This window comes from Plectropomus leopardus, chromosome 6, assembly GCF_026936395.1.
Source record: "Plectropomus leopardus strain MGB_pleo_1.0 chromosome 6, ASM2693639v1, whole genome shotgun sequence".
Taxonomy (NCBI): domain Eukaryota; kingdom Metazoa; phylum Chordata; class Actinopteri; order Perciformes; family Serranidae; genus Plectropomus; species Plectropomus leopardus.
In genome coordinates this window covers 32,920,315-32,985,544 of record NC_142181.1, presented here as the reverse complement: position 1 = coordinate 32,985,544, position 65,230 = coordinate 32,920,315, and the positions used below count along the sequence as shown (strand labels likewise).

General features: G+C 38.9%; 2 protein-coding genes across 3 annotated transcripts; one reads left to right on the top strand and one right to left on the bottom strand.

Moving 5' to 3' along the window:
• Positions 1-15,149: 15,149 nt before the first annotated feature.
• zc3h4 (zinc finger CCCH-type containing 4) lies at positions 15,150-36,590 on the bottom strand. 2 transcript variants are annotated; one of them, XM_042486391.2, is made up of 14 exons: positions 36,255-36,590; positions 29,265-29,574; positions 29,037-29,144; positions 28,310-28,514; positions 27,733-27,881; positions 25,997-26,093; positions 25,716-25,849; positions 25,395-25,508; positions 24,537-24,648; positions 24,192-24,301; positions 22,965-23,434; positions 21,915-22,207; positions 21,573-21,815; positions 15,150-20,190 (listed from the first exon to the last, which is right to left on the bottom strand). In XM_042486391.2, the coding sequence occupies exons 1-14, from the start codon at positions 36,332-36,334 to the stop codon at positions 18,560-18,562; spliced, it is 4,056 nt and encodes a 1,351-aa protein (XP_042342325.2). In that variant the 5' UTR covers positions 36,335-36,590; the 3' UTR covers positions 15,150-18,559. The 2 variants fall into 2 exon arrangements, with proteins under 2 accessions (XP_042342325.2, XP_087935413.1); XM_088079287.1 differs by lacking the exon at positions 36,255-36,590 and adding an exon at positions 35,037-35,364.
• A 5,130-nt stretch (positions 36,591-41,720) lies between these two features.
• Positions 41,721-62,797, top strand: sae1 (SUMO1 activating enzyme subunit 1). Its single transcript, XM_088079286.1, has 9 exons — positions 41,721-41,944; positions 42,980-43,091; positions 44,527-44,700; positions 49,602-49,747; positions 50,465-50,567; positions 51,172-51,277; positions 57,590-57,734; positions 58,680-58,749; positions 62,530-62,797. The coding sequence occupies exons 1-9, from the start codon at positions 41,844-41,846 to the stop codon at positions 62,620-62,622; spliced, it is 1,050 nt and encodes a 349-aa protein (XP_087935412.1). The 5' UTR covers positions 41,721-41,843; the 3' UTR covers positions 62,623-62,797.
• The last annotated feature ends 2,433 nt before the right edge of the window (positions 62,798-65,230 follow it).

The window sequence follows — 65,230 nt, the reverse complement described above, 5'->3', positions numbered from 1 at the left end:
TTTTTTTTTTTTTAGATTTTTTTTTGGGTGTTTTTGCCTTTCATTGATAGGACAGCACAAATGTGAAAGGGGGAAAGAGAGAGGGGGCAACGTGCAGCTAAGGGCCGGACTCAAGACCGTGGTGAGGATGCAGCCTCTATACATGGGGCGCCTGCTCTATCCACTGGACCACCAGGCGCCCCTATTTCATCTTTTTTCATTGTAGACTACAATTTTCATTGTAGTTAATTCACTCAGCCCCTCCTCAGACCAAAAATGAGAAAAGACTGCGCTGCTAGCCTCCCCACCGTTTCTCCGCCTCACTCCCCACCACTGTGGACTGCTTCACCAGGAAGAGAGCGGTCAGAAGCTAGAAAGAAGTAACTACAGCAGCTTGAATATGGCCAGCACAACCCCCCAGTGTCTGGTGTCACAGCAGGCTGGTGGCCAGCGGCACCACCGGGTTGTACTTGTGTAACTGCAGCAACAGAAAATTTGCTGATATGGTGGCGAGTTGGGGCTGTGCAGCCCCTGGAGCTGGGGTTTGCATTGGCTGGATTTGTGTTGCTGCAGCCGCTGACTGGGGGTCTCTCTTCAGAGCTGCTGCTCGCCCAGTGAGGTGGTCTGCTGCGACAGAGAGTGAGCATAGACTGTATATAAAGATGGACAACATGACAGTTCCCCCCAAAGTGTTACTTTTCAATCTCAATCACCCCCTGGTGTCTGTCTGCAGTATAGGTCATAAAGCCCGCCCCTCCATGTTAGTGAATGGACATGGGCCAAACTAAAAGCTCAGTACACGCCAAATAAACTTTTCCCAAGATGGTCTCTGTTACTGAAGGTAGCTCTCATCACCCTGATGTTTGTTCAAGTGATTGCTTTTCTAATAACTTCTATTTTAATGAGTAATTCAATTCTGCAAAAAGGAGGACAACAGTGACAGCCAATCCGTGCGCTTGTGTTTAATGGCACTGCTCGTGATTAGTCGCATGGGTGTTTTGGCAGGAACTCCCCTACTACGGATATCGCTACTGCCAGTCTCTGGCTCCGAATGACTTCACCAGTGCAAGATGGCAGCGGCTATAGCCGGGATATTTTAGCTTCACTTAAGCATAGCGGGGTAAGTCGGGAAGCGTTGTCCATCTTTATATACAGTCTATGGGCGTGATGTGCAGGACACAGTGTGATTTGAGGATCTAGTCGATGTTAGCTACATAAACTTATTGTCACACTCTCTTCTAAGGCCCAGACACACTAAAACTAGTTGCGACGAAACCTCCTACTGCGTCTCGGCCTAAAATTTGCACACGGACACACCAAACACACCAGTGCCTGCACTAGAGGGTATTACTCTCTATACCAGAAGACGGCGGCCATCTGTAATCATCATTCAAAAGGGGAAACCGGAGGAATGTCTTAATGCTAGTTAGCCAGTTAGCACATTAACCACATAATGTTAAAAGAACAAAGCATATTTACTGTGCCCCACTGACCAACAACACAAACCATCATACAAGGTGTCTGCTAAAGCGCTCAATGGCTAAAGGAAAACAATCTTACATTATATAACAGGTTTTTCAGTCTCATTCCCCCTGGACCGTTTGTTCACTTTCCTCCACAGGACAACCACACAGGACAACACACAGGACACTGCAGCAACTAGGAAGACAGACGCTCACTAACAGCCCAACACTGGCCAACAGCTGACTGCTGGCTTGGTGTGTCAGGGCCTTTTGCCTCTCTTTCAGATAAGTCCTCCTTCCTTTCTGGGCTACTTTGCAGTAAAGTTAGTTGTTGCCAATGCTGGAATAACAACTTTTTTCTGCATGGTTCTCCGTCATTGAATCAAGCTTTCATGGAAGGGGTGTACATGCGCATGTGCATTTGTAGAGCTGCAAATAGAAATGCCCTCTCTCTGCTCAATAATTTTATTTGGCTTGAATGAAATGATCAGACAGGCTTTTTACAGGCCTGCAACAGCCATAGATACCAGATTTTTTTTCTTTTTTCGGAGCAATTAATTTATTGATAGCTATCCTGATGTATAAAGAATTTCATTAAAAATAACAACAAATGCTTCGAAAATAAACTGTCTACTCTTGTTTTAAGCACAAGTATATTTGAATACAATTAGAAAACATACTTTAAGTACTAAAAATAAAATTACTCAAGAAGCATAATGGGTTTTTTTTCATAATTATAATCCTCATTTGTATTTCTGCTTTATTCGTATTTATGTGGCTTTATTCCTCAAAAGTATCCTTCCCCTCGTCTTCTTAGAGCTGTACAGAGCACACCCTGCTGACTGCTGCTCTGTAAATAAACATTTACAAAACAGCATGAACACCCACACCACAATCTAATAAAACCTCTCAAATTACACTCACCATATGTTTAATAAACTGACTTAATTCAACCAAAAAATAACATCAGAATAAAAATAAGCCATGCAAGATTAATTATTACTGACCCATCAAAACCAAGTGGTGCAACAGCATCAGCAAAAATAGAGAATGTGCAGATGTTTCTGAAAATACACTACAGGATTTAAATTTTCAATTGATGGATAATTATCATTACACAAAGGAAAGTGAGAAGAACAGCAGACAGACAGACTGACTGTGTCCTGACTGAGAATATCATGTTCCTTTCGTCTCTGACAGGAAATCACAGCATTGTTTACTTGGTTAGCAAAGTGATCCATCAAGGAGGAGAAATGGGCTCGTCCCCCTCTGACCAATATGGAGCACAAAGAGGAAAACAGGGGAAAAGATATGGAAAGAATTTTTTTTGAGGAGAGCGAGGACAGTGACCACTAAACCACAAGTGGAACACATGGACCTGAACGACAGTAACCTCGCAAACTAAGAGAAAGGAGAGGAAGAGGAGGTGGAGGAGGAGGAGGAGGAGGAAGGAAAGGAAAGGAGGAGTCTTCCCAGGACGAGAGCCATGATGGCTGGAATTCTCTCAGCAGGGACAGGAAGCAGGGTGTCTGTGTGTGTGTGTGTGTGTGCGCGTGTGTGTGTGTGTGTGTGTGTGTGTGTGTGTGTGTGTGTGTGTGTGTGCGCGCGCGCGCGTGCATGCATGTGCATGTGTGTGTGAGTGTGCATGTGTGTGTGAGCGTGCACGTGTGTGTGAGTGTGCACATGGGAACTGCAGACTTGGCAGTCCCAGACTTAAAGTATGACACAGTGATGGAATAAACACTGTTATCCTAACATTAAAAACACACACAAACACAGACAGACAGACAGACACACACACACACACCAACATGAACTTAAAGAAATGACCACGTGTTTAAGCGTCTTTTAATTCTCACTCAGTACATTTATATGAAGTTAGAAAAAGTTGAATTATTGTGTTAGTCCGACTGAAACTGGACTTTTAAAATATATGTAAACATGTTAGTCTGACTGAAATTGTACTAATTCAAATTTCTCAAAGTCGAACACACCTTGACAATGTGGTTGAAAATCAAGTTACTCTCAACTGAACCTGATCTGGCCAAGGCGTTCTGTGCATGCTTTATAGTCCACAATCTGGGTTTTGACCTGAAAGTTGAACAGCATGAATTCGTGGAAGAAAGCTGGGAAAAACAAAAGAAGAAAGGAAGAAAACAAAACAAGATGAAGGTAAAAAGTAAAGCGTGGAGTGCGTACCAAATGTACAGCACTAAAAATTTACCCATATTGTCACCGTTCAATGCAAACTGTTTGCGGCTTGCTAACTTGTTCTGTATGTGACATAATAGGTCAACAGGAAGAAGGTCCAATAGCAACTAGCTTAAAGGAGGCATATTGTCACCTGCAGTGGCAGAGAAAGACATACTTTGTCAATAAATGGATTCTCCCCTGGTGCTTGTATACTGGGATAAGCACAGTAATCCAATTTAATGGTCTAATCAAGCTATGACTGTACCACTTAACTGTGCATGTAAACATACTGAGTCCACACGAACCTAGATAACTATGTTCTGTCCACACTAAGGATATTTCATGTTACCAAACTGTAATGTCCAACTTGACGCTGGTGTTACTTTAGTCGCCCACAGTGTGTGTTCACTGATCCTCTGAAAGCATTATGACCCTGCAGAGTCTAAGAACTCATCTGAAACAGACATCTCCGCTGCTAGTTAACCAGTTAGCACAGTAACAACACAACCTGATGTTGAAAAAACAGATGATGTTTACCTTACATTAGCAAACAATAACAATCTGTTTCTGCTAAAGAGCTTTAAAGCTAAGAAAAATCATCTAATCTCATATAACAAGTTTGTTTTGATCTCACACGATCTTGACTTTAGTTGTTTGTTTACATTTTTCACTTACATTTCGCTTATTGTGTGCTGAGCTGTACTGCCAATCAGAGAGATTTCATTCAGGGACGGACTCTACCACCAATAAAACATGCTGAATCAGCCAAAAAACAGGGGACAATGGCTGACAAGGGCCAACAAGGGCCAGCCAGAGCGGACAACGGCAGATGGGGCAAGACACACTGCAGAAACTAGGCAACAGACACTCAACAACAGCTCAAAATTGACCAATTTAAAAGGGTTGCCTGTTTGTTTGGTTTTTTTTTTACAGTGTAATGTTATTTATTTAATTAGTAAGTTAGTTAGTTAATTATTTTTTATTTTCATGTCATGCCATTTCTGGCCCATCCCACCTGAGATTACAAAACACCACAATGCAAAACGTGTCGTCTTCTGGTTTTACAGATAACAGCAGAAACGAAAAAAGTAGGTACATAAATAAATTAAGTTACAAAATAATATATGACCAATATTCTTGCAAAAATTAATAGTATAGTGAAAAACAAATTTTACAAACAAAATGTGTCATGTATATATTTTTTACTTCTGTTTCCAAGTTTTCTCCTACTGCACTTTTTTATGTCTTTATGTGTAAGAGATTTGAAGTGGATTTCAACTTCTGTGTTTTTTACTTAAACATCACACACAAACATCAGCTTAAAACTTCAGACTTCACAGTGTGCCCTCAGAGGTACACACTTTTCAAACAGTCTGCCATCGGTTGGTTGTAGAATTTGTATGTTCATCAACGTTGAACCTGTGCAGATTAACGTCATGACTTTAAGTCTGGGACTGTGGTGATTCCATTCAGTTTGCTTTGGTGTGGAATTCCACATTAATGTTGGTCTGACAGGGAAAGACTGACGTGATGTGAGGTGTGTAATTACTGTAGATGAGATGAGGACACAAACACCCACACGTGCAGTCACACAAGCAGACACAAACACTGAATTGTGTGAGGTTCAGCGCAGCAGTATAGACGTACAGGAACATGCTCATACTCTCATATGCACGCACACACACACACACACACACACACACACACACACACACACACACACACACACACACACACGCAGAGGCACCACAAGCATGTGGCTACCACAAAGGCTCCTGTCACATGTAGAGCAGATACATACCAACATAGTGATGTCAGTTTGTTCATCTCAACCTCAGACTGCTGATCTATTCATCAGAAACTCTGCAGCTCAAGGCCACACTGAACACTGACCAGACTTTTTTTCTGTCTCTCATACTCAGTAAACTTAGATTTCTGCTTCTCAAACAACAAACAATCATTTATCCTCTGAGTCTCCTGATGACACAAGTGGTTCTGTGAAACTACATTAACACCAAACACACCTAAGCACAATCGCAGCACACTGAAATACTTCGTAAAACATATTCAGATGAACTTTCTTTGAGTGTGTTTGGGATTTTGAGCAGCACTGATCACCATGCCACAATTTGCACAAAACCAGCCAAATTGCCAGAGGAAAATGATGAAGTTTCTGAAACCATAAATACGTTACATTTATATGTTTCATACGTGTCATATATGTTTCTTAAGTGACTTATTATAGGAGCTGACTTTGTCATCAGAACCAGTGCAGACCACAGTTTGAGACCAACAAAGAACAAAACCAGTTGTGATTTAGTGAGACACTGCACTTTTTCCAGCTTCCTTGAAACCTGGAGCGATACCATTTTTTCGTGCTGCTACGCTGTTACACCTTTCACAATATCTAACCCTTTGAACACTGAACAAATTTATGCTATTTTTTTCAAAAACAAATTAATAAATGTTTCACAAACTGCAAGAAATTAGTAGACTTAGAAAAATATTTTTTAAAAAGCTAGGGAAAAATGTCAAGGAAATAATGAAAATGCTAAGAAAAGATGTACAGCAAAAAAAAAGAAAAAGAAAAAACAAAGGAAAACCTATATTCATAATTTATCAAAATCATATTTTTAAAATGTGGTTACCAAATTATTATATTTTAAAGCACTTTTTGAGTAACTTTTTAGTTACTTTTTTTTAATTTTTTCCCCTACAAATTTTAGATAATTTTCTATTACTTTTGACTAGTTTCTTGCAAATTTTTAGGTCATCTCTTTTTCACCCTGTTTTTTTTTTTTAAAGAAATCAAAGCAATTTTCTCAGGTTTCAAAGGGTTAATCCCCCAGTTTTTAGTGACCCATGGCTCTTTTTCCAGTGATTTTTTAGCAGCCAAATGTTGGACTTTTTGAGAACCCACAGCTCTTTTTCCAGTAGCCTTGTTGCCCCCAATCATTGGTGTTTTTTTTTTTTAAATCAGTGTGCAGCTCTTTATCCTGCAGCTTTTTAGCCACCAAACATAGGTGTATTTTGGCAATCCACAGCTCTTAATCCAGCAGCTTTTTGGCCCCGAAGAAGAGATTTGCACTCTTTGGAAAAAACTATTTTCAGGTTATAAAATCAGGTGGAAAATCAGGAAATTATTTATCTTAACTGAGGGATATATATAATTTTAACTAAAACAACAGCAAGCTAGCTCTATTAAGATAATAAGCTTAACTATTATAAGATTCTAAGATAATAAGCTAATAAGTTACTATTTCACCAACAAGACACACAAAGAAGCAAAAGAAGAGTTTAAAACATCTTCTTTTTTGCAAAATATGACAAGTAATTATTATAATAATTGTTATAATAAATATTACACTGCTATGTGACGCAAATCCAACTCTGTTCTTATAACATGAGAGCAATTAGTTGATGCTTGAATGCGTTAGAAGTCTTATCTTTCGCTGAAGATAACAGCCAAAGAACGGCTGACCCTGAGGTGTTTGTGCAGACAGACTGCTCTGAGGTCATCATTTTACTATCATACATGACTCTATTATTGCAGACAAAAGCATGAAAACAATCTGATGTTTGTTCCTCCAATTAGACAAGATTATGCAACATCAGAGAGCACAAGTTGAAAATATAACAGCTGAATAAAATGCTAAATATTAGGCTCTGTCCTCTCCTACAGCATCTTGACAGTAAGTAGGATTTCGGCTCACCTTCAAACTCTGACTGCCCAGTTACCCGTCACATCACGGTCCAATTTACTATTTATTTACTTACTGAACTGTGACAGGTGATTAAATTTCATTTAATCACATTATTTTGTTTCAGCCTAAAAAAGTTAAAGTAGAGCAACATGTCACTTTCTCCTCTATTAAAGTCCATGTCTTTGATTACATACATTTGAGATTGATAGAAATATGTAACAAAAAAAGCTAGATGGAAACATTTTGTGTATCTCTCAATTGAGAAGAATCCAAAATATGAGCCTGTTTAACTGAAACTCAGAGTGTTTGTCAGAACCTTTCGATTTGTTCCAGTTTTGGCATTTTGTTTACATAGAACTGGATGATAGCTGGTGCCTTTAACTCGTACAACTATAATATGAATATATAGCTTAATAATTTAAATATTTAATGTGTGTATGTATTGTATGTATGTATTTCTTTTAACTCTGTTTGTCTTTGTTTTTTATTGCTGTTTCTGCTGTAAAGCAGTTTGTAATCTTGTTAAGAAACATGTTAATAAACCTGTTTCTGTCAGCTCAAACCAAAAATTATCCCTGCAAGATCAAATTTGGACCAACTGGAGCACATGGTGTGTGATCATTGGATTCATTTCAGCAAAATTAGCACATTTTAAACATTTTTTCTTTAGTAAAAGCAGCATCCCTGGTCCCTTCAAACAATTTTAACTTTAAGTCTGTCAGAGGTGATCTCAGTGGTCTTTTAAATGACCGACCAGGTTAGTTGACGGAGCACAAAAGCTGATGTTTTAGATCGTCACAAGCAACATGCACGTCTGTCTGATATAACAACAATCAAGTCACAACACAGTGATGTCCGTGGAGTTTTATCTGCTAGGATGTCGGCTCCAGCAAACAGTGTGATAAAATATCTTACAAACTGTGTGGATATTTTGCAGTATAAAGGCAAACTCAGATGCATTTCAGCTGGCCATGAGTGGATTTTTCAAGTGGATGATGCAGTTTGAAACCCATTCAGGTGGTGCACTGTCACAATCAATGTTGCTGCTAATCACTAACATATCTATGATCATTAAAAAAAATTTACTTTTCATGTAGTATATTGAAAATAATTCTTTTTTTTTCAGTATTTTATGGCATCATGAGAAAAACCTGGCATTTAAAGGGTTAAAATTCTCAAAATTAATGAATATTTGATACTTATGATTAGGACTGTTGTTTAAAAATAAACTCAATGAAAGTTGAAAATCATAAAAAATGTATAATGTGTTTTTTGAAGCCTGATTTTGAAAAGTGCATTTTGTGTGTGTAATATAAAGCGGGCCCGAATGGTTAACCAGATGCTGGTATCTGCAGCAGCTCACAACAAGCAGCTCACAGCGACAGACAGACAGACTCCCAGACCGGAGAGCGTGGGCGCCGGGGAGAGAAAACTATGACAGGAAAACAATATGTGCTTCACTTCAGGTTTCTGTTTGACGCAGATGATGCATAAACCGAGCTGTCTTAATGCTGTTTAATTGTTTTTGGGCAAAGAAGGTCTTTAATGGTAATTGCTCAGGGTGGAATAAATCTCCATTAACCTTAAACCCTGATGTCATTCATGAAGCAGTGATTCCCAGGATAATGAGTCATACTGACACAAACGGCCAGTGAGACACATAACACGTCTCCTGAATGGAGACTGAAGGACGCTCAGCCCAGCCAGTGTTCACACATGACGCCCCCACAAGCCCGGAAACAGCACTGCAGCTGACAGGCCGTCAATCTCCAAATCCCAGCTGAAGTCCTCCTCTAAGAGGATCACACCTTCTAAATATACACTCACCACAGGTAGCCTCCCTGAACACGGAGCTAAGCAGATTACTGATCAACGATATAGTGAGCACACAACTCCGTGTTTGCAGGGAACTCTGGGAAAACCCCTAGAGGGAAATAGCGCAGGAAAATAAAGAACATGGGCCCCCTAATATTTTCAAATTATTCCTGCATGTTGGTTGCGCATGCACAAATTTGTCAGATTCATACAATGGTATAGTTATCAACAGGTAAGGGTGCTGCAATCTACCCTCTGTCCCCTTTTTTTCCCCACAAAAATAAAGCTATTAAAGCTGTGTGAAGGGAGGGTCATGTTAGCAGAAATGAAATATGTGTTTTTTTAGTGTGTAATCACCTGAAAATAAGAACCACTGTGCTTTTGTTACCTTAGAATGAGACATTTATATCTGCATAGGGAGCCAGCCCTTGTCCACAGAGATCACCATGTTGCAACGTCTTGTTTCTACAATAGCCCAGAACAGACTAAAAGAAGTCCCTCCATGACAAGCAGTGTAGGAAAAGCACTTTGTTTAGCATTTTTACCTGTTTAAATCACCTGGTCTTACCAGCTCCTGGTAAAAACCTCCTGAACAATGAAGAAAATCTCATCAGAAGGAAGTTTTCAGCTAGTTGCAATCTATAATCCTCAGCAATAGATGCCACTAAATCTACGCAAATCTTACATACTGCTCCTTTAAAGGTGCAAAATTGAACTATGGAACTATATTTAAGGTATCATTCTGCCTTTGTATGCTGTTATTAGATGCATGACAGAAACAGAAGATGACAGGGAATGTTTTTACTTGATAAGTAAAACAAAAAACAAAAAAAAAAACTACAACTACCAGAATGCACTGCCCCACAAAGGACCAAAAAGCGCTCCTACTGGTGGGAGACGTAATGCAGCTATGCTGTGTCATCACAGGAAACAACATGTCGACTCAAAGTAAAACATTAATATAGCAGCAGCTGCTTATACATTTTTAATATGGCTGCAGTGTGATGATCTGCAGGTGTGATTATGTGTATGAACAGGTGTGTGAATGTATGAGACTATGTATACCTGAGCGTATGTGTGCAGGTATACGATCATGTACATATGACAGTTGTCTGCGTGTATATAGTATGTCTCTTCTCATTATTGTAAAAAGAACTCCAAATAAATCATCACATTAGATTATGAAGACAAATCTGCCCACATTACGACACAAAGCTACAGTCAAAACATATTACAGCTCAAGTCAAAACAGAAGTATTGCTCATGTGACACCTCAGCAGACGCTCTGATGGTTGCACAGTACAGGGATCCACCCGCTGGATTCTAGAAATTTCCAGAGGAAAATGATTCATGCAGCAGGTGCAGTGTGTGGTAAGATCTGCCCTCTCTGCTGTGAGCTCAGCTCTTAACAGCTGCTCCGACTTGCAGCTAACACTGAGCTTCTAGTTTATGAGGTAAACCCTGAGGACGACACAAATACCTCCCTGATGAGGAGATGTGCGTCATACCAGGAGAAACTTGGCCTGGAACAGAATACCCACACAAATAAGAGAAGCAACTTCTGTAGGTAGTTTTAAGAAGCAGCTCAAGACCCAGTTCTATGCTCCTGCTTTTAATTAATTCCTTCTTCTACTTATTTTTATTGCATATTATAGTAGTTGTTATTTCTTATGAACTTGTTATATGTTTTTCATGCACTTTTACTGTTTTTACTTTTGTTGTTTAATATTTCTTTTGTATTTTTTTTCCATTTAATTTTGTTTTCCACCTCTGGCCTGTATTTTATTTCATTTTATTTCATTTATTAATTGATATATTCATTTATTTTTATATTTACATATATAATATTTCTATATATACTATACACTATTATTACTGTTATAATTTAGGTTTTAATTTTTAGCACTCACATGCTTTTTGAGCTCCTTTTTAAGTATGAAAGGTGCAATACAAATATTGATGATTATTATTTTATTTATTTGAATCTTATCATGCCTATGAACCAGCTGCCTTCTCTGGAGGTCTGAAGATGGCTCCTGTGTCAATAACCAGTAGAGCTGTGGGACGCCTCACTGCTGGATGAGGATGTTACAGACTCTGTTACACTGTGGACATGTTTGTGTGTGTGATCGGAAACCTTTGAGGTCCTGGACGAATACTTTGTCTTCCTGGAGCCAGTGTTGCAGGATGGGTGTGGAGCAGGAAGTGAGTCACCAAAAGGATCGTAGCTCACCAGGAAACAGGCTGTGTGCTGCTGGGGTGCTGATGCACAGAGGCCGGGCCAAGAGCCGTCAGTCACTGGAGGCCTGAAAGGAACAATATTAGAAAAGAGAAACACGCCTGCTTGTGAAAAACGAAGGGATGTAGGATTCTGATCAGAACAGGCAGGACGACAGAAAAAAAAAACAGAACAAAGGAACTAAAATTAAATACACAGTAAAGAAAGGTCTGTTTAGTGACCACAGCGTCAACCCACCTGAAGAGTCCTGATTTACTAAACCCGCCTGCCTGGTTCTCTAAAGAGCTTCAATGGATAGTTTGCTGATTTTCAACTAACTCTATATCATAACAATGTGGTTAATAATTGTAAATAAATTATAGTGAACAGGGCCGTTTCTAGGATTTAAGGCTATTGACCTCTGCAGGGAAAAAAATCCTGAACATGTCTTTTTCTTTTTTTTTTAAGACTCTTTCAAAAACATAGTAAGAAGGCAGAGAGCGACCAGCAGCAAGTTACAAGGAAATTACCTAGTAATACATTAAAAAAACAACAAACAAAAAAGACACTAAAAAATGCTGAAAACTCAAGAAATAGCCTATTTATATTTTCTTCCTATAACATTTTTTTTTTTTAAATGCATAATTATAATGATTTTAATTATAGTTTTCTGGACAATTTTCTGTCCAATTGTGATAATTGTCACCCCTTTTTAAAAACAAATTTGTCTTGCACTTTGTGGTACATTTCTTGTCAAGTTAACTATTGCATTTCTACCCATCCTTTTGAAAGAAATCAAGCCAATTTGCTCAGGTTTCAAAGGGTTAAAACATTTTGGTTATTTAGTTGTTTTTTTTTCTCAAAAAAAATGTAATTTTTTGTTTGTGACTTACTTTCCTTAAACAAAATGTTGGCAGTTTTTTATTTTATTTTATTTTATTTTTATTTTTGGTGATTTTTAAAGAAAACATGCCTTCTAAACCCATGGGCCCGCCAAAACAAAAATTGCCAAATCAAATGGTCCTTGAACACATCATGTGGATAGAACTTGATGCATTTTCCCTGAGCCTCCCAGAGTCACTCAGGGAGGCTCATTTCTAGGATTTACAGACAGGTTTTTTTAGGGCATTCCTAGTATTTTATGATGTTTCAAGGGTTTTAATTTAATAATTAAATAATTTAATTTTTTTTTTATTATTTATTTAGGATTTTAGGACATTTCTAGAATTTTATGATGCTGTTTTATGCACTCTAGGCACTTTAGGTAAACTAAAAGTCACTTTAAGTCCCTTTGTTGTTATTGTGAATTAGTAAATGGTTAGGGGGCTACATAGGACCTAATCAGGTGCCAGATTTGGCCCACGGGCCTTTAGATGAGTATCAAAGAGGAGGACAATATGTCCCCCTGATGCAGTTGTGAGGAGGTGCCTCTGCTCACCCAAACTGTTGTTTCCTTTGTCATCATTGTGTCTCTGAAAATGCATATTCCATAGAAGCTATGTCCTAAAAGCTTACTGGCAGTTATAAGTCAACAGTTTTTCTGAAGGATAAAACACTTTCAACAAATGGTAAAACTAGGCAGCAGTGATAAAATATTAACTGAGATTCTGTTACTGAGTTGTCCATTTCTCGCCTAAATGGTTACAGAAACATACTTATCTTACCATTTAACTGTAAGTCGAGATCGTTTTCCACAAGCCTGCCGCCATTTTGTTTAATGTGGAAAAAAAGCCCTTGCCCTACTCCCCCTGTGATTGGCTAATACTCGTTGCCTTTATCATTGGATTGGTTAGTTTTAGGCACTAGTTTAGGCAAGAGGGGTGGGACTGGTTAGGGTCAAGGTTAGCCAGTCAAAGGCGGGACATTATGGACTATATGAAACACATGTTTACCAATAAATTTCCATGACCTTTCCATGACATTGAGGATAAATTTAAAGACCATACATTCTCTGACACAACAGATACTCCTTATCTCTTTTTCATTAATATAGAAACAGCTTTTAAAAATTATGTATTATTTAATAAGTAACAATGAATTCAGAACAGGACTGGAATTAAATATTAAATTGTAATGTAGAGACTGATCATTATTTACAAGAGGGGAGGGGGTTAGTGCAAAAGGGGGAGGCATGTCAAATATTTTTTTAAGCACTAGGGAGGGACAAATGTTTTTTAATTTTTTGCGTTAATTTACAGCAGATTTTTTTCCCACCGGTTTGGAGGGCATATTCTTTGTTTTTTCAATTTTGGGCTTTTTTTCTTTAACAGTGTTTTTGTTTTGTTTTGTTTTTTAAGGAAAAAAAAATGCCAAAAAGTTTTAAAAAAAAGAAATTGCCAAAAAGTTTTTAAAATTCACAAAATGTTTAAAGCAACAAAATTGCCAGAATGTTTTATTTTCAATTTTTAAAGAAAAAAAAGAAATTTTTTTTTTATTTTTGAGCCTCTGAATTTGTTTTTTAAAATATCTTAGAGAAAACATGTCTTCCAAACCCAAGGCATGTTTTCTTCAAAAATCACTAAACAGTACACGTTTTATCATAACAAGAAACGGTAAAAACAGAAATTATTGTTGAATTTGTCAAATCTCCAACAGTCCTTGAACAAATCGTGTGTTGTTACACAGGTTTGGGAAACAAATAACCCTTAAACTTTCGGGGTATATTTAGTTTTCCAAAACTTCTCCAAGCCTGAAAAACTGCTACTTGCAATTTCCATGACTTTTCCAGGTTTTTCATGGTTGTGTAAACCCTTTATTTCAAGCACCTGAGAAAAGAAAAAGAGAACAGCCCCTTTTCTCTGTTTTCTCTGGTCATGTAGCATCAATTTTAAAAGTAGCTGTCTCTGTCTACTGCAGAGACAGACAAGTCTATAAAAAGACCATCTTCCCAGCAGTGAAATACTTTTTTAAAGATGACAGGGGAACAAAATCAAACCAAAAGGATTATTTTTAGCTTGCTGTGCTGACAGACGCGGACACTTTCATATCTTTAGCTGTCTCTACTGTCAACAGACTGTAAAAATAACAGGATTATACATTTATACACCCCAGAAAAGAAAGATGTTGTCAGGATAAAAGATGGAGATAACTTCTTTGGTCTTGACTGCAAGTGGAACAAAAATGTAATGTATGGTCTGAGGATGATGCCAAAAAAAAAAACGTTGCTTAAAAATGTTAGTTAAAAGAGTTTTTATTTATGCAACGAAATCAGGGTTCCCACAGGTTAAGGCAGACTAGATTTAAGACTTTTTTTTGCTGCTCGTAATAAAATTGAAGACCAATTTTACAATAACCAAAATTGATGAAAAAGGAAACGTGAAATGACATTACTTACTTCAGGTTGGAGACTATTAGTACTAATAGTCTTAATTGTGACATAAAATATTACCTTTTTGATGGCATTAGTGCAAGAGGAATTTAGTGAATTTTATCTACAAATATATATATATATATATATATATATATATATATATATATATATATATATATATATATATATATATATATCATCATTATTAATAATAATATATGTTACCATTTATTTTGAAATTTTGCGGTGTAATAGCAGAAAAAAAGATTCATAACATCCTACTCCCCGTGTTGTAGCATTTTTAAGACTCTGAAAAACATTTTTAAGACATTTTAATGACATTTAAGGCCTTATTTTTAGATTAAAGAGTTCAATGCATTTTAAGACTTTATAAGGATCTGCGAGAATACGAAACCAAAATTGCACCAGAAATATAAATTCAGGTAATAAAAAGACAGAAAATAGTGTTGTAAGTGGTTGATCATGTATCAACTTTATTTAAATACTTCAACAACCTCACCTACAGTGTACAGTTAGAAAACTCCACTCCTCCAAAGACAGGATACTGGTCAAATTTACATAGCAAGAAAAAAAACTTACAAAACAACAAAGCCATAAAGGAAAGAACAAATCAACAATAACTTTCACACTTGCTATGGCTGACACTCAGCCTCCTAACAGGCTTTTTCTCGACCTGACAGGAGGGAGTAATAGTGGATCTGTTGTTAGTTTGAATCTTTTACACACGAAACCAAATAAAAAAATAAGTCTTTCTCCTTTCCTCACACTGTCACAGGCTGCCTACGTCCCACTGAGGCCAGCGGCAATCACATATTCCTGACATCTAAAATGATTCAGCTCAAAACAAAGGTCATGTGAGGAAGTATATTTACCCAAGTATAAAAAAAATAAATTAAAATGATCGACATTTATACACAAGACGGTCGATGACAATCCTGACAACTTCTGGAAACTTTGTGAAGCACCTCGACAGCAACCCTCACTGAAATCAGGCAACACGGGAACAAGTGCTCGTCCTCAAACTGATTCACATGCTGCACCTGACTGTTTATGCTCTGGAAAAAAAAAGGATTTAAACTCTCGAACTGTAAGTCCATCCTAAATTGACATTTCCTTAACAAAATATGCACTTCTTTAGCTGCAAGCCTGAGAGAAAAATCATGTTCGTTCTGTTTTGTGTTTTCAAAACACAGGTTATATTACAATGTACGACGGAGGATTAGGGCCATGTTAAAGAAAAAAAAAGTTTGATTTTGAGAATAAAGTCAGAATGTCTTGAGAATAAAGTTGTAATTTCAAGAAAAAAAGTTTGTAAAATTATGAGGAAAAAAAGGATTACGAGAATTCAGTCGTAGTTTAACGAGAAAGAAGTCATCATTTTATGAGAATAAATTTGTAATATTACGAGAATAAGGTCGTAATTTTATGGGCAAAAAAGTTATAATTTTATGAGAATAAAGTTGTATTATTATGTGAAAGGGGATATTGTCTTACAGAAATAAGCATACTGCCAGCAAACTATAAAATAACGACTTTATTATCATAAAATTACAACTTTTTTCTCATAATATTACGATGTTATTGTCAAATTCTCAAAAAGAAAAAAAATTCCTCAATGTTGCCTTAAAACTCAGCTGTAAAGATGTGACATTTAAACGTGTTTCTCTTTATGCAGACTGACAGCTGAGGAAGCACCTGCAAAGATTAATGCAAGATTCATGCATTCATTGAACTTTAGGTCCAAGTCTAGTTTATGATTGTCACACTGTCAGCAGCCACTAAAGCCAAAATCTTTCAAATTGAGGCAGCAAATGATTCCATCCACCAACCACTCTCTGAAATCTGCAGTCCTGTTCATTCTTACAAAAACAATTAACAAAAACAAAGTAACTGAAAGCTAAAGGCTAGATGGTGAATCCTGAACGAGTGAATTAAAGTGTCCTATTCTTACTTAGGTGAAAAAACAACTGACACTGACTATTTACAGGTTTAACCTTTCAAATAATCCTTTCAGCAGAGAAAAAAAACTCTTGACTTATTTCACATTCTCCTCTGCTGACCATCATCTAAATAAAATCTGCCACCGGAGAAGGATGTTTGTCATCAGTCAGACCAGCAGGGTCTCTTTTTCCATCTCTTTTACCTTTAAAGAATATTGCACTTGCAAAAAGAACCATTAGTTGCCGCACTTTCGTTGATTTTGTGAAGAAATGTTTTTTTCTTGCATGCCTCTACAGTGAACAGAGGGACCAAAAAAGGCAAAGCTTCTTCATGAGTATAAGTTAACGCACATTTAACAGAAAAGCTACATCAAAACATCTTTTTACAAACTCTCACACGACTCGTGCAGTACAATCCCAGTCTGATTTATCACGCATATGCTCAGACATTCCCAAATACATGCATTTTTGCTTCATGGTTTCAAATACTTTGTCTATGAGTAACACGCTACTCAGTTGCACGAGACTACTGTTAACGTGTCAGAGAAAATGCATGTATTTGGGAAGCACTGAGCATACCACTGGATAAATGAGACCTGGATTAAACTGCATGAGTTGTGTGAATGTATGTTTGAATATAGTTCTGCTGTTGATGTTTACTTCACTTCATGAAGAATGTTTTTTGGGTTTTCCGTTCACACTTTGAGGCATGTGAGATAAACAAAGCTTTCTTCACAAATTCAAGGTAAAGCTGGGTGAGTACTCCACACACAAATGTTCATTTGGCAAGTGAGGTATCCTTTTACAGCTAGAGACGCTGTCATTTATGAACTGTAGGCTCTCAACTTTCACAGAAATGATAAAATTAAAATGTTCACGTGAAATCAACGAGTGCTGAGGGGGAAAACTGAGGGAGAAGGAGCAGCAGCTGAGTAGTGGTTAGAGCGGCAGTACTGAAAGACCACGAATCACTTCCTGTTTCAGTAGAGTTACCTGTTCTGGCTAAGAGCTAAATACCTGAAATGAAACAGTATAAGAGCAGCTGGAGGAGCTGCAGACAATAAAAACATTAATACAGCTCTCAGAAGACACAAACAGACAGTGCAAAGAAGTAGAAAAATAAATACTAAAAAAAAAGCTGAATATAGATTCAAGTTCAGGTATTTGCAATCTGCAGCAAATGTGAAATTGTGAATTATAATGAAAAAATGTCTGCCATATGATAAAACTTAACAGTTTGCACCAGTTAAAGATGTGCAAAGGAAGTGATAAAGAGGGTCATTGGTTTCTGAAAGGCAACAGTGTCAAAAGAATTGCCTCAGTGCTGTTTATTTACTCGCAAAAACACCACAAATAGGAAGTATTTTGTTTAAAAAAAACTGATGAGAAATCTTTTTAACTGCTGCCAACTTTGACTGTCCAAAAAAATATACAGACAAGCACATCAACCATTTTCAAGGTGAGGAGAACATTTAGGAAATGAAATGAAGAGGATGAAAAAAGTTGTGAAAGCTAAAACGTTAATTCCATATAAATGTGTTGCTGCTGCCGTCTGAGTAACTGTTTTCATTAAGCGTTGAGATGAAGGGAATACATTTATTTATACATCAATAAGTTTGTTTAAAATAGAGCTTTAGAGATTAAACTTTAAACCCTTCCCATAATAACCCACAAGTCTTTTATAGAATCTGAATCTGCAACACTGTGGTAAAGTGTGTGTGTGTGTGTGTGTGAGAGAGAGAGAGAGAAACATGTCGTGAGACGTCAGTTCGTCTTCTTGACTGCTCTCACAGGCAGATGCCTCAGTGCGCGTTTTTTCTCTTATTCACTGATCGGTTCAGTGTCCAAAAATGTTAAAACAAGCCAACGGCCAACAACATGGTGGTTTTCGGGCAGCCGGGGGTGGAGGTGGGGTGTCACTGGCAGAAGGGCGAGGCTGTGGGGTCAAAGCCTTTAAAAACGTCCTTCAGCGAGCCGTTGTCCTGCTCTGTGGTTGCCTGGTCGGACTGCACTGGGCTGTTACCTCCGAAGGGGCTACCCGTCCCGCCGGCTTTTGCCGCCTGCTTCACCACGCCAAATAAAGAGGATACTGGGAGGTTGTGGACCCCCGCTGGCCCCTGATCCCCAGCGGCTCCTGGAGCACCCTGACCTCCAGCAGCGGCTGCGGCGGGCCCTCCTTGCGCCGTGGAGTTCGGCGAGGGTGCAGGCTTGGGTCGGGGCCGGTTATAGCTGTTGTATCGATCAGTTCCTTGCTCTGTACTTTTCTCCGGCTCTGGTTGGTCCAGCGCGGACTTCCGAACAAAGAGGGGCTCCTTGGACTTGGGTTTAGCTGCTGGGGGGTCACTGGGTTTGGACTCTGTGCTGGCTGCGTTGGGGGAGTTGTTCGAGCCACTGCTGGTACCAGGGCTGCCTGGTTTGTTAGTCCGAGGGTCATACAGACTGATGCTGCTCAGCACGCTGGCGCCCCCTGGTGCCCCAGCTCCCACACCGCGGCCTGCCCCACCCGAGGAGAGCAGCCTGGGGTCGTAGGGGGCGATGGTAGGGGGGGAGGAGCTAGATGTTGTTGCTGGAGAGGTAGAGGAGACAGGAGGAGGCACAGAGTCTGATGGTTGCTTCAGTGCTGATTTCTGAGGCTGGAGACGGGGGTCCGTGGGGCCCTTACGGGACACACGGGGGTCCACAGGCTTTTCTGCAGGTGGAAGAGGCAGTGGGGGAGGGGGACCCAGCAGCGACATAGGGGCAAGAGGAGGGGAGGGGGTCTGGGACGGGCTGGAGCCAACAGTCTTCAGGATACGAGACAGCAGCTCAAAGTCCGGGAGGGAGGAGGAGGCAGCAGGAGGGTCCAAGGAGGGCGGGGGCTGATGAGGAGGAGGCTGCTGAGAGCGGGACAGGCGGGGGTCTACGGCGGAGACAACAGGAGGGATGCCTGGTGGTAGTGGCAGGAGGTCCTGCTTTGGGATAGGGAGCGGGAGGAGATCCTCAGGTGACCATGTGATGGTTTTGGCAAAGGCCGGCATGTGGAGAACAATATCCTTCTTGATGTGGCTGAACTGCTGCAGCTGTGAGCGTGGGTCCCTCAGGGCCATACCCATGAGCGGGTCCAGGGGGACCGGCACTGGCTTGTCCCTTAGAACCCGTTCTGTCTCCTCCTCCTCCGCCGGGGTTGTGAGCGGTGGGGGCTTGTAGACCAGAGGTGGCTCAGGTTTAGGAGCTGGATGGGAGGTGGATCCCGCTGAGACCGCAGCAGCGAGCCGGGCTAACCGGGGATCTGCGGGCGGTCCGGAGGAGGATAAAGAGGGCATGGAGTGGGCGGAGTCGGAGAGCTGAGCCGAATCCGCAGAACGTGCTAGCCGTGGGTCCCGAGCCAAGCGGGGGTCTGCCGGCCGCGTCGGAGCGTGGGCAGGAGAGGCCTTCTGGAGGCGAGGGTCACTCGGGGGGCCGTCGGATTTTTGAGGAGCCTGTGTCTGCTGACGGAGCGTCTTTAAGATGGAGGTCACACTACCACCGCCGTCCTCGTCCTCACTGGAGTACCAGTTCCCTGAGTCACCTGAGAAAGGACAGACGTGTTTAGGAGTTTAGGAAATGTACTTCACACCAGACTGATTAACCCTGAAGGAATCTTTAGCCCTTAGGGACCGCTCTAATATTACACACACACTTAAATCGCTCTGCGGACAAAAATCAGGCTTTAAAAAAAATTATATATATACATATAATACATTAATATTTTTCTAACCAACATCAGTCCTCATCATAAATGCCAAATATTCATTAATTTTCAGAATTTCAACCCTTTAAATGCCAGGTTTTTGTCATGATGCCACTATAGGCCTATTCCCAATGGGAATGGGAATGGTTCAAACGGCATTCACACCCAGGTCAAATGACTCTGCAGCAGACACAGGTTTTATCGCCTCCGGCTCCGATCGGCAGTGATGGGAACGCAACACCCGGGTGAACGTGGTAATTTCAGCTCATTAACCGGCGAATGGCAATGACACTCCGTCAGCAATTACTGTCTGTTTCCTCTGATGCAGCGCTAAAACACCAATTCAAATACATCTTCACCAAGATTGAGAGGGGGACTTAATGAGTAAGAGATAAATAAAAAGAAGAAACCACTGAAAAGTGTTCAAAGACCTCCGTTCCTGCTGCTGTCTGTCTGCTGTTTTCCTGTTCTCCTGCCTGTCCGTGACGTCGAACAGACAAGCACATACATGGAAACACACGGACACACACACAGGCAAGCTGACGAGAGGCTGACTCGCTCTCCAGCGGTAAGTTCAGTGGTAGTGGGAATACAGCCATTAAGCAGGTTGACCTTTGTTCAAAACACCTGTGTGCACCCGCTAATTGCGGTGGGAATGAGCTTCATGTTTTTAAATGAAAAAAATAAAAATGAATTATTTCCAATATATACTACCTGCAAAGTAGTTTTTTTGATGATCACAGCCTGGGATATGTCAATTAATTGCAGCAATATTGACTGTTACAGTGCACCTAGTGAAAAATATGTATTTTCTACATATGCCAAATATGGCAAGAATGACATCATCAGGTAGAAAATGTGTAAAAATGACAAATTCAAACGCAAAAGCTCAGAATGACACTCTGAGTAACACAATGCATGTTTTTATGCTTTGATGACTTTGGGATCAAAATTTGCAGTGTTAATGGGTTTCATATGGTGCATTTAAAAAAAAAAAACCTAAACAGTATGAATGTAACTATTTTGTTTACACGGTGTATTTTAGACCAATTGTAGAAGGTGAGCTGGAAATTCCAAGAGTCAACAAAAATACACAATCTTGCCAAAATGTATGCCATATGCATGAACACAGCCAAAATGATCAACAATGAAGAATGAAATGTGCCAAACAGTCCCTAACGGTTAATTAACACACACAGGTGCAGATGTTTTTTGTTTACCTTCAGTGTCTGCTCTTTTCTCTGCTCCTCCCTCGGCCATCCTGCGAGCTCTCTCCTCTTCTTCCTGCTGCTTCTGTTGGATCCTCATGAACAGGACGCGCTGCGCCGGAGGCAGGAAGTCAGGCACTGACATTCCTCCCTGATTGGCTGACGCTCCATTAGCAGAGCTGTCTTGACCACCTGACTGATTCCCAACGTTCCCTCCTCTCTCATCCATGCCAGTAAAGCCCTGGTAGCTGTCACCTGAGGGGGAACAGCGAGTGTCAGGACAAAAAAAACTCCCAAAAATACTGTGGCATCAATGACGTGATCGCATCGTTGATTATTAAACTTCACTCTCACCTTCTTGCACCACCCCCTCCATCTGCATCCCATCCTGGTTGAAGAAGTTATTGAAGAAGTTTCCTCCACTTGGAGGAGGACCTGGAGGCATAGCACCTCCAAGTGGAGGGCCATCACCAGACACAAACCCTCCCATCATAGGCGGTCCGCCGGGGCCCATGTTGGGGGGCCCCATCTGCATGTCTGGAGGCATCATGCCTGGGGGAGCAGGGAAGCAGGGGGGTGGGGCACCAGGGGCTCCTGGGGGTCCAGGTGCTGCAGTCTGACCCTGGGTGCTGCTGGGAGTCTGGCCCCTGACAGAGAAGGGACAAAAGGAGTTAGGATTCAGGGAGAGGATATTCAAAGAGACTTTAAGGGAGAAATCAGGAGGAGTTAACCCTTTGAAAGCACAACAAATTGGCTAAATATCTTTAAAATAATTTAACATCATATTAAATATAAAATTAAAAGAACTATAAATACAGTTTTCTGGACTTTTTCCTTTTATAAATTATCTAAGCCTCTATTTTGATGATACAGGAAACAGTATGGCACCCACTTTTTGTTCCCAAATTTCCCTATTACAGATAAACAGTGCACTGACATTTGTTTCTGGAGACAGCAACACAGTAACATAAACTTAGTAGCCACTACCACTTTGTAGTGTTAATTGTAACAGGATTTATTTTTCTATTACTTTGTTGTATGATTACACTTGTTCACTCCTAAAAGAGTTATTTTAGAAGTGCTACGGATCTGAATTATTTAGTAATTTAGTTGGTTACATTAAAAGAAACACTCAACTAAAATTGTATTTTTGAGTGGTAGTCACTCATCGCCTGGAGGCTGCAGTGACACTGTAACTGCTGCCATCTAAAGGATAAACCAAGAAATACACCTTTCAAGCCTACGGAGAGTATTCAATATTCCAAAAAACGTCTCTGTGGAGTGTTTCTTAAACATGAGGACTTAATGAGGACTTATTTGACTGTTGCATTTTTGATAAGGTCACCAGATGAATTTTCTATAATGTAAATATAAAACGATTCCGTTTATTTTGTGATTTCTTACCTGACGGCCAGTTTCTGAGCAAGCTGTCCCGTCGGCTGGACTTTAATCTCAAACAGCGACGGGATCTTCTTCCCTGCGCCACCTCCTCCTCCTCCTCCACAGGGAGGTGGGGGGCCCATGTGGGGAGGAGGGCCACCCGGATTTGGGGGCATGCCTTGGAAGGGAGTTCCATCAGGGCCAATGACAGGGGGACCAGCACACGGGTTAGGCATAGGAACTGGCCCTGGTACTGGGGGACCTTTGTTGGCAATGGGCACCTGGTTAGGCCCAGGAAGACCCCCAAAGTCACCCGCCACAGGCACGCCGAAATCACCGGCCCCTGTGTTTGTGTCGACAGGAACAGGCCGAGGAGGGGTCGGGAGGAGGCCGACTCCAGGAGGGGGTTTGGGGAGAGGGTTGATCCCCTGCTTTTTCAGCTCCTCTACCTCCTTCTCATCCTCAGCTCCAGCCTCAGCATCCTCTGCCAGCATCTAGAGAACAAAATATCCACCGATAAGTTTAGAGCCAAAATATTTTCTCAAGGTGTAAAATATGAGCTCCTTGTGTCAACACCTTCACCCACAAGCTGTATCATTTACAAAGTTTAGAGAACCTGAATGAAAATATAAAACTCATAGAAAATATTTTTCGGCTGACAGAGTAAATGTCCAGAGTCTGGGTTCATACACAAGTTTACTAATACATTTCCACGACTTTTCCATGACTCTGAGGCATATTTTCAAAACCATACATTCTCTGACACGACCATCGATAATCATTTTTTGTAAATTACTATAAAACAGCTTTTTAAAAAATATATACTGTATTTAAAATAAAGAAGAATTCAGAGTTTTCCTTGGGTGATGTGAGGGCCTAAGGGCAGAGGGATGTCGTACACTGTGAAGCCCTCTGAGGCAAACCATGTTTTGTGATAACGGGCTCTTTAAATAAAACTGACTTGACTAGAACAGGATCAGAAGTGAATATTTAAATATTACTAAGAGACTATTTGTTATTTATGAGAGGGGAGAGGGGTGTGAAAAAAGGGGAGGTAGGTCTAATAATTTTTAAACACAAAGGAGAAACTTAAGTTTTGTTGTTTTTTTATGGCTTAAAAGAGGGGCATACAACTTTAAATGTACTATATTTTTTTAATACAACAGGCCTTAATGTTTTCTTTGAAACATTAAAACCCTGCAGGATAAGCAAATAGCTTAAAGAAGGGAGAGCAGTGTTGGAGGATCTTACCTTGTTGAGCAGGTCCTGGGTGTCATCACTGAGGGCATCGTGGGAGAACATGCATTCATCACCGTTCACACAGTTACCTGTGGTGTGGAACAGCTTACAGGGGAATTCACGTAGCACCAGAGTCAAGGAGAAACACTCACACACACACACACACATGCAAAAAAAGGCAGAAATAAACACAACAGAAAACTAAAATTGACCCTTATAAGCTAAAGGCAAACCTATCACATTTTCAGTCAGATGGAATTTGCTTTATGTCACTTGTAAAAACTGTCAGCTTTAATATATCCATGATTGTCCTGTGCTAATAAAGAGTCTGCCATTGTGGTCTACAGTGAAGGATATCATGCATGTAAGGACAGTGGTCAGCTCTGGCACAAAACCCAGTGATGTAGAACTTGCACAGCTCCTTCTTTTTTGGCAGCTCGATGTCATGGCTGAAGTTGCAGTGGTCCCCCTGAAGAGGGAAAAAGTCATAATGAAACATGACATGTTAGAGAGAGCTGCATATAGACAACTTATAAACCAGGGAGAATAAAATGAACAAAAAAACACCAGCTGTTTTAATCATGCTTTGTTATAATGTTTTGTTAACCTTTATGTGGAATGGTTCCTACGGAGTTACTGTCATCATGCTGAACTCATCTTGCTACAGCTCACTGGGGCTAAATTTTTAAATCATTCAAGTTCAACTGCATATTAGACCATGCTGTTGCCTGAGGCTATTTGTAGCTGTGTAGATATGCTCCCTAAAACTTCTGAAAGAACTTCAAACAGCCTTTTTGGAGAAAATGTATTTGCATTTGACCTATTGAAAACATTCAAAATGATCATAGTGTCCAAACTTTTGATTTGCCGACCCCTACTAAACAAAACTGTACAAATCACATATTTGTTCTGTATGTTCTTGACTGTGTCTTGAATGTGTTTATTGTATGTTTAATGTATGCACCAAAGACCAAAGCCAATTCCTTGTAAGGGAAAACCTACTTGGTTGTAAATCTTATTCTGATTTTCAAAATTCACTGTGAATTTCTACTGAGCATGGGGGGCTTTGGAAAAGCAACTGAGTAAAGAGGATGGACAAAAATCATTTGCATGAGGATATACAGTGGAAAGCAGCCAGCAACCTTAAAAAGTGTCAAAAATCACAAATTATCCACAGTCCAAACTGTAACTCAGCAAACATTTGTGCAAATTTACCCAGGTGCATCGCCCCTCTATGTAGTACTTGCAGATGGCCTTTCCTTTCTTATCCTGGTGCTTCTCGTTCTGATTCCTCCTCCCTGCTCCTGGTCCATCGCAGCCACCTCCGTCCTGGAATACACACACAAACACAAACCACCAAAAAATACATGTTAACAATTATTTTGAGATTTTATGGTGCAACGTCAGAAAAAACAATATCTAGAAATTCCTACTTCCCAGGCCTTAGCATTTTGAGATTAATACACCAAATGCCTTTAAAGACTTTTTAAGAATCTATAGGAACCCCGTATGATCACAGAATTACAAAAGCCTTACCCCATTGTCCATGTCCCCGTTGTTGTCGTCATCGCCCATGTCGCCTCTTCCTCTCCCGCGGTTTCGACCCCTTCCTCCTCTGATCATTCCGCGCCCTCCTTTACCCCTCCCTCGCCCGCGGCCACCTCTACCTCCTGATGCAGAAATCAAAGAGAGTGAGAGTGAGTAAATTTTTGACTGACAGAGTAAGCCTGTGCTTGCTGTGAAGATGAGTGAGCTAAATTAAACTTTATTTTTTTCAAGATAATAAAGGCACACACACAAACCAGGAGCAAACTCACCTCTGCCTCTGTCTTTGACCTTCTTGTACTGACTGAGTTCTTTAGAGTAGTCATCGTAGTCATCCTCCCCCATGTTGTCATAGTCATCATCTCCATACTGTATGGACAGATTCAACACGTGTCACTCAGTACGTTTACATGTTGTTAGAAAAAGCAGAATTTATGTATTAGTCCAACTAAAATTGGACTTTTAAACTGCATGTAAACATGTTAGTCTGACTGAAATCAGACTAAATAAAATGTGTCAAAGTCGGACTGACACACTCATGTAATGTGATTGGAAGTCCAACTTTTCCGTCCTGTAAACACTTCAGTCGGACCTTAACTGGACTCGGTGTTCTCCGCATGCTCCTAGTTGCTGCACCAGCCTCCCTCGGTGGTTAGAGATAGGGACTGTTTGTTACTTATGAGGGGGAACGGGGTGCTTCAAAATGGGTCAGGCATTTCTTTTCAAAGTAAGCACTGAGGATGGACTTGTGTTTTTAATGTTGGCTTAGGTGAGGGACATACAACTTAGTATTTTAGTAGGCAGTATTTTATTTTATTTTATTTATAAGTCACACTCCAGCCACCCCGCTCCTCTGATAACGTAAAGTCCCTCAAAGGGGTTTGGGTCAGGTTTAGGTAGGAGTAACAAACATTGTACTGCCGTGTACAAGGCCGCAGCTAAACATTGATTTAAGTGAGCACTATATTTGAATATTTGCTCCTCTTTACCTTCCACACCAGCTGATGGACGCAGCAGTAGAGCAGCTGCTCCACTGTTCAGTGTTCAGTAAAATGATTGTTTTTCTCAAGGAAGTCTGGTTTTGTTTTTTTTAAAGATTATTTTTGGGGGATTTTTCCTTTATTGACAGGACTTAAACTGATACTGATTACTTTTTAGGTGGGCCTTTTTAATTGGATTACAACAAATGTATTAAGGTAGAGTTTGCTCAGCGCTATTAAATCATATGTACATGACACAACGGTTTTCTACCCCAATGTTATTGTAAATAAATATTGATTACGTGATTCAGACTACAGCAACTTGCTGAAAGGGGGCATATCGCCACCATCTGTGGCAAGTTGGACAGACTTAGATCAAAAAACTGATTCCTCCTGGTGCTTATGTATACTGGGACAAGGACCATAGTCCAATGAAATGGCCTAATTGAGCTACAACCGTAGCTCGACTAAACTGTGCGTAAAAACATACTGACTTAATTAAAGCTTCAGAGAAAACAACTTCAGCCTGGGCTACACTGCCTGCACGAGCAGGGTGTTGTTGTTTTCAGCCCCCATGTGTAACAGGTTTTCCACAATCAGTACAGACGCTTAATGTATGTCAACTACTTTCTAGGGCTGCCCCTTGAAAGTCGGAGACTCGAATCATCAGTCGGAGACCACTCAGTGGACTGAGATTGCTTAAAGTCCAACAGTAGGTTTTCTATTTTATATTTTGCTAGTCAACGTGCTGTGCAGACATTTTGGTCCCCAGATTTTGCTGCAGAGTAAGTACTCTTGACTTTCATGCTACTTTTTAGAGCTGCAGACACTCTTGCTCATTAGTGTTGAATTTGCAGCCCACAGCAACTTTATACAATTAAGTCCCTGGCTTTTGTTTGATATCTGATCTCTGAAAAAATGGTGGTTGCCCATTGCTAGCACTGTTTTTTTTTTACTGTATTACGTCCCACTGAGCCCTGTTCAAACTTTAAAATCTTACATGGAAAACAAAACAAAAAAACCCTCACCTCCATGTCTTCTCCGTAGCCGTCTCCATCGTCATTGTCTCCTCCCATCTTTCCTCCACGACCTCCTCTTCCTCGGCTTCCTCCTCTTCCTCTCCTCCCTCCCCTCATTCCTCCACGGCCTCTCTGGTTTTTCATGCGACCTTTGCCCCCTGCAGAGTCACAAAGACAAATGAAACGACAGCGAGCAACAGAGTCAGTAACGGATCTGTGGAAGTGTCAAATAAGCTCCTTTGTCTGTCCACGAACATGAAAATGAAACTGAACAGCGGGTTAAAGGGCAAACTCACAGTAATGAGTCTGAAACCAAGTTTCACTCACATAGTGACCCATTTCCTTTTATGACTAAATAAAGAAATACACATATGAATGTACTTTAGGAAAAGGAGGAGGACGTTTCCGCAACATCTGGCCTTCAATGCCATTCTGCTATCTGGTGTATTCCAGTTTGGGCCCTTTATCTACTGTTTGAGACTCACTGAGAGCTGGATTAAACCCCAGCTTGACAAATATTTGACATGCTACAAAAATAGTCTCTTTTTCTTCTTGATTGACTTTAACCCATTTGCCATGGACTCACCTCGTCCACCACGGCTGCCTCCTCCTTCCTTGGCCTTGCGGTACTGATTGAGCTCCTTGGTAAAGTCGTCGTAGTCTTCATCGGCCATGTCCTCCTCGTCCTCTCCTTCAAAGTTGTCATCTTCAAAGTCATCGTAGCCTCCATAGCTCTGCTTGTCCATCTTCATGTAGCCGCTTTTCTTTGAGCTGCCGTAGCCCCCATGAGACTAGAGACAAGTAAATGTATATGTGTAAACTACAAATTACAAAACATGGATGCCTGACACACATCTCCCCCCTTTGTGGCAAAGAAGATTTCTACAATCAGCACAGTTTCAAGGTGGTCACCTGAGATTAGTGTCACCAATTCAGAATCTGACCTAATGTCTCCCCTTCTGTTCCTGTTGAGTAATGGCATGAAGAGTGTTTTTCAGAACATTATGACATCGCACTGAAGCCGACCTTTGACCTCTTGGATATAAAATGTCAGCATTTTATCATTTTATCCTCTGAGACACTGTTTGAAATTTTGTCATAATTAGTGTAGGAATTCTTGAGGTATCGCCATAAGTGTGTTTTGTCAGGTAAGGAAATTCGCTCAAGATGAAGTTGAGATTTTGTGTTAATGAGAAAAGGGTGTACGGGTGACCTGAAATCATATTTCCTCCAGCCACAGATGTCACTGGTGCGGAGGTATAAATACTGATCAAGACTGTAACGCAAGAGAAAGGCCAGCTCTTTGGACTTACCGAAGGGGGATACTGTGGACTGTACTCTCTGTACTTCCTCTTCTCACTGGGACTGTAGTCAGAGTCATCACTGAAGTCCGAGTGGTCGTCATCAGAGGATGCATGACGCTGAGCGGGAGCGAAACATAAAGATTTTCAGAGATTAAGTGTTGGAGATAAACCGACACAGGTTTATCTTTTTAGATTAAGCGTGCAATAACTTGGTGGGTCTGTTTCAGTTCCACTTACTTTATGTTTGGATTTGCGTTTCTTCTTGGACCTCCTCTTCTCTCTCTCTCGATCCCTCTCTTTCTTCCTCTTCCTCTTGCGTCTATGGGATCTCTCATCATCCGAGTTGCTGCTGGCGTGGCGTTCCCTACTTCGCCGAGGTTTCTCTCCGGGCCCTTCCCCTCCTGCTTCACCTCCTCCGCCTGCTTCATCGCCGCCATCTCCGCCTCCTCCTCCTGCTGCTGTGGACGTCCTTCCACCAGCCTCCTCCTCCTCCACTTCCCCCCCATCATCCTCTAGCTCGCCTTCCTCCAGCTCTCCATCCTCTGGCCTGTGTGTGTAAAAAACACACATGGAGGGAGTTATAGATCTCATCTTGTCCTGGGCTCAGTCTTCCAGAAAGATCCTAAGTTGTGGGACATAAATTAACAAATGCTAAGTGTATAATAAAATTATAAAAACCAATGGAAAAATTAGCTTCTAATTTTTTTTCTTTTCCAATGGTCCAATGGTTCCAGTGAGGATTGGGAAGGTTGACATTAACTCTTTAGTTCAAGGATTATTTATCTATCCAGCGGCCCCACATTATTTCCAGTTTTGCCAGTCAAACCAGAGTTTAGAAAAGTTATTTACTCATGAAGAATCATTTAATCAAAAAACATTTTAACATATAAAAGCTGACTGAAGCATGATTTGGACTGAAATACATCAGGCAGGTGTAATAATTGTTTGTAACAGCTCATTGGGGGAAAAAAAAGAAAAAAAAGATTATATCTGCCGTAGTTAAGAAAGTCAAACTAAGTTAAAGGGACAGTTAACCTGAAAACCAAAAAAAATATATAATTTTCCCCTTACATGGGGTGCTGTTTATCAATTTGGATTATTTTGGTGTGAGTTGCGGCTTGTGGTGCTAAAAGCGCCAAAAAAAAAAAAAGAAATTCTCAACAGCACCACATACCAAGTGCCATGTAGTTATATTGAAGAGAAGGCAGACATCGCTGCAGCTGTTTTCTCCAACACCCAGCAACTCACACCAAAATAATCTACACTGATAAACAGCACGCCATGTAAGAGGAAAAATAGACATTTTTTGGTTTTCAGGTGACCTGTCTCTTGAGCAGCAATCTTTGATAAATGGATCCTGAAATTCTTTGAACGTTCTCCTTCTAGGACATTTTGCTTTCTGTCGTGATTTCTTTTACTAAATAGCACTACTGTACTTTGGATTTTGAATTTCAAGAGAACATCTGACACACTGTGTCCGGGGTGATTCGTGTCAGGGGTGCACAAAATCCAAGAGTGTGTTTTTGTTAGTACCTGTGACTCTGACAGGGGTATTTACACGGCAGCTCTATTTCTCACAGATGTTTGCCTGTTTAGAAAAACATTCTGCCACAGAGAGCCATACGTCACATATAAATCCACTTTACAAAGGACACATGAAAAAATATCTACACAGACTTGCCTAATACTGAAAATCGTACCAGTGCAAAAATATCCAAATGAGCTGAAGACACAATAACAGAGATTCCTTCAGTTTGGCCTCCTGTACACACCCGATTGTCACTGGCTATGGTTACATACACATCAATATTCCCTTATTATTCTGAATATGACAATATTTTAAATTTGATGTGGGTCATGTAAACCGCATATTCCATTTAAATATTCCAAATTAGGACATTTTCTAACTTCAGCATTTACCAATTAAGACGTGTGGGATATGTCGGTAATATTCAGGTTTTAGGATCATTATCTGGACATGTATACAGCCAATTCAGAATATGTGTCGCAATTGTTTTGTTTTGTTTTTTTTGTCGCAGTTTGTGACATACAGCCTCTCATCTGTTAATGTTCAGTGCTGTGGGCTGTCATGGATACACTGTGGCAGGAGTATTGTCTTTTTTGGAATAAGGGCAAAAGCTAGAATACTTTGTGCACGTAAACGTACTCAGTGTCATCAGTCAAACAAGCTGCCACAGGACAATAAGATGAAGAGTTAAAAATACACAAATTTATGCACACACACCACTATACAATATTTAAGGGAGACACATGCAATTCTTAATGTGCTGTTACTGGGGTCAACTGTCTGGGCAGGGGCCTCACGTGTGGCAATGTGAGCAAAACCATGAGATCCTAATTGACATGGATCACATGCAGGCCTTTTCCTGCAGCGACTGCTGGCTCTGGGGGAAAAAAAGGGGGGGGGGGCTCAACAGCAATGAAAGCTGTTCAATTTAAACTATGTCATGGTTATATATCCAGTTTGGGAAAATCGTATTAGTTGCAATAATCATGCAATGCATAAACATTAGAATGTTTTGCGTTTTCCTTCTCCACCAGACACTATTTTCTGGGGAAAAAAACAAAAAGAAAACGGTGCCAGTTGTCTCAGCCATACATATGACCAAACCAGGGTTCCTGCAGCTTAAGGCAAGGTAGATTTAAGACTTTTTACGATTTATTTGAATGCCACTTGGAATTGTATTTAAGACCAATTTTCTAACAACCAAAATTAAAGAGGGGCATTTTTATATTGCCCAATTACTTATGGTAGCATAAAACATGACTTTTGAAAAGAGAAAGTCAGATGATCTATGTTAAATGTTGAAAAAATAATCATTTTTAGAGTCGAACACAGCCGCGAAGACAGCGAACATATGTTATCATTAAAGTATCTATGTAGTTTGCAGACAAATGTGGGAAATATCTGGTATTTCTGGACGATTTTCTGGCCATTTTGTGTTTCTTTTTCTGCATGAGAGATTCCACAATTTGAATTCCCATCATGACCATGTTAAGGAAATAATTTAACAACAAAGAAAATATGTTACCCATTATTTTGAGATTTTACAACATCTGAAAAAAACAATTCATAAAATCTTTCTTCCCATGTCTGAGCATTTTTTTTAGACTTTTTTAACTTTTATTAAAGACAATTTAATACAAATTACGGACTTATTTTTGGATTTATTAATCAAATGCCTTTTACGATTTTTTAAGAATCTGCAGGAACCCTGGACCAAACATATTTTCAACATTGTTATCTCTGCTATTTTTACTGGCAAGAAGTTGTTTATTATTGGTGGCACAGGCTAGAATAGGGATTCAATTTTAATAAAAATTGAAGAGACAAAGTTTTTGACTCTCCCTATTTGAATAATTAGGTCCCAGAGGCCCACACCTAAAGTAGGCCTGCAAGTGCAGTCTGCAGCGGGCTGGGAGTGAGTCATGAGGCCAGAGTGATGTGAACAGGACTCACTGACACACTGCTGCCTGCTTCTGTCCTACGAGGAGCAAACAGTGCACTGAGACACAGCAGGTGGTGCGAATCGTCAAACCTGCTTTGAGGCAAAATGTCAGCTGCACTGTATGTGCATGCTGCACCCCAACAAACCCTCTGCACCCCAGCTCCCTCTGGGACCAGAGTAAAAAAAAAAAAAAAATCAGCTTAATACTCTGTGCTTCATCGACAACAACATGTTTTTCTGCAGAGCAACACCACCACGACCATATGGCCATACAGAAACTTCCAGCTACCAGTGAATGCTACTCATCACTTTATATCCTTGAAAAAAAAAACAGAAACAAATTCAAAGTTTACTTTACTTTTTAAATGATCATGTTTGAACACTGTAGGGACGTCCTATGAGAGGTTGGTAATGTAAGAATGTTTTTAATGAGTCTTAAGCAACTAAAAAGACTGAAACTACTTGGGCCCTGCTCCAAGAGGGAAGTTTACTAAGCTGTGTGTATAACCTTACCCAGACATCATCTCCCTCCAGATCTGAGCATGTCTTTTCTGCAGCTGTTATCCAAATAATATAAAATAAAGAAGAGGTTGCTACTGTGCAAAACAACCTGCTATCTGCTGCCTGTTACACAGCACGATCTAGAACAAACCACATGTCTTGTCATTTGGGCTCATTTGATTTTGGTCTGGGACAAAAGCCAGAATGAAACCCAAAACTTGCTACACTCTACTTTGAATTTTCCCAGCTACTTTTACCATCTTTCCTCGGTCATTCAATACAAAGCAGCTGCAAAAATATGAATATGTACAGATAGTGTTGTGTTTGTAGTCAATATTGGCTCAATACAAAAGCTCAGTATCAAACTGCATTTTTCATCACCATAATTTAAAGGAACAGTGTGAAACATCTAGGGGAATTTAGTGGCATCTAGCTGCGAGGGTTACAGATTGCAACCAGCTGAAACTTCTCTGTTAGAATTCAGTGAGGGTCCATTGTTCAGGGAGGTTTTTAGCGGGAGCCGAATCATCTGCAGAGGACTCTTCCTCTCAAAAACAAACAAACCAGATATATTAAAACCAGTAAAAACACGAAATAAAGCAGTTTCTTATTAGTAAAAAGTCCACAGTTTTCCACCACTGCTCATCGGGGAGGGGCAGCTGACTGCAGTGGCTGACACAAAAACATAACTGGCTCTATCGAGAGTAAGTAGCCCTTTTTACACAAAGATTGAGCTACAGAGCCACTACGAAGTCCCTTCTTCACACACATAACCTGACCTCAAAACGTCACACCTGTCACACCTATGATCCTGTCTTGCTGGCTGTCCCTTTTACATAGACACCATTTTGGCATTGTTACAATCTCTGTTGTCAGCTCCAAGGCGAGACAACTCTGTCACCCCATTCCACCATCATATGTTTTACACAGAATGCTGAGTCACCATAACAGCGCAATATTCCCACCAGGAACAGACAGTGTAAAGGGGGCTACTTTTCATTTGTTTGTTCGAGATTACTGGAGAAACATGGCAGTGCAACATGGCGGATTCTGTGGACAGACAGGGACCCACACCTTTGTAGATATAAACGACTCATTCTATGATAACTAAAACACAACAATTCTTGTTTTCAGGACATTATAAACTAAAGAGAACATACTTATAATATTATATTCCATTTCTACCAATATATCCCCCTAAATCCTACACACTGGACCTTTAAGATTAAAGATTAGAGATTTTTTTTTTTTTATCTCCGGCGTCACTTTTCTAAACTCAAACAAGTTCTTTGTTCTGCACAAGCTACCAACTTTAAATCCAAACACCCCAAATTCAGGAGTATCATCTCAACAGCCAAGTCACTCCTCTACTTCATTACGACGCCAGCCTGTTAACCCAAACCTGTTGGGCACACAGACCTGTGGCAAGGAAAACTCTCCTGAAACAATGGGGGGGCTCTCTATCATAGCACAGGGATTTCACTGTATTATGGAAGCAGGTTTTTATGAATAGTGTCGCTGGGATTCACCACAGGCAGAAGCCGATGGCCTCTGCGGTCTATCCAGATACTACACACACATCACCTGCTGCCAACAATGTGCCTGATGGAGGAAAGACTTACAATGCAAACAGACTTCTCTGTGTTCGGCCAAGAAATTAACAGGTCAAGTCAGGGTGAACTTGTGAGTCAACAAAAACTAAACAGACCTGCAAGAGGAAAATTGTTATTGTCTTAGTTATTGATTAAACCCCACGCAAGAATTAATGTACTGCAGTAAAATCCAGGTCTGTGCAGTGCGTCATCCATGTAAACTGTGCCAAACAAGTTTCCATTTACAACCATAATTGATGGTAACATCTGTGAACATGCCCTACCAGCAAACAACTGTGAGAAGATCAACAGAGCACATTAATCTATTAAGAATGATTGAATCACAGGTTTTACCATGCACTTTGGTACATTATTAGCTCAGTGGATGAGTCCATAAGAACTAATTCTATAAGCAAAGGGCCATGATTAAAATGGGGAATACTTACTGTGTCAGGGTTTCTTCACATTTTGCACTCACAATCATTGAAAGAGTTTTTTTTTTCTCTCCTAACCTTTCAGGGACTCTAGTGGGGTTTGTGGGAAATAAATGGGGCCAGCTGAGAAACATAAAGCACATTTGCCAACTGGGGGGGGATAAGGGAAGTTTGTGTTTGACTTGAAACACTTTTGGGATGCTTTGCAGACGTTTTACACTTTGTCTTTGGGGGACTTTTGTGGATGTTTGGGACGAGTCAGTGTGGGCACGACTGTGAATAAAAGTGATATGTTAGACAAATGACAGCACAAACGAGCTAGCTAATTTAACCGGATACAAAACTAATAAGTAGTTACTAAAACATCAATATTCTTTAGAACGACTAACTTATCAGACTTGAGGAATCCTAAAAAAATCTCAGGTGGGTCAGGAATCGAATTGAGCTTTCTTGCGAGTGTTATTTAAGCAGAAACACGACGACCAGAGCACTATTGTAAGTGCGTAGCGCTAAGTAAGCGACAAGTTGCTTTCAATATGCAACACGTTTACATCAACGGAACGAATATATTAAAAGATAAGTTATTAGCCCATACTGATCGACTGACATTCACCGAGCCGGTAAGAGAGTATTAGTTAATTTAAATCAACGACTCGATGGTAATTCGCCATTAGCAAAAACATTAGCCGTTAGCTTACCCGCTCTCTCTCATGTATTCGTTGCTAGCATTAGCCGACAGGCTAATGTTGCTAAGGTAGCCTGAGAGTAGGCCCGTCGTCAGCAATAAGACAATCGCTTGGACTATTTTTGTACCTGAGACATTACAGTTGTTGTCAAAACACGCTCAATTAATTGAATTAATATTAAACTAACAATGGGCAAGTAGATAACCGTTGCTTTATGCTCGTTGAATTGGCGACAATGGCGGTAAATTGTGATTAATCAGCTGTTTCGACCTCGTCTTTTTTCCCTTCAAACAGCTTGTCTTGAGTCGATTGATCGTTGATTGTGATAACGTTAATAAAACACGGGGAATAACGTTATCCCAGGTGCTATTTGGCCTCCCAGTTGGCGGTGTCGTGTCAACATGGCGTTCTTTACCTCTGCACTCCAGAAAAGGCGAGTTTAATCCCTCTGACAGAAAAAGAAAAAGAAACCCCGGGCTTTTTGTGTAAAAGCACAGGACAAATAAAATAATTTCATTTAAATATGATTGTAGAATTACTCGACCTTTCGTCAGTCAGGAGACTGTTGTGTTCGTGGTTGGTAGTTGGGGAGTTTGGATGGACAGTCATGCTTTCCACAGCCATTTCCTCTAGCTACATTGAGGTGCAAAAAAATTACAACTCGACACTGGAAACTACTGGCTTATGCGTCACTTCACTAGGTTCTACTTGATTTTGATTTTAGGAAGAGTTTCAGTTCATAGTAGGCAATGCTCCACTACAGTTGTAAGAGAAATATGATGAAATTGAATCCTGACGTTCTCCGTCCTACAGTTGCGATGTGAAATGACGACTGACAGACTTAAAATGGCCGACTGTCTTCTCCAGAGAGAAAAGGGGCGGGGGAGGGCGGGATTATCCGAAGATGACATCATGACGGATGATGCGCTTGTACGCTTCTCACGGAAATTACCGAACGGGGAATGAAAGGGTAAAATGAGCCCCCGTGTTTGACTCGCAAGTGCATTTGCAGAACAAATAGTTATATCAGACTATTTAAATAATTACAGTTTATTTCATTTTACTTCAGTAAAAGTACACAAGCAATTCAGGAAAATGTTAGAAAAATATATTCTGTGACTGTAGGAGGCGTATCTGTTTTTTATTTATCAGAAGAGAGCGGTGGCTTGAAAGTGACTTCGTCCTTTTTTGTTTGTTTTGTTTTGTTTTGTTTTGTTTTGTTTTGTTTTGTTTTGTTTTGTTTTGCCTCCCAAAAGCTGCAGCCTCCTTGAGTCTTGACTTTGGGGAAATGCAAGACCCTCTCTCCACCATAAATTAGATGTCATTTTTTTAAAAAGGGACCCTTAGGCGTTTGAAAGTTAAAAGTTAAAGACAAAATCCTAGAGCTGAAAAAAAGAAAACGGTCTTTGTTACTTTGTTATTCTTGTCATGCATGCTAGTTAGTGCAAATATGTATTTTTTGGAAAAATGTTTGAATGAGATGGAAAATAAAGTGATTTTGATGAAATATCACTACTTTAAGGTCAGATGTGGTTATGTTTTTGGTCTGATGAAAGCATCCATTCCATATATTGTGTTCAAAGACTGCTGGAAATTTGAAAATCAATAATTTCTGTTTTTACAGCTTCTGTGTTGTTTTCTTTAATACTCATTGCCAAAATAAATACCAAATGCAACTATTTTATATTGGTATGCTCTTTTCCTTAGCCAAAATTAAAATCACAAGTCCCTCCCTAGTGCTTACATTTTCCTTTTACATAAAAAAGGTAACTTTACTTTTTGAATCATTATGCAAATGTAAATAGAAATGTAGCTGGACCACCAGCAAGTTACTGCAAAATGTAGATCACCTTTAAATGGGCAGTCACACATAGATATGTTGGAAAATTAGTTAATTGTCATTTATTTTCTGATGTATCTAGGCTAAAATTATAGAATTTAATGATTTTTATTTCCAAAATATGACCTTTAGTTTCCAAATTGCAGTTTCTATCTTCACTGTCCATTTGGGGTTGAACACTTTCCCCTTTATCAATTAGTTCATGTGCCAACTTTTTAAACATTTTATAAATTATTAATAAGCTCCTTGCCATTATGTTTTGCATTTTAAAACAGGAAAAAAAAACTGAACAATTGTTATTTATGTAAAGTATAATTTGAACGCTCAAAACACTCTCTTTGAACAACTCTTTGAATAAACACTGACCTATTAACCTTTTATAAACAAAACATTTATTTCCTGTTCTTATACTATCATCTTCACTGTGGTGCCCCGACACCATCAATATCTCATCATGGAGAGTTAGTGGAGTGGAGAATTTCTCTGGTGCAGTGAAGCAAATTGGTGTAGCAACAAGTTTAATTACATGTCATTTACTCCCCAACACATACATGTATGGTATACTTGTAAGAAGACTGGAGACCGTCTCACAATAGGATCACTCCAGCTGCGAATGTGGGCCAGAGGCGTAAAGTAGAGGATAAAATGTGGGGCAATGAACCCTTTTCTACTTCCTGTAGGGAAGAAAACATGATTGGATTTACAGTAGATACAGAAGCATTTTTTAATTTATTTTTATTTTTTGCCATATCTAAGATCTTAAAGGATTAAAAAGGCTTTTTTCCCCCCTTTTTTACAATTTTGTCTGCATTCTTTTCTGTGTTTTTCAAATGGAAAGATAGTCTTAGCTGTGCATAAGAAGATCCCACAGCCATCAAAGCATAAAAACATGCATTGTATCATTTCTGGGTGTCATTCTGGGCTTTTGCTTTAGAATTTATGATTTTTGCTATTTTCCACCTGATGATGTCATTTTCACCATATCTGACGTATGGAGAAAATAAATGCTATTTCCACTGGGTGCACTGTCACAATCAATGTTGCTGCAAATCACTGACATATCCCAGGCTGTGATAATCAGAAAAAAAATCAAAATGAAATAATCTAAAAACATGATGTCATCATGACAAAAACCTGTCATTTAAAGGGTTAATATTCTGACAATTAATGAATATTTGATATTTATGATTACAACTGGTGCTGGTTAAAATGTACTCAATGAAAGTAGAAAATAATATTAATGTATAATATTCTTTAAAGCTTGATTTTGAAAAGCGCATATTGTGTGCAGAGCAATAGGAGTGTGTGTAATATTAAAGCAGGCACTAAAGGGTTAACTTAAGCAAAGTCTTTTGTGCAGGACTTTTTCTTATAGCAGGGTATTTCTGCGGTGTGGTATTGCTTCTTGTACTGAAGTAAAAAAAAACAACATCTCAGTTCTTCAACCAGCAGGTGTCACTTTACTCTAAAACAAGACAATAGAGCAGAAATGTTTGTCATCAACCTGCAGACATCTTGTCTCAGAATCATTAGATGTGTAAACAAATCTCTTTAACTCAAACTCTTAAGTTGAATTTTTAATTTTACTGTGTCTGTTTGTCATACAGTGTATACAGTTAATCTTCCAGTGCTCATGCATGAGAGCAGGAAAAGGAAAGTCTTCTTTTTTATATATATATATAAATTAACTCATTTTATTGGTATCTAAATATACAAGCTAGACAAAATGATGGAAATGTTACACACGGCAGCTAAATACAATTCAGCCATCATTAGTTTCATTATTTACACCTGTGTTGTTCCCACTGTGACGGGTCAAAATGTCTTCTGTGAGGACAGCATATTATGATCATAACTGTTCTACATTCAGACTGCTGAATTACAGCATCAGTCAGTGACATTACAGAGATGTTACTGCCATCTACTGGTAAAAAATAACACTGACCTGCAGCTGCTTCAGCTGACAGCAGGTCAGTTTAAAAAGTGACATGAAATATTTAAAATACTTACCAAAGCATAAAGCCATGGTACAAACTAATAATAATAATGATAGAGGGCATAAAACTAATATGATATAATACAATATAATATACAGATCCTCTCTGATCCTTCAATCACAGACAGAATGTATAGGTGATAAAGGTGTCACACCACGTCCAACAAGTTTCTGCATATTACAGTGAATTAGTAGGAAATCTATACCGATTTATTGTTACTATAACAACAACAACAAAAGTTTAAATCATGTTTAAATTCAGCGATAATCTGACCTCTGAGAATGACATAAATAATATCTAAAGTTTACTAATAGAGAATTATCAGCAGATAGTTACATGTTTTGATCATTTCTCAGGTGGATGAAGTTTGGGACTGAAGTTGTTCTTTTTCTTATTAAGGCTTTGAAAGTTCACTTGCAAAAGAATCCCGAAACTGCAATAATGGGAGTAATCTCTGGAGATTTGAGACATATATATTCTGCTTCCCACTGCCCTGCTTTCTTTCCTTTCGCATTCTCCCTCTCTCTCTCTCCCTCTCTCTCTCTCTGCCAAATACACACCTCACACTCAACTGCCATACTGTGCTCAGTTGAGTCTTCATCTTCCTGTAAAGCAGACTTAATCTTCTGGGTGCACAGCTGAAATGCTGCTGCTTCACATCAGCCGTCTGCTCTTGGACAAACACCACCAGGGCTGAAAGGACACAACGTTATTCATCTGCTTCACCAGCATTGATATCAATGTTGTTCTCCCGCTGCCTGACTTTGTTTTATTTCACAAGAGGCTATATGTCTGCGAAATAGAAATCATACGCCAGGGATACTCAACTTAGAGCCAGCGGGCCAAATCTGGCCCCCGATAGGATGCCAGGTGGCCCCACAATCATTTTCTAATTCACAATAAAAATAAAGTGATTCACACTGGGATTTGTTTTTGTACTTTCAGTATAAATAAAGTGCGAGAGTGCATAAACCAGAATCAAAATAGAGCTGTTAATAAAAAAAAAGTGCAAGTTGAGGATCTCTTGCAACCCCCAGCAGAGGTCCTAGCTAAATCCTTAATGCCCTAAAATTATCCTAAAATCCAAGAAATGTCCTAAAATCCAAGAAATGTCCCTATCCTGCTGAAAAAAAACAGATTAACCAGTTTAAGATGGTTAAGCTGGTTGTTTTTTCAGCTTGTTTGACAAGTTTAAGGCATATTTTTGCATAATTTTTGATGGTTTAGGTGGTCATACCAGTTTGTGATGGTCATTTTAACTGGGTTATCCATTGAAGTTCCTGTAAGATTGAAACCAATTTAATGTCCTTGAGTATGGAGAAATAACAGCTTCATGAGGGGGAAGCATTAAAAGCAAAAGGCATGAATCAGTTAAGTCTACTTGTCATATGTTATGCATAAAGATAAATATGCGCAGCTTGAAAGGATGGTCACACCAGCATGTCAAACCATCAAATACCAACAAGAACTGAGTCAGGACCATCTAAGACCATCTTCAACCAGTTAAAACCAACTAAAACCAGCTACCAGCATAAGCTGTTTTTGGTTGTTTTTTCAGCAGGGCCAGAAATGTCCTAAAATCCTTGAAACATCCTAACATTTGAGAAATGTCCTAGAAGTCCTAGAAACTTGTATGGGTCAGCTGTGGCTGGCCCCTGGCCCCCTGTCATTTTTCAAAATTGGCCCCCAACGCACAGCAAATTCAATATTACTGTCATGTACACATTTGCCCTGCTGTACCTAGTCAGACCTGCAGTTTCTTCTTGGCAGCCTTGATCTTATGCAAGTTGCTCCACAAAAGACCAGGGTGCACGGGGCCAATATCTGGTATGTGTCTGTCTCACAGTAGACCAGGACTCATAGACAGACAGCTGGTGAACATTTGTCCCACTTTCACTATGGCTCTCTCTCTCTCTACATATATATATTCACATCGTTAAAAATAGTGAAGTCAGTCAGATTATGTGGGTTTTCCACAGCTGGTTTAAACTGATATATGAGTCACCTTAATGGTTAAAAGTACAATCCAACATAAAATGACATTTACCAAACCCACATATTCTGAACGAACACATTACAAACTCTCACATAAAGTAACATGCATTTTGGAAAATAGAACAGCAAACGAACTACTCAGTCTAGCACTAGGCATGATGGGAGGAGTGAGCCGTTCGGGTAACGTCATCATTCAGCGTCCATTCAACGGAACCGTCGCGGCAGTTGAAACAACTACACCTGAAGCTGCACAAAAAAAAGCCTCTTAACATCGCGATTCTCGTCTTCGGAGTGATCAGAAATGATCGATATGATCGAGAAGGAGGACCCGGTCATCAGCGAGGAGGAGGCGGCTCAGTATGACCGTCAGATCCGACTGTGGGGGCTCGATGCCCAGAAGAGGTCAGTTAGCTCAGTTAGCTCAGCAGGCTAACCGGGGCGGCGGGAGGTTTGAGTCCAGACTCACAACAAAGTGTTTGTTTTTAATGAGCTTTTTTTATTATTAAGTGATAGGTGGGACACCGTCTTGAAGTAGACAGAGTGGAGAGTATTCATTGAGAGTGTTGATCATTGCAATGGTCGGGATCTTTGTATTGTGTCCATACACACTGTTGTGTTTTGTGGGTGCATATACTGTATATATACACAGGCCAATGACGTGTGTCCAGTTGCATTATTTCCTTTTAAAATAACTTATCTTAACTTAACCTTAGCATAAACAAACTAAGAAAATTATTAAAAATTGTATTGTAATGATAGTAAATTCAAAATGAAATACTATGGCATGATTCTATGTATTAAACCTTTCTAATAAACCAAAATCGAAAAATACCAATAGTATATATGTGTGTGTGTGTGTGTGTGTGTGTATATGTATGTATGTATGTATATATATGTACACACAGTGAGTGATCACATGGCACTTAGTCTTCAGGTAATATGGATTATAATTCGCTCACTCATTCAGATAAAGCAAATGATCACAGGACACGTAAGCATTATGATAACATAATTAAGAAAACAACACTTGAATGCTCCATGTAAATGATGCACACAAACCCCTAAAGATGCATGTAATTGCTGCAGAGATGGCTTTTTTGCTAAACCAGGCCATCTGTGCAGTAGAAAGACGCAAACACTTTTGAAATTGGTGCTACGTGAACAGAGGAAACACTACTTGGAGATCGTTGTTAGTGTTGTTTTGGTATACCTATATATAGTTGATGAACTTGTCTCTCCATGTCTACAAGCATCTTCTGTGCAGAGTTTCTTATTTGTAACGAGACCTGCAGTTCAAATGAAGGTTCATTAACTACTTGGTTGTAAACACAACCCACGCAACAAAAGGTCATGTTCCAAAGCTTACAGTCAGCAGCAATCAGATTTTTCCCAATATGACGTTCAGTCTGCATGTTTGTTTGGTTTTGTTTTTAATAGGTTGCGAGGGTCCCGTGTGCTCCTGGCAGGTTTAGGTGGTCTGGGGGCTGAAGTTGCCAAGAACTTAATCCTGGCTGGAGTTAAAGGACTCACTCTGCTGGATCATGAACAGGTACACATGCTGACACAGTGCTTACACAAAAACACGCCTGGGTGCCCTTTTCCCCCCTGTCCTCTTCAGAGTCCTCTGTTGCCTACAGAGTGGACTTGGGCTTCAGCTTAAATTTATAAATCTTCCTTTTCAGTTTCAACATGCGTGACACAAAGCCCATAGAAATAAGTGAAGGGTAAATGGCCTTATGTGGCAGCGTCTATCTTTGCAGTTCTGTATGTGTACTGTATGTCCACTAGATGGTGCCTGTGGCAAAGTCATAGTCTTCGCTCGTTTTCACTTTTCATTGAGAAAACAGTTACTTTGCATCGATTTTATTGTAACAACATTGGAAATTATATTGAATTTTACCTGTATCATTAAAAACAAATTTGACTATAAAAGATGGTCTTGAGCATATTTCTTAGAGTTATCAGTCCTCCAGGATCAAAGAGTGAATTACAGTGTGTGCACAATGTTGCATACATGTCTGCGGTGTTATATTTTCACAGCTCACATGTGTTACAGCAACTGTGCAGGTTTGGTGTGTCCTTACATGTTGGGGCCCAAAGACAGATGTGATATCTTTTCATGGGGCCCAAAATTCCCAGCAGAGCCCCTGATTCTAATAACAGCTTAATTCTGGGTTGTTTGTGTTTTGCTCAAGGTATTTTTAATACTAATTACTTTATTTAACATTTATAGTAATACAAATACAGTTTTTTACAGATGTAATTGGAAAAATACAAGATTTGATAACGTGAAACGATAACATTGAGTAGAATGATAAATATTTGAAAATATGTGTTTTAACCCGTTAACAGGCATTGTAACCATACACTGACTTTTTTTGCGATCAAATTGCTGTACTTAAAACTGTATTAAATTCTATTCTGCTATATTACATTGACTATTTATTTTTTGCCATACATTTTGTACAGATTCTGTTACTAGGTTTATTTATTTATTTATTTTTTTCAAATTTACTTTTCTTTCTTTTTAATTATTTGTTAATTGCTTACAGGCACTTTTTATAAGTTATATACTCAGATTTTTTCCTTAATACATTGATGCATTTTGTTAATATGTCATACTGCCTATAATGTTATTATATGAAAAAACAGATCAAACCTAAATTTAAAAAAAATCCATTGATGTCTAATACATGTTAGTTAATGCTAGAATTATGACACGATAGGATACACTTTATTGTCCCTGTAGGGGAAATTTGTTACCCTCAGTCAACTTGCTTGTTGACTTGTGTACTAGCTTCCTGTATGAGTCATCTGAAAAAAAGTTTTACAGATGCATCTCTTGATGTGACTGTTAAAGGGTTAAAAGAATGGAAACAGAATTTCCGGTGTATATAAATGCAAACTGGATGCATAGAGTAAATTGTCTTTAGCTAAATCCCATCACATAGTTGCATTCTCGGTATTTTTTGTGTGCTCACCAGGTGTCAGAGGAGTCATGTCGAGCTCAGTTCCTGGTTCCGGTCACTGCTCAGGGTCAGAATCGAGCGCAGGCGTCTCTGGAGCGAGGGCAGAACCTCAACCCGATGGTGGAGGTCCATGCCGACCAAGACAGAGTGGAAGACAAACCAGATGACTTCTTTCTGCAATTCGATGCGGTGAGTGGACATGGAAGTGCATTCAAGACAGAAGACAGCTGCATTTAGATATAGCAGTATCAGAGTGTAGATGGGACATTTTAGAGAGAAAGTGAAGGATTTGACTTAGTTCTGGCATATATTGAAACATGTTTAATTAAGGTTTGCTTTCTAGAGATGTTCTTCCTCCAGGGGTACTTAACCCTTTGAAATCTGGAGCAACATCACATTTCTTGGGCTGTTTTCAGACACCCTTTTAAAAATATTTAAACCTTTGAACTCAGAACAAATTGGTGCGATTTCTTTCAAAAACATGGGAAAGGGCCAATAAGAAATATAGTAGGAGATAAATAAATTTCAAGAAATTAGTAGATTTAGAAACTAGTTTGTAAAAAAAAAACGGGAAAATGTATAGGGAAAAGAGAAAAGGTTAAGGAAAACTATATATTTATTATTATCATAATTACATCTGTAAAATTCTGTTACAAAATAAATATTTTTAATCACTTTTCACATGTTAGGCAAATTCCCTTATACTTTTTACTAATTTCTTTCAAATATTTGGGTCATTTTTTCATTCATTGCTCCTAATCTTCCTCCCATGTTTTTGAAAGAAACCAAGCCAATTTACAGTCTGACCAGTAGATGTCACTTGTAGCACAAATTGTTCATCAGTAGCGCTACTATTCTGCTCCATTAGGCTTCAGGACCAAAACACCTGCATTATGTTATTTCTCTCAAGTCCTGCAGTAATGGCATCCACTTAGCCTTATTCTTTAAACTGTGTGTAATTGTGACATTTTGTATTGACTGAAATGTCTTTCTTAGGACTGTTGTGTGATATAAGTAGCCTGTTAATTACATAATGAGCACAGCTGGTGTTTGAGGGCCTGTGTTTGCCTTATATGGTCCTGTAGTGTTCACAGCAGTGGGCGGAGAATGACCTTTTTGGTGTGCTATTAAAAAGCTTCACATTTATGTGATACTTTGCTGAAAATTCAGTTGTGGACGACAAATGTCAAATGAACATGGCAACCTTGCAAGTGTCATTCTGGGCCTTTGCTTTGGAATTTGTAAATTGGACTGTTTTCCACCTGATGACATAATATTTTACCATATGTGGCATATGGAGAAAATACATGCTATTTCCACTGGTTGCACTGTCACAATCAACGTTGCTGCTAATAATTGACATATCCCAGTCTGTGATAATCAGAAAAAAAAAAACTTTGCACATAGTATATTGAAAATAATTCATTATTATATGGTTTTTCTTTTCTTTTTTTTCATCTAAAAACATTGTGGCATCGTGACAAAAACCTGGCATTTAAACAGTTCAAATTCTGAAAATTGATGAATATTTGATATTTATGAATAGGACTGATGTTGGTTAAAAAGTGAAGTTAATGAAAATAGAAAATCATATTAACGTATAATATTTTTTAAAGCCTAATTTTGAAAAAGGCATTTTGTGTGCAGAGCGATACGAGTGTGTGTAATATAAAAGCACCTCCTTCCCCAGCCAGGGGCTCGTTAGGTGATGCAGCACACCTGGACAGATCTACAGAGGGAAAAGGGACAACAGCGCCCAACACATACAGCCGTAACACTGAATAAAACCATTTCAGGACAGGGCACGTATTGTAGCAGCTACTGCGAAAATGTTTGGTTTGTCCGTTCAAGGCTACTGTAGAAATATGACAGACAAAGTGGACGAGGAACTGCTCCCTATGTAGATATTAACAGCTTGTTTTACGGCAACAAAAATGACAAAGATTCTTATTTCCACGGAATTATACGCTACAGAAAGTATACAAGTTAGATTATATTCCGACAGTTTCTGACAGTATGATCGCATAAATCCTACACACTGAGCCTTTTAAAACCAGCGAAAGACAACATTTACAATAACACGATACCCCAAATCTGAAAACAACATCCAGTCTCATATCATGGTGCCAGTATATCGATATATTGCCACACCCTAGATGACTGTATTATTAGCATTCTCACAGGCTAGATCTCAGTTTTATCAGTTCTGAATGTATTTGAGCACCGTTAGAGGAATAACAGATTTGTGTCCCCCTCCTGTTGTGTCTGAATTGTCGGCAGTCTTCCTCCCTCTGGGGGTGCTTAGTGAGGGTCAGGAGGAGGGAGAGCGATATGGGAGGAAGCTGGAGGAAATAGCAGCGAGACGAAGTGAGGGCGGGATGAGATGGATGTTAGTAGGACAGAGGGAGGGGTGAATGAGAGGTTCAGAGAAGAGAAGGCAGGACAATTCAAAAAGCTTGAGATAAAATACAAGCTGGAGAGCAGAGGGGGGTCTGTCTCTCATCACTGTGATCTGCTTCCAGGGATGTATCTGTGTGAGAGGGAAGATGGCGGGTGATTAAAGTGAAGCGGCTGGAGTGTGGTCACAGTTTTCAGATGAGAGGCCTAATTTCTGTACTGAGAGATGACATACAATAAAAAAACACACTGTCTGTCTGGGTACTTGCAGAGTGCCACTTGTTCTCTTTGTTTGCAGTACTTTTTTTATTTTTCAGCTGTGGTTCGTTTTGGTTTCTTACAAGAAGGAACAGAAAAACACAACATAAATAAAATCAGGACAGGCCAAGGATTCATTTCTTTTTCTTACACTTTCAAAACGGCTGAAAGCTAGGGGTGTTGAAATGATCTGTTTCTAAGATGTGGACATGGGCCATTCTGCATCGATTATACTCGGGTAACATTGCTTGTTGATTTTTCAGCTGCGGATGGAAAATCAAGTTCTACAGTTCATAAGAACTCCCTGTTAGCAACCATTCATTTAATATTTAAACATTTATGTTCACATTAAAATATTTTCTTTTAAGAAGAAGAACCTTGTTTTTCTGATTCTCTCCTCACAAACTTGTTTCTGGATCAAATAATGCTCGCAAATCATTTGTAGGAAAGAAAGACGTCACAGTTAATGGCAGTAAGAGTAGTAGTAGTTCTGGCACTTGTATAAAGTGAAAATGGGACATTTTGTTTTTCTGGTGAAGTCTTTGGAGGTACGCTGGTCCTTGACCCTGGTCAACCTGCTGCTCTGTGGGACTCTGATGCATCAGTCTTATCAGTGAGCTTAGCGTGTTTTGGGTGTGCTGGACTGGGTCCGCAGGATAAGGTGGACCCAGCCCACCAGCAGAACACTGTGTCTCTGTTGCCTTCGCCTTGTTTGGTGGTTTATTTGGGGAGATGAGCTATCATTTGTCTGTGGCTGCTGCTGCAGTAGGTGTGTCTCGCTCAGTTTGGCAGCTGATCGTTGTTTACCATTTGTTGTTGCACAAGCTGAGCAGAAAGTTACTGATGGATTTGTTTTTGCAGCCAATTTTCAGAAGTAAGATATGTCCGTCTTTTCCCCTGGGGATTAAAAGCAAGATCGATTGATGTTTTCTGTTATTGTAAGCTGTTTTAGTGGTATGCTGATGGGAATTGAAATGAGTGGCACAAAAGCAAAAGATGGAAGAAGAGGAGGAGGTGCCGACAGACCGACACAGTGGGAGTTCAGTTTCATACGTTTTCATTTTTAGAAATTAAAGGTGCTAATCTTTAAAAAGCTAATCTTGCAGTGAGTATATAAAGAGTACAAGTTGAGAGAAGTGGGTGCATACAGCTGTGCATCTCCGCTCATGTAGCAGAAACAAAAAGACGTGATCTTTGTTTCTTCTTCTTATTTGGTTCCTTTTGATGGAATCTCTCAAACACTATTTGCTTAACGACTGTTAAGTTCTTGTCTTGAATTAAATCCTTTTTGGCAATAAATTGTTAATGTTAGGACACAGAAAGTTAGAATCTAAGTTGCAGAAGTTGCAGAAATAGTCTGTCAGATTTAGATGTATCTCTGAACGTGAATAGCTGGAAGAACGGACCCTTTGAAACCTGAGCATATATTTGATTTCTTTCAAAAACAGGCGACTAAGAAGAGAAGGAGAAGGCAACAGGCAACTAACCATGACATGGCCCAAAGAATAGCAAAAACAGGAAAAACAAAATTTACAAGAGAATTAACCAAAAACATGCAAATTAAAAACCAATGAAACAAAACCAATGAAAATGACCTAAAAAGGCTGGGAAAGGAGGTGCTTTTTTTCTGTAACACAGTTTCAAATAGAATATTATTATAATTATAAATATAGTTTTCAGTACATTTTCCCTATTTTTGAATAATTTTCTAATAATCAATAAAATAAAACCTTTTTTAAATGTAATTTACATTTTACAGTATATTTTAATAACTTTTTTTTTTTGCAATTTTTGGGACATTTCTTGCCAAGTCAATCATGGCATTATTTTCTACATGTTATTGGAAGAAATCAAACAAATTTGCTCAGGTCTCAAAGGGTCAAATAGCTTTGAAATGCATCTGAATGCAGCACAAGGAAACTGATGTTATACTGTATTATTATTATTATTATTATTATACTATATGATAAGCTGCCATTATCTGAAGTGCCGCTGCTTTGTGTGAACGATATATGCACGGCCAGAACATTAGAGAATGGGAGAATGAACGGGAGTAATGTCTAAAAAACACATCCACATAACGTTCGACATGCTAAATACAAGCTGCAAATTCTTAGTATCGATGATGTTATATTGATACAAGTCACACTAGAAGGACGACTTGCTGTTTCCCTATCAATGTAGTATGATTGCAGGACTATAAATTGATACATCGACACAATGGATGTATCTTTACACCCTTTATTTACTTATGTGTTACTATATAACTGAGTTTGTTTGCAAAGTGATGGATATTTGTTGGTGTTCCTATAGTATTCAGCTGCTTATGCTAAGAAGTACTTTGGCATTACTGGTAGTTACTGGTGATACTGGTGATTGTTCAGGCAACAAAAGGCAGCCTCTCTGACCAAATGCTTGTGTTGTTTCTCCCTCAGGTGTGTCTGACAGGCTGCTCCAGAGACCTGATGGTGCGGGTCGACCAGCTCTGTTCTAAGCACAACATCAAAGTCTTTTGTGGGGACGTCTACGGTTACTATGGCTACATGTTCTGCAACCTCGGACAGGAGCACAACTACGTTGAGTAAGTGTGTGTGTGTGTGTGTGTGTGTGTGTGTGTGTGTGTATGGTGACCATAGACGACTTCTATGGTTGAGGAGGCTTCTTTTAGAGAGCACACTGAGCTTTACATGTGCCCCAAATTTCAAGTCAATTAGACTAATGGTGTGAGGGGTGTGGCCTTTCCAAAATGCCACCACTGAGCATATTCGATTGATATTTTTGGAAGTATTTTCTCATCATTTACAGTTTCTCGCTAATTCCAGCTCACGGCAATTTAAGTTTTAACATATGACAAAGAGTATAATAATAAACTGGCAACAAATTCAATAGGTTACTGCCACTTTGGGGCTTGAACCCTAATTAAAATGTTTCATAGTTGAAGATGTGGGTAGTATAAATACAACTGAATAAGTAGAAACATTAACACAGTCCAAACAGTAGACAGTATATTTCAAAGAAGACACCTGCATACATAATTATGTACAACTGTAGTGAAAGAAGATGTAAGTAAATGAGAAAAAAATAAGACAATATAATGATGATGATATTTTTTTATTAAGTGTATAAGAATTAGCAAGTTGAGTGCTTTTTATTTAATTTTTTAAGTTTAGCTATTGTCACAAACCAGTTTCTTGTCGTTAGGCAGGTAAACTGTTATTATCAAATCTTATCAAATGTTATACTGACTGTAGTTTTTTCAGATAATGTGGGATATCTTCTCTTCACTCTCTCTTTTTAGGGAAAAACCAAAACAGGCGAAACCAACTGGAAATTCGACAGAAGATGGTCCAGAGGCAAAAAAAGCCAAAGTTGACCCCAATGAGACCACCATGGTTAAAAAGGTGAATGATGCAACTATACTGACTCTAAAACTGACCAGGTGATGAATAAAATGACTTCCTTTAAATGGAGGCTGGACTGAAGAAATGTTAAGACAGGAGGACTGGAACATTTGTTAAACAAAACCTTTGATCATTTACAAGGTCTGGTTGTCATATTTCTTACTTTTATGCTCCTATTATTTTAAAATTACTTTTAAATATGCTTTTATTTTAGTTTTTTTATCTGTTTTTTGTGCTAATGCTTTTATATTGTAGCACTTGGAGATTTGTTCCAGATGTAAAGAGCATTACAACTAAAACATATTAGAATTGTTATTATTATTATTATTATTATTAGTAGTAGTAGTAGTAGTAGTAGTAGTAGTATTTCTAACAAGTTCTAAATGAAATACAGTCTTTTTTGTATTAGTGTGTTATTTCTTACAAACAATTACTAGATTGCCTGCATACATAGAAATATAAATATATAGAAATACATATAAAATCCACACAAATCCAAATAAATTGCTACTACTATTAATACTAAATTGGTCCTGAAGATGAGTATAGAATGAATTAAGTTCACTTCCTATTGACGGAACTTTTTTATTCTCCAACTGAACAGACGGCCAGTTTCTGCACCCTGAAGGAGGCGCTGGAGGTCGACTGGACGACCGATAAGGCCAAAGCCGGGTTGAAGCGAACACCAGTGGACTACTTTATGCTTCACGGTACGTAAAACATCACTTATGAAGTAAAAGTACTGAAGTTTGTTGTGAACAGATTATAACCATGCATAGCTTTTTGTGATTTATGTCATTTTAAACTTCAAACTTTTGGTTTGTTTTTGTTTATCAGAAACAAGAACAGATTTGGGGATGTTTTAGACAGATTGAGCCCTGGTAACGGCAGAATTGTTCTATTTTTTTGCGTTTTAAGCAATCACTAAGTGAAAATGTAGTTTGTACAGACTAGAGATGTTCATATACAGTTTTTTTTTCCTCCCGATATTCTATGACGTGAACTTCACCATTCCGATGCCATGGCTTTAAAAAAAAAAAGCAGTAAACGCTGTAGCCTACTAACCCTGCATGGGTGCAAAATGATTGCTATTGTTGTTTGGCATAGCTCAGGTTATACCTTTTGTAAAACATGAACAAAACATTCAAAGAATGAATACCATAAAACTTTGTTTTATCATTTAATTTCACATGTGCTCACTGCTGATGTTACACTATTCACAGCACATCAGTTCTTCTTCACCCCTATATAACGGAAGTCGACAATGTCTGAACAGCACAACTTCCTGTGAAGGCTGCTGTTTTTAGAACAGAAAAGAAGAATTGATTTAGTGAAAACTGCTATTTTATGTGGATGTGAAACTACTTAAAAGTTTATTAATAAATTACATGGTATTGGATTGGTGCATAGACTCACGTACTCACCGAAACCCAATCCATCATATAAGGCAGCATCAGAGGCATTTCATATACTGGTATTGGTATGAGAACAACTGTAGTACAGACTAATAAATAATAAAGATAATGAGTTGTTGCAGCCCCATAAACTTGGTTTTCTAGCCTTCAAAAAGTTTTTAAATTGAAGAAAAGTTCTTTAGGGGTATTGATTTCAAATAGAAGGCAACATTATCATTGTAATTTTAAAGTAAAATGGTAAAAAATAATAATAATAATAATAATTAAATGTTGTAGAAGAATGGTAATGTTTTAAGACTTTGTAAAGAACTCATAATTGTTTTAAAACTTGTAACAGTCACACTAAGAGATGCACTTGAAAAACATTATGTTTTGGTAAAATTGTCTTCCTGACTCCACATTTAACAACTTTTCAGGAGTTATTTTTTTCTTTTAGATGACCCATACAGGAAGCAGTTGCGCAAGTCAACCAGGGAGTTAACTAAGGTCATTTTAGCATCAACTAACATGTATTAAGCATCAAATGGCTTTTTTTCAATTGCTGTTTGACTTTTTTGTCATATAGCAACATTATAGACAGTATAGCATATTAACAAAATGCATCAGTTAGATAGAACTTACTACAATAAGAGTATAATCTAAATACTAAAATGCATTACATACAAAATTAAAATGGGGTTTTGCAGAGTTTTTTAGTACAATAACTGGATTGCAAAAATGTCAGCCATGCGGTTACAATGCCTGTTTAAGGTTAATCTGCGTACTCAATTTTTATTATGACATCATTCTCTTTTTTGTGTAAAAGTGATTTCATCGAGGTGACACAATACAGCCATCAGTTAATGAGCGGCAGAGTACAGGAGAGGTCCTCTGGTGTTTCCATGTGGGAGGAAAGACGCAAACAGAATTTCCATACAGAGAATTGATCAACAAAGAATCCTGAAAGGTCTAAAAAAGAATAGAAATTTGAAACTGAAAATGCGTAGGAACCCCCGCAGTGAGACTGAAACACAAACCATGAACATGTAAATTCACAGGTTGTAATTCAGCTGATGAGATGTCATTGCACATGCACAGAAAATCCCATCCGTTAAGTTAGTTTATTTATTTATTTGAGAGAAAAGGGCGAAACTGTAAAATGTCAAGCTTAGCCAAAAGTTGTCGGTGAGTTTTAAAAAGAAAAACAACAAATTTAGATTTTGTAAAGTTCAATCCGCAGTTTTGATGATTAAAAAAAATAATACTGTCATGCTGAGTTGCACATGAATAATCACATGTGAGATATTAAGGAACCATTAACCCAAAGGAACTTTTTCACCCTTAGAGTAAATCTTAAATGTACCCTCCTGTGTTTCAGGTTATTTACGGTGTCTGACGACCTTCTCTTAAAAAAAAACCAAAAAAAACACACACACACACACACACACACACACACACACACACACACACACACACACACACACACACACACACACACACACACACACACACACACACACACACACACACACACACACACACTACATGCGAGTTTCCATCACAGGCTGTCCATGGCCAGTCATGTGCACTGAGCAGAGAACAGGGAACAGCCTGACACCTACACCGCTTGACAAGAAGCATATAGAGCAAGAAATAACTAGAAAACTGCTACAGGGCGCATACTTAAATTATCTTCTGTGCATCAGTGTTGTAAAAAAATTGTTAAAAAATCTGTTAAAAATGTGGCAGGATGCAACGGTCACAAATACTAAATGCATTTCTGCAAATTTACATTGTGTTTTAAAAAAAGTATAGAATTTCTAATATTCCTCGCTGATCAGGAATTTTTCTGCAAAAAATACATCTAACAAAACAAAACTACTGTGTGTTCTAACAGGGTTCCTGTGGATCCTTAAAACAGTCTTAAAAGGCTTTGAATTCTTTAATCCAAAAATAAGGCCTTATTTGGTAGTAAAATTTCCTAAGTAAATGTTTCATATTCTAAACATTTTAAACCATGGAAAATATAAATTTATATATATATATATATATATATATATATATATATTGATATATATATATTGATATATATTGATATATATTGATATTGCATTGTGAAATTTCTAAATAATTGGCGACAGCTATTATATTTTTAAATGATTTGCAGAATGCCTCTTGCGTTTATGTCAGTGTTTAGGATAGCAGAGCCATCAACACCTGTATTTTGTTTTTGCGCTGTTCAGAGCAGAGGATCCACTGTCCAGCTGTCGCTGTACTTTGGACAACATGGGGGACTGTAAATTTTAAAAAAAAACAACTCACTATATAACAAAGATTTTGCAGTGTAGCTGAAACAAGGCTTTCGATATGAGGCTTGGTGTATTTTATGCAAAATGTTTTTCAACCTCAGCATGATGGGAAATGAGGCAGTGACTGCAGTCATGGACAAGACCACACACAAATATTTGTAGTCCACTAGACTCTTATGCACTCTCAGCTTTAGTGACGTTAGAGGGTGATTTGTGATGAGGATTGTGTCCACACTGGGCAAAGTTGCGGGAAGTTGTGGTTTTCTTTGATTTTTTATGGATCACATCTAATGTGAGTTTAAGTTTACCTGCAGGTTCATCCAACTCTTTAAGTCATGCTCCTCTGATTCCACGTAATCTACACAGTATGTGCAATTATCACTCTCTTTTTTGTGCATCACAGTAGTCGCAGTGATTGCAAAAACACTACAGCACAATCTATAACATATATAACAGTAAAATGCTACATTTAGTTAACCAGGCAATGCGCCACTCAAGAAGAAATAACCTATAAATAAGCAAGAAATAAGTAAAATCTACAAGAAAATCACCTGAAAATTTTCACACACAAAAAAACAAGAAAACCCCCCCAACAGACTAAACAAACAAGCAAAATAAAAGTACAAAAAAAGAGAAAACACAAGGAAATTACCTGGAAAAAATTCTTACAAATGATAATAATTCTATATTTTTAATTTTTAAAATTCTCTTATTAATTTTAAATATGGTTCTCTGGAACATTTTCCCTAGCTTTCATTTTTTAAAAATTCTAAATCAACTACTTACTTGCCATCTGTAGGACATTTATTACCAAGTTGCAAGTTGTTAAATACTTGTGAGAGGTGTCTGTATGTAACATAAGAAAAGTGATGTTGATCCAGGTTTCAAAGGGTTAACTCAAATTCATCAGATGCAAAAGGAAAACACTCACAGGGAACATTTTACTTTAAGTACATTTAGCGGATGTATACTAGAAGTTAGAAGAAGGTAAAGGGTAAATGTAATTTGTCCTTGATCTTGCTGCATCTTTGGAGTTGCAGGATGAGTTGATTAAAATCAGCAGCTACTGTGAAGATTCCATCTGGTTCTTTGGGCATGTTGCTGCTGATGGCATAGTTCAATTTCTGCAGCGCATTTTTTTTAAATTTGCATCAGAGTCTTGTGTCCTTATGGCTCCCAACAAGGTCTGCCCATCCAGTGCAACAGCTCGATCCCGGATGTTGGGCGTTAGTCATGTACTTTAGCAAGGTTTCTATTTCAGGACTATAACTTGTAGCAAAGTATTTGCACAGTGTGGTACTTTTACTCCAGTAAAGGGTCTTAATACTTCCTCCACCTGTTATTGTGAACATCTGGGCTGGTTAATTTTAGGTGTTGTGACATTCAGTCTAATAACCCCCCCTGTGAAAGTAGCCTCGCCCTGTCTTAAGGCTGATGTCTGAGTGGAAACATGTCTAGTTGTTGTTTTTTTTAGTGAACGTGACACAGAGGCCTTGTTATTTTTCCTCCGCTGTTTCTATAAATGGAGCCAGCGGTTGTTTTTTTTTTGGGCGACCAATGAGGAAGTGGCTCTTCCTCTGTTACAACTGCTTCCTGTCTGACTAGGAACAGTCGGGTGATCTGAACCACGGGTGTGTGTGTGTGTGAGGGTGTGTACTTATTATCATCAGTAACTTTGATCTACATAATGCACTTTTTAAATGTATAGTATCTGATGACTTTTATACATAATTATTTTTGCTAAAGAAGAAACAGAAGGTGTTTTTAGTTTGTTAAAGTATTTCCATTTCATTCTTATTTGTTCCAGTCATGTAAATGCACAACAATCAGATTTAGATTCAAAACCACTCTAATGCTCATGCCATGACTGAAAAGGAGCAGGGAGAAAAGAAAAAGTCTTTTATAACCTGTCCCTTTCTCAAAACATAAACAAAAGAAATACATGATCTTCCAATTACTGTCACCTAACACACAACACAAAAAATAAAAACATTGAAAAATCAAGAGCCATACACCATTAGTCACCTTCAACAAGAGGACAGATGGCTTCATATTGTCTAATTATTCTTTATTTTACAACACTTAAAATCATTCAGTAAAAAATTCCACAGTTTGATGCCGACCACTGATATACACAAACTGGTGCTTTAGATAAATTTTCCTTCAGTGTTCCTTATCTTCTGACATAAAAACAAAACAAAACAATTGTAGGTTTTGTGGTAGCACTCTGCCTTTTGTCTTATATATAAATAATAATGATGTAAAAATTAAAGCATTAAAAATAAAACTTCAAAGCAGTTAAATATTCATATAACAGCTCTGCCAAACATGAAGTCACACTCTCTCTCTTCACAGATTGTTTCTTAATAACGAAAAACATATTTCCTTTAAGTTTGACCTTCATGCGCAGGTTTAAACATAAAGGGCCATCTCGAATATTTCCCCTCCTACTTGAATCTTGTTACGTGTTAGTGCTGCATGCAGAGGTTTACAGATGTTATCATTGTTCCATCTATGTGCACATTATTATATTCTGTTATGAAATTCTGTTTGATTTCCTGCCTTCTGCAGACCTGCTGTCATTTGTGCCAGTTTTCAACTTTTACTAACAAAAGTTTCGCTGATTAAAGGGCAGAGCTGCTGAGGTGCGAAAGTGACTCATTGCCACTGCGTGCGCGCGTGTGTGTGTGTGTGTGTGTGTGTGTGTGTGTGTGTGTCTGTGTGTGTGCACACGCGCACACCACGCTGGTGGAAATGGCCGTGGGAGGACTTGACTTCCTCATGTGGTTTAAGTTAATGGACGAACAGGAAACGAGGGGGCGAGGTGTCGATGTGTGCGTCTGCGTGGTACAGGTGGAGATGTCGGTTATTGGAAATATTGCTCGTGACCGAATAAAGTGCATGCTTCTGATTTTTTATTTCTCAATCAGTCCTGACTGTCAGACACAGGAAAGAGGTTTTTTTTTTGTCACACTAATACTTCCTCACTGAACATGTGTAGGTGTGTTTGTGCGCCTTTTGCAGTCTTTGTGTGCACGCTCTTAATTTGATGGGGAAACGTAGGCTAATCGGATGAAATGGTTGATGGTGCAACTGCACGCAGATCTTATCCTGTTGCAGAGTCTTTCCATAAGATGATAATTCACTGTGGAAGTCTCTTGAAAGCGTGTTGAAATTATGATAGTGCAACAGATTATATGGAAAATATTCCTTTTAGAAAAATGATTTAAATTAATTTCCAGCCTCTCAAGTGTTGTTTACTCCTGCTTGATGCTCTCCCTCTTTTTTTTCTCTCTCGTTCTTCCCTCTGTCTCCACAGTCCTGTTGAAATTTCGCACCGACAAAGGCCGTGACCCCGACCCACTATCCTTTGCGGAGGACAGTCAGCTCCTGAGGCAGATCCGTGACGACGTCCTGGAGTCCTTGGCAGTGAGAAGTGACCTCCTGAATGATGACTTCATCAGGTATGACACGTCTACACCTGTGACTTAAATTATACACCAGCGAGACGCACACTGTGTTTGAAACAGTTCCCTATTCCGGAAGTCGTGCAATATATAGTATTGTCGCCATTTTGTAGTAGTGTTCAAATTCTCATCCACTTTATAGTGCACTATAAAATACCCACAATGCGCAGAAAATCTGAGTGTATACCACACTGCAGTACAAACGTGTATTTCCAGAGGAGAAGACGATGGTTGAAAGGTTGTTAGCTAGCATGTTAGCTATGGTTGGTTGGTCTATTTATCGTGTTACTCACTTGTATTTGGTTGCTTGTTTATTTTTGGAGTATTTCAAAACTCAAGAAAATTTGCCCTCAACAGCTCTGGTTGTGCTTACGTTAGCTAGGTGAGGAGGCTAACGGCTAACGTAGTTTGCAGTGAAATACAACAGAAAGCTGGATGTAAACAGGCTCCACGCTCTGAAGCAGAGTGAACCAAGATACACACTCTTCACAGCACATAATACGACCTCTGTTGTTTCCTTACCTTACTTTAGACCAACCTAAATTCCACGTCCATCTCGCCATCTGGCCCGAATTCGCATCTGTCGGCGTCCTTCCAATGACTTAGAATTGAAACAAGCCACACGAAGCGCCCGCATCCAGTGTGAATACACAGTGAAAAGTGCCAGTTGTGTTAGCATTAGCCAAACAACTAACCGTGCATAGCTACTTTGCGAGATATGAGCGAGCTAAGTAGCTCGTGAACCAAATAGATGGAGGGCTGTTACAGCTCGCAATTAGATCACAGGAATTTCAACAATTTATGTGGAATTTAACAGAAAACTTAACATACAACAGTAATGACAGCACAAAACTAAAATCAGCTGGCTCTAACAGAGACTTTTTACATTTAACTTTTTCAGTTTTCACTGACGTCACGTTTCCTTTTACCATCTGTCCTCAGCTACTGCTTCTCTGAGATGTCTCCAGTGTGCGCTGTTGTGGGAGGAGTTCTTGGTCAAGAAGTTGTCAAGGTAAGCTCTTCTGTAAACGCACGCAATCATACAGGGGCATCATGAAAACAACCTGAGGAGATGAATGTTGTTGACTCTGATGCATCCTCTGATTTTCTCGGTGCTGTGGTAAACGGCGGTCAGTCTGGTGTGTGAGGGACCTGGTCAGCTGACAGGTGGCCTCTCAGCTGGTTTCTGGGTCAGCTTCAGAAAGACAGCAGCGACTCTTCTCTGTGCAGAAGTGACTTTCGCTGTGACCACAGCGAAAGTCAGTGTGACGTTCTGACAGCGGCCTCTCAGAGCGGGGAATAATCTATCAAGTCCACAAGCTAAACAACATATAACATAATGGGACCATTAAAGGGAACTAAATTGGAAAACCAGACTGAGCAGTGGCATTTACACATATTTGAGAGTAAAAAAAGAATTATATTGGTCAGTATACCTTTTCAGACACTAAAAGGGTAATACTTACTAATAATTTTTTCAACCTGGACTCCATTTTCAAATGTTTTTGAGCCTAAATGAAAAAAGGGAACAATATTTTTTTAAACAGATCCAGCACTGAGCAAGAGGAGCAGCAACAGTTTGCTGTAAGACTTCTCAATAGTTTGCAAATAATAATGATGATAGTAATAATAATAATAATTATTATAATCAATATTAATTGTTGGGCTTTTGTTACATTCTGTTTATTTGGTTCTACTTCTTAGCAACAGTCATACACTTATCTTAAGTATTTTTACGGAGTGAACCATTTTTCAGTTTTCTTTTGTTTAACACTGTTGAAACGACAACACAGAAAACAAAACAAACAAAACAGAAAACAATTTACCCTGGGGCGCTCAGCATTTAAGGTATATTATTATGAGAATTAGTATTAGTATTAATTATTTATTATTTATCCTTTTTTGTTAGTATCTCTTAAATATTGTTTTTGTTTGTATTTTTAACGATGACAGTAAAGAGCTTTTGAGTTTTGACTTTGATAGGTTGCAGCAGCAAAACAGGCTGTAACAATGTAACCACTCATTGCAATTGTGCACTGTTAGATAATGTCCACTTAAAGTGTTTGTTTTTGCCACTGACAGGCTCAGATGGTTATTAAGTGTCTGAAAGCATTATAGAAATGAGAATCTCTGTAGCGATCCTTGCAATAAAGTGTGATTTTATTGTAAAACACCCTTCATTCAGAGTCAGCTGAAACAAAATAAACTCTGGTTTGGTTAAAATGAACTCTTAATTTACCTAGTTAGATGTGAAAATGTGCTGGCTCTATACACGCTTAGTTAAGTTAATTTTTATTTAAATGGGGTCTGGGGGGTTTGGTGATGCCGATTTTGGGGCTTTTTCTGTTTAAAAAAAAAGTATCTTACTCTTTTACAAAAAGGTCCATCTCTGTAAGGATCCTTTCCACAATGTTGTCAGATGCTTAGAATAAAATTTGGGTACTGTCAGAGGCAAAAACAAACACTTTAAGTGGACATTATTTGCCCCCAGTGGTTACGTTGCAGCTTGTTTTGCTGTTACTGGCTGCAGCGTTCTCGCTCAATAGTGGACCAGTTTCAGAAATTGCTGTCTCCATAACACAGTAAGACACAAAACATGGAAAATAGGGTCCAGGTTGAAAACATTCAATGTGAACATAAGGAAACATTATTATCAATGATCTCTGAAAATTGGTTATTAGAGCTGTGGCTGCTTAATCCGTAGAAATGGTTAATATAAATGAATATTAAGATATAAATTAATACATATATACAGTTTAAGTTTAAAATAAATAAATAACACAATTTTGTATGAATTTGGTGACTTTTTTTGCTATTGAATATAAGCAGAAAGGACCTGAAAATGAATTACTGAAAAGCTCTTGAGTTAGATTTTGATGTGTAGCTTGCTGTTTCGGTCCGGTAGTTTCCTCTGATGGGATCCACAGACGCAGCAAGGCAGCTAAGGTCTTTAAGATTCATGTCTCCGATAAAAACAGTATCATTATGGACTGTGTCTTCTGTCCATGACCTGAAAAAGATTTCACTGAGCTGATTAGAAACCATCTTCTTCTGCGCCGTGTTCACAGTGACCTCGGGCTGAAGTTATCAGTTCAGGTCAGAAGAAGTGTGTGTGTGTGTGCGTGTGTGTGTGAGGAGGAGGGGAGTGACTGCTTTATACTGGCACAAGGCCAGTCTGCTGTCTCTGTGATGGTGATGATGATGATGAAACCCGCTGCAACTGGCCGTTCAGTGTCTCGTCGGGTGAATCTGGCTGATTTCCCTCACTCACAGAAAACTGAACTCACCTTATGCACTGAACTTTGAAGGTGACAGACAGGGTTGTGTGGGTTTGATGCTAAAAGGAAAAACGGAATATAATGGTGCTTTCCGGTTGTACTGGTTGGTACAGTGAAACCTTCCCTTAGTTTACAGTTCCTTAGTTTACAATTTTAGCAGCCAAAATATTGCCATAGGTTGTTTGCACATGACGTCATGTCACCGCCAAGAACTTCAGAAGGGGGTCAGGAAGGGATTTCTGCATCCAGAAGCGCTATAAAAATGCCAAAGTTTTGTGCTGTTAACGGCTGCGCCAACTGGACAAATTGGAGGAAAAAACAAGAGCTACTGTCAGGTCCAGAAAGTGTTGCGGAGGACACTCTGAAGACGATCTTAAACTATCCCAAATTTTGTCTAAGTACCCTAAATAAAGCAGACTTCTAGTTGTAGAATCAAATGGAGACACTTAAGAAGATCACTGGAAATGGGCAAAGTCAGTTGCAAAGAGTTTATTGTATTCTCTCAGATGGCAACACTAACAAGCAGTCTGGAGTCAGACTGAGAAGTACTCTCAGTGCATCAACTTTTTCTATGCGTTCACACCAAACGCAAAAAAATAGTAATGTGGGAATTGTAATGTTGCTAGCTCGTATATGGTAACTTGTTTATACTTGGAGTATTTAAAAACTAAAATTATAATATAATATAATAATAAATTCGTATCTGTCAGCGTCCTTGCCTTGACTTTGAATTGAAATGAGCCACACGAAGCGCCCGCACCTGGTGTGAATACACAGTGAGAAGTGCCAGTTGTGTTAGCATTAGCCAAACAACAGGAACCATTTTCTTCACGTAAACTGAACAGCTCGTGAGCAAACCACAGCTTCTTTGCGAGATATGAGTGAGCTAAGTAGCTCCTGATCCAAATAAATGGCGGGTTAAGTTGAAAAATTTCAACTGGCGCAAAGACGCAAAATATGCGTTTCACGTCCATTCACATCATGTCCAACCCATCCATTGCGCCGCCTGCCGTGAATTTGTGTCTGTCGGCGTCTTTGCATAGACTTTGAATGTAAACACACCATGTGAAGCCCTCGTTCTACGTCGAATGTGAACGCACAGTAGTAGTCCACAAAACCCTGCTGGAGTTTCATAGGTGACCAGTATTCAAACATTTAAAAAGTACATTAGAAAACCACAAACTTTACTGCTCCGTACTGCTCGTCTGAAGTAATCCAAGTTTCCTGAAGCCCCGACATGCCACGTTTTGAAAAATGCCACTTGTGTCATGTTTTTAGCCTTGTTGTAGCCTGTAGCCTGTGGTTTTGGTGGACTATAAAACTTCATCCAACGTTCCACTGTCATGAGGGTGAGTAGATTTCATTTTTAGGCAATCTTTCCTTTTAAAGCATCAAACACTAGGTTATTTCAGACAAATAACCTACCCCTCAGACATCCGAACTTTTGACATCATGAACAGTACTATATATAGATTAACAAAAGTGTCCTTCATGTTCTCTCTGTTTCCCCTCAGGCTCTCTCCCAAAGAGACGCTCCACACCGGAACTTCTTCTTCTTCGATGGTCGTAAAGGCAGTGGTGTGGTCGACTACTTTGGACGAAACTAAGCTGTTCTAAACACATAAAGAAGTCCAGCAGACCGCTGTCTTTTCTGTAGTTTGTTCTGTCAGATCATTTATATCAGGTCATCCTCTTCAAGTCAAACAATTAGTCTGTCCCAGGTACAGTTGTTTTTTGTTTTTTTTTTTACATTTGCTAATAAAACATTGTTAAGTAAAGGGATTCTGCCTCAAGTCTCCGTATTTAGTATCATATTTTAATTCAATTATTTTTTTATTGATCTTTGAATTTAAAGAAAAACAAAGACAAATTCATATGCCCACAACCAAAACAACAACAGACGCTGCAATATATAACAATTAAGTTAAAAGAAAGAGAGAAAACAGAGATGTGACCGTAAATAAATAAATAGCATTGTACATACCGGTCAAACATTCAGCCATTGGTTATCAGGGAAAAGCCAGTCTGTTTCTCTGTAAGAAGGAATCCAAGAATTCCCAGAGTCTCCAATATCCTACATGGTAAATCTTAAAATTGCAAGAAAATAATAATAATAATATTAAATAATAATAAAAATTTAGTAAAGGTGACAAGAAGAAATGTTTTTACAAAAGGGGGAGGATTATTAGAAAGTTATTTAAAATAAATAAATACATTTAAAAATTGTCCAGAAATGGATATTAATAATTATTATATTTAAAATTATGTCACAGAATACAACATGTACACATGTATATTTTCATCATTTTTTGGGTCATTTTCTTTTCTGTTTTTTACTTTTCTTTTTTGGTTGAACCTTTTTGCTAAGTCTTGCTAATTTTTTTGAGCCATTTCTTTGGAATGTTTTTGAAAGAAATCAAACCATTTTGCTCGGGTTTCAATGGTTAATGTTAAAAAACCACTATATTTTCCGTATACATATGGTGGATTACAAATAGATAGGTTTTATTTAATTTAATTTAAAGTTGCAGCCACAAAACATGGTGGCCTTAAATTGTGCTCTGTTAAAAATTAAAATCTGAAGAAAAAAATACTGGTAATAATGTGTTGAGAATCTCAGCTGTAATAACTCAGTGTAGTGGATTTATGAACAGTCAGTATGTGAGTGTGAAATGGAGACACAGTAGAGAGCCATATGATGCTCTGCAGAGTGAGTGACTATATTTGGTAATAACCTCTTGCCGCCACCGCCTGGCATATGACTCACCAAAACAAATGTGGCTATGGCAAAGCAGCCATTCAAATGAGCTTCAGGACATACTCAAAGTATTTCCTGTTCTCTTCCTCCTAAATTGGGTAAAAACAACAGCAGAGTCTTACAGGGGGAAAACCAGCCGTGTGGCCCCATGTCTGACCTCGGCCCCTGGCAGTGAGGGATGGGTGAACCTGTTTAATCTGTCAGACCTGTGAAACCTGAATTGCAGTGATGTGACTTAAGTGTAGATGGAAAAAATGCCACTTATTTTGGTGCAGTTTAACCTCTGCAACAACAGGAGGTACTGCGAGTCATGTTTACAGTTTAAAAATAGTTTCGGTATCATATTATGTAACATTCTTTTTGTGCATATATATGGAAGTAAATTTACAATTGTTTTCCAGAACTGGTTATTTTATCAGAGTGACAAACACCACACCACAAACTGTTTATCCTCAGCTTCATGATAGCAATGATGACATATTCATGCCACACTGAAGAAAAAAAATAGATTTTGAGAATAATATTACAAGAATAAAGTGACAATTTAATTAATTTAAGTTTTCGAACTTGTGCTTGTTATGCCTACGGCTGAAAAAAATGTCTGACAGTTTTCTACATTAAGTTAAGATTAAGTCCGTTCACACAAACTGGGTTCATTGTGAGTTCAGTAGAGAGTGACTGAAGACAGAGAGAATAAGAAAAGGATGAATAATACCCATAACAACATAATAATTAACACAATTTTGAGTGGTGTTTACAGCTGATGTAACTGTTTAGCACCAAAACAAGAAATGAAACCACATGAGCTGTACGGCAGCACAGGGTGCCACTGCTCTTTCCTGGGATTAGCAGAGAAGATTAATTATCGAGCGTCCCTTTAAGCTCATTCTGCCCCTTTAATTAAACCTAAACTCTTATCTACCAATACACACACATTCAGTGCACTCTTTATGCACTCTACTTGCTGACTCTGCTTCATTTCATGTTTCTCTCCTACGTCTCCCTCTTTCTCATCTTCTCTTGTCCTTAAATTCTCTCTCTCCTACACACATACACTCACGCAGAGTTAAACTGCAGCCCGCTGCTCCTGCTGTGGTCACTCTCTCCACTTAGCAGCAAAGACCAAGTGCTTGTTGTTGCAGCCAATCAGATCCCTGATTTTTCTCCAAGTGCTGTGTGATTGGCTTGTGCTGCAGAGAGGTTTAAGTGAGGACATCTAGTCTTAATGCTGCCTGTTGACTCAGAACTGACAAACGTGTGTGTGTTTCCTTCCTAGTTCGTTCTTATAAACTGATAAATTCTTGCCTTTGTTTATCATGTAAAGATGGACTAAAAACTTTTAAACTTTTAAAACTTTTCAGTTTTAATTCATTTGTAATTTATTATTTTTTGATTTGACTATTAATTAGTTTAGCTATAAAACGTCATCAAATGAATGAATGAATCTTTATTTCGAA

Coding starts and splice junctions, on each gene's coding strand:
- zc3h4 (XM_088079287.1), bottom strand. CDS start 35,167: ATGTGCTTTATGTTTCTCAGCTGGCCCCATTTATTTCCCACAAACCCC. Junction 29,145..29,264: donor AACGCAAATCCAAACATAAA/GTAAGTGGAACT, acceptor GCTCCCGCTCAG/CGTCATGCATCCTCTGATGA. Junction 25,509..25,715: donor ACGGGGACATGGACAATGGG/GTAAGGCTTTTG, acceptor TGTGTATTCCAG/GACGGAGGTGGCTGCGATGG.
- sae1 (XM_088079286.1), top strand. CDS start 41,844: ATGATCGATATGATCGAGAAGGAGGACCCGGTCATCAGCGAGGAGGAG. Junction 43,092..44,526: donor CTCTGCTGGATCATGAACAG/GTACACATGCTG, acceptor TGTGCTCACCAG/GTGTCAGAGGAGTCATGTCG. Junction 57,735..58,679: donor CTGAATGATGACTTCATCAG/GTATGACACGTC, acceptor ATCTGTCCTCAG/CTACTGCTTCTCTGAGATGT.